Source organism: Leucoraja erinacea, chromosome 17, assembly GCF_028641065.1.
Source record: "Leucoraja erinacea ecotype New England chromosome 17, Leri_hhj_1, whole genome shotgun sequence".
NCBI classification, from domain to species: Eukaryota; Metazoa; Chordata; class Chondrichthyes; order Rajiformes; family Rajidae; genus Leucoraja; species Leucoraja erinaceus.
In genome coordinates, this window is record NC_073393.1 from 24,431,346 (window position 1) to 24,503,434 (window position 72,089).

Here is a 72,089-nt window from a genome sequence, read left to right on the forward strand (position 1 = left end):
ACCTGCAATAAACTGTTGGGGTCTGAAAATGGTCTGAACATGCTTCCATATGAATGAACCTTATTGGAAGTTCTTGCAAATTGCTTTCATTCCTCTCTTAATGGGGTACTGATTGAGGATGATCACATTGAATGGCATTGCTGGCTTGAAGGGCCGAATGGCCTGCTCATGCACCTATTGTCTATTGTCTATTGTCAATTACCTATAATGTGCCCAGTATATTTTTATTCACAAAAAGATTCTCATCTCGATATTGGCACAGTAGGAGCACATTTAAAGTTACTGTTGTCATTCTGAAACTAGTTTCTTCTTTATAGTCACAAAGGCAGTGAATCTCCATAACACTCTGTGACAGTGGGAGTGCAGTCTTGAGTTTACTGTTGCCTGAAGCTGAACAATATGTTCCACACCCTTGGCAACCTAGGTCACACTGGGATGAGCTGATATTTATTTTCACCTCCGAGTCCCGCTTTCTACAATCTTTAGATAGACACGTAATGCTGGAGTAACTCAGCATCTCTGGAGAGAAGGAATGGGTAACATTTTGGGTCGAGACCCTTCTTAAGACCTCCTCTCCCTTCTCCCCCTCCCCACTATAATCTTTTTATCATTGCTCCCCATTGCCCCCGGTCTACCAGTTCCCCGGTCTAAAAGCAAAACTAGTCTGAACCTTAATTAACTCTAGGCTCTACTGATCCATGTGTGTGGGAAGGAACTGCAAATGCTGATTTACACTGAAGATAGATGCAAAATCCTGGAGTTACTCAGTGGGTCAGGCAGCATCTCTGGAAAAGAGGAATAGGTGACTTTACAGATAGAATCTGAAGAAGGGTCTCGACACCAAACATCACCTATTACTTTTCTCCAGAGATGCTGCCAGACCAAACTGAATTACTCAAGCATTTTGTGTCTATCTACTTATCAATGGTTCCATGCAATAACTTCCTTCAAAGACGTGCAGATTGGTAGCTTGATTAGCTGCTGAAGGTTGCTCCTAATGTGTCGTTGAAAGTTAAAATTTGGAAATGTAGAGAGAAATGGAATTGATGTATGATTAGTGTAAAGGGATATTTGATGCTTGACAAGGGAAAATTCTAAGAAAGATTCAAAGAAAGAATGAATATGTTTATTGGCCAAGTATTCACATACAAGGAATTTGCCTTGGTGCTCTGCAAGTGACAACATGACATACAGTGACAGTTAGGAATGACACATAAAACATTAAACATTAATAATAAAACATTATCGATTAAACATGTGAATTAAATAAAATGCCAGAGCAAAAGGAGCTACAGATTTTTGGTTATTGAGTAGAGCTACTACTCGTGGGAAAAAAAGCTGTTTTTATGTCTGGCTGGGCAGCTTTGACAGTCTGGAGTCGCCTTCCAGAGGGAAGTGATTCAAAGAGGTTGTGGCCAGGGTTCGAGGGGTCAGAGATGATCTTTCCCGCTCGCTTCCTAGCCGTTGCAGTGTACAGTTCGTCAAGGGAGGGAAGGTTGCAGCCAATAACTTCTCAGCTGATCGGACGATTCGCTGCAGCCTCCGGATGTCGTGCTTGGTGGCTGAGCCAAACCAGACCATGATGGAGAAGGTGAGGACAGACTCTACAATGGCAGTATAGAATTGGACCATCATTGCCTGTGGCAGATTGTGCTTCCTCAGCTGCCGCAGGAAGTATATCCTCTGTTGTGCCTTTTTGACTGTGGAGTTGATGGTGGCCTCTCATTTAAGGTCCTTGGAGAACGTAATGAGAATTAATGGGAGGAAGAGGTGACTGTGGCTGACAAGGGAAGTCAAGTACAGTATGAAAATAAAAAATAAGTATAACATAGCAGAGATGAGCGAGTAGCCAAAGGATTGGGAAACATTTAAAGAGCAACAGAAGATAACAAAAAGGCAATGTGGGGCTATAAGCAAGCCTAGAATATAAAGGAGGGTAGTAAAAAGTTTCTATAGGTATGTGAAGAGAAAAAAAATAGTTAAGACAAATGTGGGTCCCTTGAAGACCGAAACATGTGAATTTATTATGGGGAACAAGGAAATGGCAGACGGGTTGAACAGGTACTTTGGATCGGTTTTCACTAAGGAAGACACAAGCAATCTCCCAGATGTACTAGTGGTCAGAGGATCTAGGGTGACGGAGGAACTGAATGAAATTCACATTAGGCAGATAATGGTGTTGGGTAGACTGATGGGACTGAAGGCTAACAAATCCCCAGGGCCTGATGGTCTGCATCCCAGGGTACTTAAGGTGGCTCTAGAAATCGTGGATGCATTGGTGATCATTTCCCAATGTTCTATAGATTCAGAATCAGTTCCTGTGGATTGCCCACTTTTTAAGAAAGGCAGGAGAGAGAAAACAGGGAATTATAGACCAGATAGCCTGAAATCGGCGGTGGAGAAGATGCTGGAGTCAATTATAAAAGATGAAATAGCGGCACATTTGGATAGCAGTAACAGAATCAGCCCAAGTTAGCATGGATTTACGAAGGGGAAATCATGCTTGACTAATCTTCTGGAATTTGTTGAGGATGTAACTAGGAAAATGGACTAGGGAGAGCCAGTGGATGTAGTGTACCTGGACTTTCAGAAAGCCTTTGATAAGGTCCCACATAGGAGATTAATGGGCAATTGGGGGTAGAGTACTGATATGGATAGAAAATTGGTTAGCAGACAAGAAACAAAGAGTAGGGATGAATGGGTACCTTTCAGACTGGTAGGCAGTGACTAGTGGGGTGCTGCAAAGCTCGGTGCTGAGGCTGAAGCTGTTTACAATATACATTCATGATTTAGATGAAGTGATTAAAAGTTACATTATCAAATTTGCAGATGCAACAAAGCTGGGTGGCAATGTGAACTGTGCGGAGGATACTATGAGGATGCAGGGTGACTTGGACAGGTTGGGTGAGTGGGTAGATGCATGGCAGATGCAGTTTAATGTGGATAAATGTGAGGTTATCCACTTTGGTCGCAAGAACAGGAAGGCAGATTATTATCTAATTGGTGTCAAGTTAGGAAAAGTGGAGTACAACATGATTTGGGTGTCCTTGTATATCAGTCACTGAAAGTAAGCATGCAGGCAGTGAAGAAAGCTAATGGCATGTTGGCCTTCAGAACGAGAGGAGTTGAGTAAAGGAGCAAAGAGGTCCTTCTGCGGTTGTACAGGTCCCTGGTGAGACCACACCTGGAGTATTGTGTGCAGTTTTGGTCTCCCAATTTGAGACCAAAATTAATTTCCAGGATGGCAGGTCTGTCATGTGTTGATAGAATGGAGCAACTGGGCTTGTATACACTGGAATTCAGAAGGATGAGAGGATATCTTATTGAAACATATAGGATTATTAAGGGATTGGACACGATAGAGGCAGGAAACATGTTCTCGATGTTGGGTGAGTGCAGAACCAGGGATCACAGTTTAAGAATAAGGCGTAGGCCATTTAGAACGGAGATGATGAAAACCATTTTCACCCAGAGAGTTGTAAATCTGTGGACTACTCTCCATCAGAAGGTAGTGGAGGCCGATTCGCTGGATGCTTTCAAGAGAGTTATATAGTGCTCTTAAAGATAGCAGAGTCAAGGGATATGGGGAGAAGGCAGGAATGGGGTACTCATTGTCGATGACCAACCATGATCATTGAGAATGGCGGTGCAGGTTCGAAGGTCCGAATGGCCTATTCCTGCACCTATTGTCTATTGTCTATAATATTGATTTCTCTCACTTCAGGTAGTCCCGGCTTTCCCTCTCGCTCTATCCCTCCCCCACCCATGTCGCATTAGCTTCTCATTTTCACCCTACAACAGCTTACAATGGCCTATTTCCTTCGTCATCATTACTTTTTTGCATATCTTTCATTCATTGTACTTTATCTCTCCACCGTCTATATTTCTCGTTTCTCTTAACCGTAACCAGTCTGAAGAAGGGTCTGAAGAACGTCACCCAATCCTTCTCTCCAGTCATGCTGCCTGTCAAGCTGAGTTACTCCAGCTTTTTGTGTCTATCTCCAGAGATATTGTCTGACCCATTGAGTTGCTCCAGCACTTTGTGTCTATCTTTATAACCATATAACCATATAACAGCACGGAAACAGGCCATCTCGGCCCTACAAGTCCGTGCCGAACAATTATTTTCCCTTAGTCTCACCTGCCTGCACTCATACCATAACCCTCCATTCCCTTCTCATCCATATGCCTATCCAATTTATTTTTAAATGATACCAACGAACCTGCCTCCACCACTTCCACTGGAAGCTCATTCCACACCGCTACCACTCTCCGAGTAAAGAAGTTCCCCCTCATGTTACTCCTAAACTTCTGTCCCTTAATTCTCAAGTCATGTCCTCTTGTTTGAATCTTCCCTATTCTCAAAGGGAAAAGCTTGTCCACATCAACTCCGTCTATCCCTCTCATCATTTTAAAGACCTCTATCAAGTCCCCCCTTAACCTTCTGCGCTACAGAGAATAAAGACCTAACTTATTCTACCTTTCTCTGAAACTTAGTTGTTGAAACCCAGGCAACATTCTAGTAAATTTCCTCTGTACTCTCTCTATTTTGTTGACATCCTTCCTATAATTGGGTGACCAAAATTGTACACCATACTCCAGATTTGGTCTCACCAATGTCTTGTACAATTTTAACATTACATCCCAGCTTCTATACTCAATGCTCTGATTTATAAAGGCTAGCATACCAAAAGCTTTCTTTACCACCCTGTCTATATGAGATTCCACCTTCAAGGAACTATGCACGGTTATTCCCAGATCCCTCTGTTCAACTGCATTATTCAATTCCCTACCATTTACCATGTATGTCCTATTTTGATTTGTCCTGCAAAGGTGTAGCACCTCACATTTATTAGCATTAAACTCCATCTGCCATATTTCAGCCCATTCTTCCAAATGGCCTAAATCCACTCTGTAGACTTTGGAAATCCTCTTCATTATCCACAACACCCCCTATCTTGGTATCATCTGCATACTAATCTACTGCTAATCCAATTTACCACACCCTCATCCAGATCATTGATGTACATGACAAACAACAAAGGACCCAACACAGATCCCTGAGGCACCCCACTAGTCACCTGCCTCCAACCTGACAAACAGCCATCCACCATTACCCTCTGGCATCTCCCATTCAGCCACTGTTGAATCCATCTTGCTACTCCTGCATTTATACCCAACAGTTGAACCTTCTTAACCAACCTTCCATGATGAACCTTGTCAAAGGCCTTACTAAAGTCCATATAGACAACATCCACTGCTTTACCCTCGTCAATTTCCCTAGTAACCTCTTCAAAAAATTCAAGAAGAATAGTCAAACATGACCTTCCAGGCACAAATCCATGTTGACTGTTCCTAATCAGACCCTGTTTATCCAGATGCTTATATATATTATCTCTAAGTATCTTTTCCATTAATTTGCCCACCACTGAAGTCAAACTAACAGGTCTATAATTGCTAGGTTTACTCTTAGAACCCTTTTTATACAATGGAACAACATGCGCAGTACGCCAATCCTTGGGGACTATTCACGTTTCTAATGACATTTGAAATATTTCTGTCATAGCCCCGGCTATTTCTACACTAACTTCCCTCAATGTCCTAGGGAATATCCTGTCAGGACCTGGAGACTTATCCACTTTTATATTTTTCAAAAGTGTCAGTACTTCTTTTACTTTGAAACTCATAGTATCCATAGCTACTCTATTAGTTTCCCTTACCTCACATAATTCAATATCCTTCTCCTTGGTGAATACCGAAGAAAATAAATTGTTCAATATCTCCACCATCTCTTTTGGCTCTGCAGATAACTGTCCACTCTGTCTCTCCAATGGACCAATTTTACCCCTCGTTATCCTTTTGCTATTAATATAGCTGTAGAAACCCTTTGGATTTACTTTCACCTTACTTGCCAAAGCAACCTCATATCTTATTTTAGCTTTTCTAATTTCTTTCTTAAGATTCTTTTTACATTCCTTATACTCCTCAAGCACCTCATTTACTTCATGTTGCCTATAATTATTGTAGATCTCCCTCTTTTTCCGAAAAAGATGTTCAATTTCCCTTGAAAACCAGGGCTCTTTCCAATTTTTACTATTTCTTTTCAACCGAACAGGAACATAAAGATTCTGTACTCTTAAAATTTCCCCTTTAAATGTCCTCCATTTCTCTTCTACATCCTTCCCATAAAACAAAATGTCCCAGTTCACTCCTTTTAAATCATTTTGCATCTCATCAAAGTTAGCTTTTCTCCAATCAAAAATCTCAACCCTTTAGTATAAATCAGGATCTGCTGTTCCTTGTTGCTACATCATGAATAATTTTTTTCTTGACTAGATCGCACGCAAACAAAAGCGTTTCACTGTACACGTGACAATCAAAAACTAAATAAAAAATTAAAAGACTATGAGTTATCTCCATATTCTGCTCATTAGTCATTTCTATGTCATCTTCACTCAAACCAACCCTCTTTTCTTTGGGAGTACTGTTCATGAGAGCTTGCTGTTAAACTTTAGACTTGAGAGACAAAGCGCAGAAACAGGTCCTTTGGCCCATCAAGTCTTGTCCACCAATGATCATCCTGTACATGAGCACCATCTTACACGCTAAGGACAATTTACAATTTCCAGAAGTAAATTAACCTACAAACACATTCGTCTATGGCGTGTGGGTGGAAACCGGAGCACCTGGAGAAAACTCACACAGTCACAGGGAGAACGTACAAACTCCGTACAGACAGCATTGAACCACGGTCTCCGGCTCTGTGAGGCAGCAACTCTACTGCTGTACCACCATGCTATGCTGTGCACAAATTGGCAGGAGCGTCTTTCTGCATTATTGCACGTTAAGGTTGCTTCATTTGTTATGAAGCTCCGTAAAACCCTGTGATTATGAAGGACGCTCTATTAATACACGTCTTCCGTCGTACAACCCTGGACAAAACTTGCCATTCTGTTAGATCAGGCACCTGGTGGGGAGACATAACTGCGCTTCCAGAGAACAATGAATGCCATTAAAAAAATATGGTTCAACAAGCATTTGAGAAATGCTCCCCATAAGATCAGTAGGTTGTGTTTTCGCCCTGTGTCACATTGCGTCTGCCTCCACTGATATCCCAGGACACACAGCAATTATATTGAAAGCTACACATACACACGGTGTCAAGTTTTGACGGTAATGGTTTCTGACTGCTGTCATTGGCGTGATTCCCTCCGCATGAGTGAGATCACAGGTCCCCAGGTCCTGCATGAAATCCATTGACAGCGTTCATCCACGTACCAGACCACTGAATGCTGAAAGACAATGCCGGCATTTCACTACCATTATTCTCTATTCAATTCTTAGAGTTTTGAATGAGATTGAATTCCAACTTTTTATTGGAAAAGGTGTGCAGGTTTTGGAGAGGGTGCAGAAGAGGTTTACCAGAATGCTGCCTGGATTAGAGGGTTTCAGGGCAGCATGATGGCACAGCTGTAGAGCTGCTGTCTTACAATGCCAGAGACCTGGGTTCGATCCTAACTTCGGGTGCTGTCTGTATGAAATTGGTGCGTTCTCCCTGTGACCGCGTGGGTTTTCTCTAGGTGCTCCAGCTTCCTCCTAGATTCCAAAGATGTACAGGTTTGTAGGTGAATTGATTTCTGTAAATTGTAAATTGTCTGTAATGTGTGGGATGGTGTTAGTGTGCAGATGATCGCTGGTTGTTGCGGTGGGCTGAAGTGGGTTTCCACGCTGTATCTCTAAAGTCTAAAGTAAATCTTCTCTGAACCCTTTCCAGCTTGACCACATCTTTCCTATAACATTTTTAAAATCATGAATAAAGTTTATTTTTTGAAATTAAAAAGTAAGAAACAAATAGAAACTGAATCTGAAGAAATGTGAGGAATATCTGTTTTCATTCGAAGCATATTTATGATTTTGGATACATTTGATGGTAATTGCAGATTAAGTGCTTGCTTTTAAAAAGGAAATGATAAATAACAGGAAGAAAAATATTGCAATGACCTCAGAAATGAGCAGAAAGTTGGAACTAACTCTTTAAAGGATCAACACAGGCTGGAGAATTTTTAGCATTTTTGCCTTCATTATTTTGGAAGCTATCTTTCATTTGCAACCCTTAGATCTGACCAATGATCACCCATATGCTAGTTCTATCCTACACACTAGGGACAAGTTACAGAAGCTAATTCCCCTACAAACCTGATTGTCTTTGGAATATGGGAGGAAACCAGAGCACCCAGAGAAAAATCACGCAGTCACAGTGAGAATGTGCAAACTCCATAGAGACAGCACATGTGCTGAGGTTTCAAACCTAGGTCTCTTGCTCTGTAAGACAGCAACTCCACTGCTGCGGCACTGTGCCATATTCTCTGATAGATATGGATTCTGCTATGACATAGAGTAGCAATTTCACTGGATATAATTAGCAGAGAAAATGCCTGGTTTTGCACTGAATTTGAACAGCCTGCTCGATTTATTTCATGGCATTGAGGCTTTGAAGTCAAAGTTCGACCTCAAAGGCTGGTACAAATCAAATACACCAGATATCAGGGAAGGAATGCAGCCACCAGCCTCCAGTGTACACATGGTTGAGTTGACGGTGGGTGAATACCCAGCCTCGGGCAGAGCCTGTAGTTTAGTTCCAAGAACCCCCTCGTGATAAACAAATGCTGCTCCGACTGCATTGATTTTCATGAAATAGTTTTCAGACAACACTTACATTTCAGGACGTGCAATAATGGATTTGATTTGTTGTGACTGCTACAACAAAAGCATCTTAAGCAGCAAGCTCTTTGCAACGAGGTTAGGTTGCTCAGAAAAAACGTTCAAGAATCTGAGAGGTTATTTGTTGCTTGAAGGGTTTACTGGAAGCAAATTAGTGGTATTTTAGAAGGAGTGGAGTGGATCACGAGGATGTGGAAGCAGACTGGAGATAGGGAGAAATCTACATATGGAGTGAGAGAAAGAATTAAGAACTGAATATAGATGCTGGGATGTCATGTTGCACTTGGATTAGATGTTGATGCGTCTGCATTTAGAGCATTGTGTTCAGTTTTGGTCCGCATGTTATTGGAAAGATGCTGTCAAGCAGGAAAGGGTGCAGAGAAGATTTACGAGGATGTTGCCAAGACTCGAGGGCCTGGGCTATAGGGAGAGGGTGAGCAGGCTAGATCTCTATTCCTTGGAGTGCAGGAGGGGTTATCACACCGAAGTGTACAAAATCATCAGAGGAACAGATCGGGTAGACGAACAGAGTCTCTTGCCCAGAGTAGAGGAATAAAGAACCAGAGGACATAGGTTTAAGGTGATGGGGGAAAGAATTAATAGTATCCTGAGGGGTAACTTTTTTTCGTATCCGTGAATAACCCCACTAGCTGGTCCATGCAGCTACTAAGGACACAGCCAGTTAAAGGCTTGGATAGAGTGGATGTGGAGAGGATGTTTCCACTAGTGGGAGAGTTTAAGACCAAAGATCATAGCCTCAGATGTTCCTTTAGAAAGGAAATGAGGAGGAATTTCTTTAGACAGAAGGTGGTGAATCTGAAGATTTTTTTGCCACAGAAGGACATGGAAGCCAAGTCAATTGGTATTTTTTAAGGCAGAGACATGAAGACCCCGTCCAGCACGCATGCGCGGCATATCGTCTCTCGCATTGCGCAAACGACAGGCTGTTGGAGCTCTGCTTCCAACAGCTCGAACTTGGTAAGTTTTAAACTTTTTCAGGTCTCTTTTTTACTGCAGGAAGCGTTCAGAGCTCCTGCTGGAGGTCCGAGGTCGGAACCCCAGCGCCACCCGGCTCCCATCTACAGGGACCGCCGCCGGGGGGGGGGGGGGGGGGGGGGAAATCCCGGCTGCGAATCGCGGGGATATCCGAAACCGACCACAGAACCGCGGGGAAGCCCTTTATCAGGGACCGCGAGGGAAACCCCGTTTACTAAGCCACGCCAGCTCGGGGGAAGCCCAAAACCGAGGGAGCATTCAAAGGGGAAATCCCAGCTCCCAACACCGCAAGGATCCATGCTACAAGGTTCCATAGATGCTGCTGCACCCGCTCAGTTTTGCCTGCATTTTAGGCCCCAACTACAAGGGCCGTGGGGAATGCCGGCCGCAGAAAGAAGCCTGGCTGCGGGGACCACGGAACCTCAGAAGACTGCAGATAACCTGCCTTCCGGGACAGGGGGAAGACCGCGGGTAACCCTTTCTCCAAAACCGCGGGAAGACGGCGGGTAACCCGTTCTCCAAAACTGCGGGTACCCGACTTCGGAGACTGCAGGTAATCCGACTTTGGAGGCCACGAGAAGACGACAGCTAACCCGACTTCAGAGACCTCGGGAAACCACGGATAATCTGACTTCTGAGACCACTGGAAAACCATGGATAACACAGCTTCAAGGACCGTGGGAAGGCCACGAATAACCCAGCCTTGGGGGCCATGGGAAGACCACGGGTAACCCAGCTTCAGGGACCGTGGGAAGATCGTGGATAACCAAGCCACAGGGACCTTGAGAAGAACACGGGTATAACCATGCTATGGGGGCACCCCAGCTATGGGGACCGTGTGGAAGACATGGCTAGGACTGCAGAAGAGCGGGTAGCCGGCGGCAACTTCAGACTCTGGCTGCCCGAGGAGGGTAAGAGCTAAAACAGGAGACTGAAAGGCCTAGACTGAAGTCAGGCCAGGAGGATCCCCTCCGACATGGGTTCGTCCTCGGACGTTTTACCCATCCTAATTGGTCAGGGAGGGCCATATCAGCGCAGGACTCCTCGAGAGCCTGTGGCAGCACCCTTTTCACGGCTACCTACAAAACTGCGAAGGTGAGTGCGAGGAATCTGTTGGCAACGGACTCTGAACTTGGAAGCATGTCCGAGGAACAGGTGCCGGCTGGGAGTTACCATGCACCTGGAAAGACATAGGTCCACATACACCAGCAACCCTACGACCCAATCAAGGATGGAAATCGAACCCGCATCGGGGGCCTTTTGGACTTACCATAAAACCATCGGTAGCCATAACGGTAGGTGGGTCTGGTTCTTTCCTAAACGTGGGGTTGTGGACCATTTACAAGAAGGTTGGATGAGTTTAGTTTATAGTGCACAGTGCAAACGAGACAGTCTCGGAATATGGTTGGAGTCGCCTCTTTAGGCAGGCTCGCTATTATGACAAATGAGGCCTGTTTATTATCAACAAGCCCAACTAGCAATTGCAGTATAGACATTGAAACTTCGTGACTATTAATTCCCATGGGTCAGCTTCATTCACAGGACAACGGAAATATCTGCAATTTAACTGGATGGGGCAATGATACAGTTAAAACATTGCAAAACAGGTTAACTTCAGCTCCCAGGTTGTTTACTAAATGAGTGCTTCGGCTGCTCAGAGTTAAAAAATATTATTAAGAACTATCTGGATGAGATTAAATGCTGTATTTTTGCTAAATTAGCTGAATCAGCCACAAAACCCATTTGAGCAATTGGGTTCTCATCTGTCCAGATAAATTTAAATTGATACCAACTGAAATTGTCTGGGACTTCTCCCTGAGGTAAGGGATTGGAATTAATTGAAGCCCGTAACAAAACTGATCAAGCAACCTTCTGTTCATCAACTACAATTGGCTTACAGCTGTGCTATTTAGGCCTTTGCACAATCAAGAACTATACAGCATGCAAAAGAAGTAAGCACTCAAGTACCATGTGGTCATTGTTACCAGCTATTCCACTAAATCAGCAAATCTTCAGATAAATTACAAACTGATGCTATTGTTCAGGATGAGAAATTGCTGATGCCATCTAGTTACAGATGTGGATGGGAGAGTTAACAATTCCTCAGTTACATGATATCAACTATCTATAGACACTGGGTGCATTCTGTGGATTAAAGGTTATTAGAATATGCCTAATCTGCATGCTCTAGTCCAAGTTGATGCACTTTGGTGGTGGAAAATGTCTGTTTACATGGGTGCAAACAAGTCAAAATATACGGTGATAGTTTACCCAAACCTCATTATGGTGCACAATATGGGTGTTGGATCACAAAGTATTAAAATACATTGTGAACATTAAAGACCAAGATGCTTGCATCCAGGCTCAATCACCAGTAGAAAATATGTGGCATATTGGTAGCGTTGGTTACATTCTAGCTATACTAAGGAGGAATGTTCTTTTATGTCTTCCTCCATTTCTGCCTCATCAGACGGGTTTGCAAAATTCAGCAAGTTCCCGCCTCAGGCATCTTTAAAGTGCCTGCCGGGCTTAGCCAGCCATGGTTCCCACTGAAGTGGGGAATGATAGAACCATATATGGTTATTCTAAACACAAGTATTGGTCTAGCCGTGACGCGGGAAACCGTCCTCAGCATGATATAATCAATTCTTTGACTTACAGAGACTGAGAAGACCGTTCCTGCGGCTGGGATGTGAAACCAACCATGAACGTGCTCGCTGAAAATCGCAGGGATAGCACCAAAAAATATATCAATATTTCCTCATAAGGAGATGGGAGGTATTTGTTTTATAATTATATTACATATTTGGCATGGATGACTGACATCTTGTAGTTCAGGCTCATATGAGGGCTTGGCAAATCATGATGTCTAAAGTGCCATCTACCATACCTAAGTGCTTCATCATACTGGCTGAGAGGAGTAGAATTCACTCTGGGGGGGTCACCCTCTGAGCTCTAGATTATGAAGGAAATCTGCAACTCGAAACCTCCCAGGCCTAGGGACGCAGAGATATGGGGTATTAACGTTGTGCTACGTCGCTTCGCTGAATGGCTCCAGCTACATCCCTGTCCTTGGGCTAACTTACTTATAAGTGATTATGCTCATAGCCCTGCATGCAGCACTACCGGTCCAGTCATTACATAAACGTTGACTGGATAGGATGATTATATCTGCAGGCTAAATAACACTTATGTTATGACTTAGTCAAGCAGTATAGACCAGGGGCACCAGATCTCAACCTAGATGTTCACATATCCCATGAACCTTCGATTGTGTATGGTCACACATCTACACCAGAATGTTAGATCACCAGAGACTCTGAACTAGCAATATTGTTAGTTACATCTAGCGTCAAAAGAAGGTATCTCTTCAGACCATCTTCAGGTTGTTATGGGTCTGGCTTATACAGGTGTGAATACTGACATTTCAAATCACTCCACCAAGGCTGTAACAACCTCAGCAGCAGGGTTATGGAAGTTAGCGGGACCACATCCTAGCGGTTGCAGGATGGTCAATCTAGCAATTTTCCACACATTTAGTACTAACCCATTACCAGATCGGGGGTATTTACCAACTCTATGTTAAGTTCTGTTCATAGTTCCTCCCGGGTGAGGGAGGTTACTATTGTCATTATTCATGTCTGAATACGATAACATACTTCCTCCCCTGATTAACTAAGGCAGTGAGTGAAGCATGGACTCGTTCCACGGCATGAAATCACAGATCTTTAAAATCTTCACGTAGTCACTCACGTGACTCCAAAGTAAAATAGTAAGATTAAGCGAGAACTTATCAGTTTGAAGTTTGATATTTAATTTATGAGGAGTTACGATGATGGATTACGTGCCCTCCGCTCCCGCCCTCTATCATAAAGGTCAACTGATATTCTAGTTCTTCTTATCTTACTATGTTTATTTCACCTACTGTTGTCTGTGATTTCACACCGCTGCTTTGAAGAATGTCGCGCATGCGTGCTGGATGAGGTCTTCACGTAATCCCTCATCGTAACTCCTCATAAAATAAAGATCAAACTTCAAACTGGTAAGTTCTCGTTTAATCTTACTATTATATGGCAGAGTAGACTTGATGGGCGGAATTGCCTAATTATGCTCCTATCACTTATGACCATATGAACCCCGTCTGGGCCAGTTGCTTTCTGTGGGTTCACCCTCAGGAAGGCTGATCTAGCCTCTGCTAGTCACCCTGGGAAGAGGCACACGAGTCTGAAGGGACAGGTATCATTGCTCTGTTGGCCTACTGCTCAAGGCGAGCATAGAAAGCATTCAGTTCATCAGGTAAGGTTGCACTATCACCAAAGGCGTTGCCTGATCTTGCTTTGCACTTACGGATTGATTTACTCTGTACAGAGTTTGTACATTCTCCCTGTGACCGCGTCGGTTGTAATTTTGTAGGTTAATTGGCTTTGGTAAAATTGTAAATTGTCCCTAGTGTGTAGGATAGTGTTAGTTCATGGGGATCAGTGGTCGGTGTGGGGTTCGCTGGTCAGTGGGCTGAAGGGCCTGTTTCCACGTTGTATCTCAAAACTAATCTGAACTAACCCCAAACAAAAATTGTGGTGTGTAATTTGTGTGAAGAAATCGACTGAATTCCTCAAAACATCTCGGAATACTATAAGTGAGGGTTTATCGATTGTTGAGGAATGGATCTAGACAACGGACTCTAGTTTACATCGGTAAATTGGAAATAGATTTGACATTATAAGTCTTGCAGCTCAAAAGGAGATATGTGAATTCCCAATGCAATTTAAAACTAGATAATAAATAATGAACTCCTTTAAATATGTAATGTAAATAGATATAAAAATAGAACGTCCCTTTTGAATAAATTGTTATTTTCTTTATATATTCATGTATATGTAGGTTCTAATTTGTAGTAATTTAGATATACAAATTAGGTCACAATTTGAAGAAAATGTTCTGATTTTATTGGAAATTAGATATAAATTATACTACATGATTGTATCATCTATTTCCATCAGATTTAGTATTAAGGAAAATCTCAAAAATTTGCAGAGAACAAGTTGTAATACTTCACTCTTAAATTAGGCATCATGTGCAGATAAATAATGCTGATTAATAACACATTTACATGGACAAATTGGATCAGTTAACAGACAGAATCTTGATGTGTTGCAGATGACTTCATTCCTATAAGGAGCTATTCCTATATCTCAAAGTGCTGGAGGACACTTTATCTTGCACTAATATTCCCCTTATCCTGTATCTATACACTGTGGACGGCTTGATTGGAACAACATATCTTTCCACTGACTGGTAAAGGGCCTGTCCCACTTTCCCGAGTTACTCACGAATTCTCCCGAATTTCCCCCTTGATTCTAACTCGGAGAATGTCCATAGCAAGTCCATAGGCGTCCGTAGCGAGTCTGTAGGAGGCCGTAGATATATTGTAGCAGCTGCTTATGCCGGCCGTACGTACTCGGGGCATCAGGTAAGTCGGGACTTTTTTTCAGCATGACAAAATAAGTCCACGAATAAAAAGATAGTCGGGACGAGGAGTTCGTAGATCACAAAAATCTTGATTTTTTTTAAGGTCCTTTCAACTTGGCAGCGGACTCGGGAAAGTGGGACAGGCTCTTTAGCACGCAACAGAAAAGCTTTTCGCTGTACCTTGGTACACTAAATTAAACTAAATTAAATTAAACTAAACTAAACTAAACTACACTAAACTAACACTAAACTAAACAACACAACACAACACAGGGTTAAAAAATTATAGGACTGCATAGATCCAGACCGATCAACTTTTAATCATGGGGGATTTTGGGGCAAGGATTTGAGATTAGGAATTGGGAGCAGGACGAAGGAATAAAACTTGCCAGAATAATGAAGCCCAATGCCAGTCATTATTTTGGAAGCAGTTTAGCACAAAATGGTAGTCACTGAACTAATGAAGGGACACTGTATTCACAATAGTCCACTCAGTCTTCAAGCCACTTAGACTATCGTTAGATCCAGAGTGACCCAAGGCTTAATTCCAAATAAAACCATGATTCTATGATTCTTAAATTCCTTGCTTGATGAAAATTTATCAATAGTAAAGATAAATGATGGACACTGGAAATTTGAGACAAAATCAGTAAATGGTGGAGAAAGTAGGTCAAGCAGAGTTAATTTTTCGAGTCAGTGACATTTCATCACATTCTGAGGTAGACTGACCTTTTGGAACTGATAAAAGGTCATCGACCTGAAGCTTTAACTCTGCTTTCACTCGTTGAAAGTGCAGCCTAAACTCTATCAATCTCACTTTTGACCCGAACATCAGCACAGGAGAGGCCACTAAGCTCTCTCTGCCCCTTATTTCCTGGTTATCTGTGCTCTATCCATGTGCACCCACCTTTGATATTTAAAGTCCTAGTGACAGCACAGAGGCACTGTGATGGGTTACTGCCTTACAGCGCCAGGGACCCGGGTTCGTTCCTGACAACTGGTGCTGTGTATACGCAGTTTGTACATTCTCCCTGTGACCGCGTGGGTTTTCTCCGGGTGCTGTGGTTTCCTCACACACTCCAAAGACACACAGGTTTGAAGGTAATTAGCTCCAGTAAAAATTGTCAATTGTCCCTAGTCTGTAGGATAGTGCTAGTGTTGGTTGGCGCTGACTTGGTGGTCCAAAGGGCTCGTTCCGGCATTGCATCGCTAAAGTCTAAAGTTCATTCAATGGAGCAATATATGTTGTCTTGTAGCCAAGGATGTTTACAACATGGTTTGCATGTTCATAGAGTCATAGAGTGATACAGCGTGGAGGCAGGCCCTTCGGACCCACTTGCCCACGCTGGCCAACATGTCCACGCTACACTTGTCCCACCTGCCAAGCTTGGCCCATATCCCTCCATACCTGTCCTATCATATGTTGTAACAGCAGTTGGCTTAAGACCAAATATTTACATACAGAACACTCTGGTGTGGGAGCAATGAATTGCTGGCAGTTTTATGGACATGCCAAGTTTCAATCAAGATCTAGAGGAACAGACCATTCAATGTGCTATCTGTCAACAGATTTATGAAGCAACCAATTCAAAGGCAATAAATCTCTTCAGAATCTGCTTGTGTTAAGCATTATCACAGCTGCCAAAAATAACAAAAAAGCATCAATAGGCTTGCATTTATTTATAGTACCTTTCACAGCCACTTACCATCACATGGTGTTTTGCAATCAAGGAAGTACTTTTGCAATAATGTATGATCAAGGCAAACAAACAATGCACAGCAGCTCCAGAACAGAGGTGAGAAAATAACCAGATCAACTGTTTTGTGACATAATTAAGGAATATATTGACACCTTGCCTAAGAAAAGAGGCCAACATTATCAAAGACTTGTCATGCCCCAGTCAATCCTTCTTCTCCCACCACCCATCTGGCAGAAGATACAGAAGCTTGAAAGCACACACCTCGAGTCTCAGGAACAGTACAGCTGTCACAGGATACAGTTTTTACACCACCCATGTGATTGATATATGCTACCGCAGTAGTGTTATCAATCTGAATTTGAACATGCACATGTTGCATGTTTTACAGAGAGACTTGAGTCCATATTGTGCCCCCAACAATTCTAGGTAATTGATTCCATATTGTTGGAGTATAGTTGACTCTTGCTCATTCCATCTGCCTCCACAGCTCCTGGCTGTGTTAGTGGCTCCCCATCCTAACCTGCTTGGGTCGGTTTGGAGAAACACTGATGGGCTCTCAATTAAGATTTCCCTTGAGCTGAGTCTTATGTTTGCCATCCACCATTGTAATTCAATAATGGCTTCAGCTGGTAACAGCATTGATTTGCCAAACTGACCTGCATGCAATTTCAATGCTCGTTCCTTTGCCCGCTGTAAATCCTGGTAATGCAAAGGTCCATAGCGTACTGCAGGAAAGGCAGCTACCAAATTGCCAATAGCACGCTGTTTGTCTGATAGTTGGTTTGTGTTTTTCTATCAGATCATTGCAGGCTTTCCTCAAGTCTTTTTGTTTGCCTTTTGGCAAAGTCACCAACATGGTTACTGTGTTGATAGTAAATCCTAGATAATCATTTTTCTTGGTAGGAGTTAATTTTGATTTTACTGGATGGATTAGGAACCCAAGTTTTTCAAACAGGGTTTTGGTTGCCTTGACTGTTGCTTCCGCCAATTCTTTGGTAACTCCAAAGATGAAAATGTCATCCAAATATGCCATGACTATGTGATTTTGAGATCTTAGCAGCCCCAGAATTGGTTTAAGTAATTTGGTAAACAGTCTAGGGGCCGATGTCAACCCATTTGGCAAAGCCTTGTATTGCCATCATTTAGGTCGATGCATGCCATATAGCCATTTTTGGAAACCAACTGAGTTGCTGTTCCAAAATTGTCCATTTTAAAGTGTTTGTATTGCACATATGTATTTAGTTCCGTAAGATCCAAAATAATACGGATCCCTCCATCTTTTTTTCTCTTTTGGAAAAATATTGGATATAAATTGGTGAGGTTCTGTGTATGACCTCTCAATGACATTATTATCAGATAGCGTTTCAATTTATTTATGTATATCCATTGTCTCTTTTTGGGAAAAGACATATGTGCGAGTATTAGAATGTGTTGGCGGTGGTGATTAATTTAAATTGAACTCAATTTTGAATCCTTCTATACTGTGCAGTATGAATGGATCCTTAGTAACCCAACACCATTCTTTTAAGTATTTCAACCTTCCCCCACCTGTTAGTGAGGTTCGTTTGGTATGTTCCCTGAGGAACTGGTTTGACTTACCTCTGTTGTTACTGGCGTCGTGGTGGTGGCTTTCGTCCGTGAGGTTTGGGGAGCAGAGCTGGTGGTTGCTCTCTCCTCATCCTCGCTGTCGGCCTGCTGGGGCCTGCCCCTAAAAAAGACTTTGTCTCAGGGGTGAATCTTCCTCCGGTGCCTGGCTCTCTAGGTGTAAAACGTCGAGAGCTGTAGGGGTGGAATCTCGTGGATGGGCCCCTGGGTGTGGGCTGGCCTCTTGTTATGAGGCGCACGGTTTTTGCTTCATCATCCAGGTCCTGTACTTGTCTAGACAGGTCTTCTCCAAACAGGTAGTTTGCGGGCTGGGTGTTGCTAGCTTTGCAAAGTGCTGCGAACTTCGAATTTATAGCCGGTTTTATAGCCTCTTTCCGTATGCAGTTTATTTCGAAACGGGCATTACATAGCAGTGCCATGGTATCCTGCTCCCGCTCAGTGAGGATGCCTCCTTCCACACCTCCTGCAAACAAAGTGATTCCTGACCCCAGCAGGTTTAACACTTTTTGGAACTTCAGTTCCTGGTTCCTGATTATGGGACCTATTTGTCCCCAAATTATGCGGTTCACCGCTTGTACCTTGAGGGAAGCACAGTTTGATGGTGGGGGTACCTGTTTAGGGTTTCTTCCATGACAAGATCCTTGAGTTGATGAGACGCCAAGTAGTTGATGTTACTTGCTAGGTCTTCATCCAAGGGTGCTCCCAGTGCTGTGGAGATCGCAAATTTAGATGATTGTAGGGGTACTTCCTCCAGTCCCCCCTGGGAGTGTTCCCCCCCTGTACTTCCAAACTCTGAGTCCGGGTAATCCCCGTATGTACTTCCCCCTTCCATGGGGAAGACATATTGCTGCCCAGAGTATGAGGCTGCTGGCACGGTCTGTAAATGGGACTCGTGCTGATAATGCTCCTTTCTCTGGAGTTTATCATTGTGGAGCAGCTTCTTCACAAGCTGCTCCATGTGGGAGAGTCGTCCTCGGACGCTTCCTGATGAGGGAGGGTATCCCTCTTCCCCAGACTCATCTGAGCCTATGGGTCTGGCAGACTTATGGGTGGCTTTACGTCCCGCCGGGACCACCACGGTGCTGATCTCCTGCACCAAGTCTTCTCCTGCTGGTTCTAACGCCGGCGGCAATGTCGGCGAGAATGAGCGTCGTCCGCTACCGGGAATGCTGCGGTCTTCGGCAGCTGGTTTCCCCGCGGACCTTCTCTTTGACATTTTTGGGGCTCTGAAAGAAAAATCACTTCTTTAGCCCGAACAGAAAGCGCAGGGTAAGTGGTTCAACTTTTCTTACCTGCCGCCTTTTTTAAATCCCAAAGGCTGGGAGGTCGCAGTGCCGCTCCCATCCATTGTGTGCGTTGCTTTCAGACGTAATGACGCGCACACAGACGGATGGCATTTCTTCACTTAGTCACTCACGTGACTCCGAAGTAAAATCTATCCCTCAGAATACTCTCTAGTAATTTTCCAACTACAGATGTTAAGCTCACCGGCCAATAGTTCCCTGCATGTTCTCTGGATGCTTTCAAGAGAGAGTTAGATAGGGCTCTTAAAAATAGTGGAGTCAGGGGATATGGGGAGAAGGCAGGAACGGGGTACTGATTGGGAATGATCAGCCATGATGGCGGTGCTGGCTCGAAGGACCGAATGGCCTACTCCTGCACCTATTGTCTATTGTCTATTTTCCCAGCAGTCCTTCTTGAATAGGGGCACAATATTTGTCACCCTCCAGTCTTCCAGCACCTCTCCAGTATTTAAGGAAGACTCGCACATTTCAACTTGAGCTCCCGCAATCTCCTCTCCAGTTTCCCACAATGTCCTTGTATATATCTGATCAGGCTCTGGAGATTTGTTTAAGAAAGAACTGCAGATGCTGGAAAAATCAAAGGTAGACAAACATGATGGAGAAACTCAGCGGGTGAGGCAGCATCTATGGAGCGAAGGAATAGGTGACGTTTCGGGTCAAGACCCTTCTTCAGACTGTTGTGGGGGGGCGGGGGGGTTGGGCAGGAAGAAGAAAGGAAGAGGCGGAGACAGTAGACTATGGGAGAGCTGGGAAGAGGGAGGGGAAGGAGGGAGAAAGCAAGGACTACCTGAAACTGGATTGGCGGTCCCAGTGGGGCGGCGATAGACGGAGGTACCGATGAGGCAGCAAGGTTCAGCATTGTCGGTGAGGCGGCTATAGTCAGAGGTACCAGTGAGGTTCGGGGTCATCGGTGGGCTGGTGAAGATCAGCGGCAGCGACCACGTGGAGGTCAGCGACGCGGCGTCTTCGGTTGTCCGGGCCTGAGAGATCACGGAAGCAATGAGTGTAGGTGCTGCTCCTCGTGGCAAAGATGGCGTCACAGGTCTGGGCCTCGTGGTGTTCGGGCAGGTGGCGCAGACCAGCATTGGGGCCCAGGGCCTGCACTGGAGGTTTGTCTACCTTCATACATGATAATACCTTCAATACTTCTTCGACGGTGCATGTGTGTGTGTACGTGTGCTTACATGGAACATAAAACCTAGAACAGTAATGGCTCATTCAGCCCACAATATTCGTGCTGAACATAATGCCAAGAAAAAACTGATCTCATCAGCCTGTACACGATTCTTATAACTTGTATTTCCATGTGTCTATCTAAAAGCCTTTTAAATATCACTATCGTATCTGCGATCATCACCAATCATGGCAGTTCGTGCTAGGTCCCCACACGTGTGTGTGCGCGCACGTGTTTGTATGTGTGTGTGCGCGTACCTGTGTGTGTATGTATATATATATATATGTGTGTGTATATATATATATGTGTGTATATATATATATATATATGTGTATATATGTGTGTGTGTGTGTAAATATATATATATATATATATATATATATATATGTGTGTATGTATATGTATATATATATATATATATATGTGTATGTGTATACATGGGTATATATGTAAAAAATGTATATATGTGTATGTATACGTTTATGTGTATACTAGACCAAGTGCAGACCCGTTGGGTCTGCTCCCCCAATGGTGTGATCCCCCAACCCAATATTCCACCATGCACCCGTCTCCTCCAATGGAACTGAAGCCGTTCTGAAAAGTAAGATTCCAGCACTGCCCTGCCTCTTTAAAAAAAAAATCCAATGGCACCTCCCCTGCCTGAAAAGTTCAGTGTTCCTGTCTTGCAATTTTGTTTCGAAGTGTGTTGGAAGCTGACATGTAAATGGAGAAGCCTGTTATATTTTTGAAATACTTGGGGTGGGTGGGGGGGGTGGGGGGGGGGGGGGGGGGGGAGAAGGATTTGATTAAAAACGTGTACTTCAACACGACGAAATGAAATGAGGAGCGGATACTTAGAAAGAAAAGCGAAATGTCTACCGAAATGGAAAATATCTCTGAGATTGAGCGTCTGGATTGGGCGTGGCAATGAATCAAAAGAAAAAATGCAGCCGGCAGCCGTACATGCAAATTAATCCATTCCGATTGGAAATCTGCGAGCATCAGCCATTCCGATTGGACCTCTGCGAGTATCGGGCATGATTCGAAAGGCAGGAAGGTCGCCGGTCGGCAGTCGGTCAGATGGGGCCAGAGTTTTAAATATAGACTAGACCAAGTGCAGACCCGTTGGGTCTGTTTCCCCAACAGCGTTTGCGGGGGGGGGGGGGGGGGGAGTAGGGGCTGCGGCATCACACTCAAATTAACCACCCCCCAAACTCACAGGTGGGGGGAGGGGGGGGGGGGGTTGAGAAGAGGGGAGGGAGGGGAGAGGAGGAGGAGGAAACATGACAGATTTGGGAGGGAAAGGAGAGCGGGGTAGGGGGTGAGAGAGGGGGATGGGGAGAGAGATGAGATGTGGGGGAGGGGGGGGAGGATGGGGAGGGAGGGGAGGAGGGGGAGAGGGGGTGGAGAGAGACGGTAAAGAGTGGGGAGTGAGAGGGAGGAGGAGAGGGGTAGAGGGAAGGGGGCGGGTGGAGAGAGGGAAGGGGGTGGGGTAGAGAGGGAAGGGGGGGTGAGGGAGAGAGGGAGAGGGGTGAGGGAGAGGGAGAGGGGTGAGGAGAGGGAAACATAGAAATGAAGTGCAGTAGTAGGCCATTCGGCCCTTCGAGCCTGCACCACCATTCAATATGATCAAGGATGATCATCCAACTCAGTATCCTGTACCTGCCTTCTCTCCATACCCCCTGATCCCTTTAGCCACAAGGGCCACATCTAACTCCCTGTTAAATATAGCCAATGAACTGGCCTCAACTACCTTCTGTGGCAGAGAATTCCAGAGATTCACCACTCTCTGTGTGAAAAATGTTTTTCTCATCTCGGTCATAAAGGATTTCCCCCTTATCCTTAAACTGTGACCCCCTGTTCTGGACTTCCCCAACATCTGGAACAATCTACCTGCATCTAGCCTGTCCAACCCCTTAAGAATTTTGTAAGTTTCTATAAGATCCCCCCTCAATCTTCTAAAATCTAGCGAGTACAAGCCAAGTCTATCCAGTCTTTCTTCATTTGAAAGTCCTGACATCCCAGGAATCAGTCTGTTGAATCTTCTCTGTACTCCCTCTATGGTCTGTTTCCCAAACGGCGTTTGCGGGGGGGGAGTGAGAAGAGGGGAGGGAGGAGGAGGAAACGGGATAGATTTGGGAGGGAAAGGAGAGCGGGGTAGGGGGTGAGGGATGGGGAGGGAGCTTTGGGGGAGGGGGGGATGGGGAGGGAGGGGAGCAGGGTGGGATGGGGAGAGGTGTGGGGGGGAAAGAGGGGAAAGAGTGGGGAGGGAGGAGGAGAGGGGTAGCGAGAGTGATGGAAGAGGGACAGAGGGATAGGGGAAGGGGGGGGGGGGGAGAGAGAGAGAAGGGGGTGGGGGAGAGAGGGAAGGGGGTGGGGGAGAGAGGGAGGGAGAGGGAAAGAGAGAGAGAGGGAGGGCGAGAGACAGAGGGAGAGAGAGTGGTAGAAGAGGGACAGAGGGGTAGGGGGAAGGGGGTGGTGGTAGAGAGGGAAGGGGGTGGTGGTAGAGAGGGAAGGGGGATGGGGGAGAGAGAGATGGGTGGCAGAGGGAGAGGGGTGAGGAGAGGGACACATAGAAACATAGAAATTAAGTGCAGTAGTAGGCCATTCGGCCCTTCGAGCCTGCACCATTCTCCATTCAATATGATCACGGCTGATAGAAAATATCAGGTGCAGGGCCCTTCGAGCCTGCACCGCCATTCAATAGAAATGGCTGATCAGAAACTCAGGTCCAGTACCTGCCTAGGACATACGATCCCTTAGAGCACAAGGGCACATCGCTCCCTCAAATATGATCAATGAACTGGCCTGAATCACCCTCTGTGGCTGAGATCCCAGGAATCGCCACTTTCTGTGTGAAAAAAGTTCTTCTGCATCTCCCCCTTATCCTGGCACCCCTTGTCCTGGACTCCTCATCAGATTTGGAGCCTGTCCAAAAAAGAATTTTGTAAGTTTCTATACTCCCCTCTCAGGTCCTGAGAGTCTAACCAAGTCTACCCTGTACATAAGTCAGCAGTAACCGAACCTCCCTGCTCCTCACCAAGATACAACTAAATCCTTTTGCAATGATTGGGAGACCAAAACTGCACGCAATACTCCAGGTGAAAGCTAACATACCATGTCCTATTGCTTTCTTTACTGCCTGCTGCACCTGCATGCCTACCTTCAATGACTGGTGTACCATGACACCCATGTCTCGCTGCATCTCCCCCTTTCCCAATCGGCCACCATTTAGATAATAGTCTGCTTTCCCGTTTTTGCCACCAAAATGGATAACCTCACATTTATCCACATTATACTGCATCTGCCAAACATTTGCCCACTCACCCAGCCTATCCAAGTCACCTTGCAGTCTCCTAGCATCCTCCTCACAGCTAACACTGCCCCCCAGCTTAGTGTCATCCGCAAACTTGGAGATATTGCCTTCAATTCCCTCATCCAGATCATTAATATATATTGTAAATAGCTGGGGTCCCAGCACTGAGCCTTGCGGTACCCCACTAGTCACTGCCTGACATTGCTGATTCTATGGGTGAGATGCCAGTTTTTTTTTTTGAAATATTGGGAGGGGGGGGGGGGGGGGACAAGGATTTGATTAAAAATGTCTACATAAATACGACAAAATGTAATCAGGAGTTTCTATAAGATCCTCCCTCAATCTTCTAAAATCTAGCGAGTACAAGCCGAGTCTATCCAGTCTTTCTTCATATGAAAGTCCTGACATCCCAGGAATCAGTCTGGTTAACCTTAACCATATAACCATATAACCATATAACAATTACAGCACGGAAACAGGCCATCTCGACACTTCTAGTCCGTGCCGAACACGTATTCTCCCCTAGTCCCATATACCTGCACTCAGACCATAACCTTCCATTCCTTTCCCGTCCATATAACTATCCAATTTATTTTTAAATTATAAAAACGAACCTGCCTCCACCACCTTCACTGGAAGCTCATTCCACACAGCCACCACACTCTGAGTAAAGAAGTTCCCCCTCATGTTACACCTAAACTTCTGTCCCTTAATTCTCATGTCATGTCCCCTTGTTTGAATCTTCCCTACTCACAGTGGGAAAAGCTTATCCACGTCAACTCTGTCTATCCCTCTCATCATTTTAAAGACCTCTATCAAGTCCCCCCTTAACCTTCTGCGCTCCAAAGAATAAAGCCCTAACTTGTTCAACCTCTCTCTGTAACTTAGTTGCTGAAACCCAGGCAACATTCTAGTAAATCTCCTCTGTACTCTCTCTATTTTGTTGACATCCTTCCTATAATTGGGCGACCAAAATTGTACACCATACTCCAGAATTGGTCTCACCAATGCCTTGTACAATTTTAACATTACATCCCAACTTCTATACTCAATGCTCTGATTTATAAAGGCCAGCATACCAAAAGCTTTCTTTACCACCCTATCTATATGAGATTCCACTTTCAGGGAACTGTGCACAGTTATACCCAGATCCCTCTGTTCACCTACATTCTTCAATTCCCTACCATTTACCATGTAATTCCCTACCATTTACCATGTAATTCCCTACCATTTACCATGTAAGAGGAGAGAAGTGGGAGAGTGGGGAGGAAGGGGTAGAGAGACTGGTGGAAGAGGGACAGAGTGGTAGGGGAAGGGGGTGGGGGAGAGAGAGAGATGGGTGGCAGAGGGATAGAGAGAGAGGGACACATAGAAACATAAACAATAGGTGCAGGAGTAGAGGCCATTCGGCTCTTCGAGCCTGCACCATTCGCCATTCAATATGATCATGGCTGATCATCCAACTCAGTATCCTGTACCTGCCTTCTCTCCATACCCCCTGATCCCTTTAGCCACAAGGGCCACATCTAACTCCCTCTTAAATATAGCCAATGAAATGGCCTCAACTACCTTCTGTGGCAGAGAGTTCCAGAGATTCACCACTCTCTGTGTGAAAAAAGTTCTTCTCATCTCGGTTTTAAAGGATTTCCCCCTTATCATCAAAGACCCACACCATCCTGGCCACACATTCATCTCCCTGCTACCTTCAGGTAGAAGGTACAGGAGCCTGAAGACTGCAACAACCAGGTTCAGGAATACCTACTTCCCCACAGCCATCAGGCTATTAAGCCTGGCTCGGACAAAACTCTGACAGAATGACAGTTAGTGAAGAATTTGAATAATCGCTGAGCGTTCTCTATGGCAACAATGTATTTGAACATTGGGCATTGTGACATCACACGATGGAACGTTCACCGGGGCTGTGGCTCCTGCAAAGGCATATGTAAATGAATCCATTCTGATTGGCCATCTGTGAGCATCGGGCATTGTGACATCACACGATGGAACATTCACAGGGGGCTGCTTGTGTGGGTGAGAAACCAGTTTCTTTTTGAAATATTGAGGTGGTGGGGGGGTGTAGGATTTGATTAAAAAAGTGTACTCACACACGACGAAATGTAATGAGGAGCGGATACTTAGAAAGAAAAGCAAAATCTCTACCGAAATGGAAAAGACGTCGGCGATTCTGCGTCCGGTTTCGGAGTTGCGGAGAATCAAAGGAAGAAACGCGGCCGGGAGCCGTACATGCAAATGGATCCATTCCGATTGGACGTCCGCGAGCATCGGGCATTGTGACATCGCACGGCGGGAACGAATCGAAAGGCAGGAAGGGCTCCGTACTGCAGGCGGACTGATTTGACTTTTATATATTATATGATATATATATATATACATACATACACATTTATGTGTGTATATATGTGTGTGTGTGTATATATGTGAGTATATATTGTGTGAGTGCATATGTGTGTGAGTGCTTATGTGTGTGTGTGTGTATTTCTGTGTGTATATACGTGTGAGTGTATATGTGTGTGTATATATGTGTTTATGTGTGCTTGTCTAAGCAAATTTTCAGAGCATCAACATGAGATGCAGAGAGGGTTACAATAACTGGCAGAACAAAGGATAAGAGAAATTGTTGTTTCCTTTGAAAGGTGACAGAGGAATGACCAGGGTAAGTGATGCACCAGTGCCTTGCTGATCCCCAGGGACCAGACAGTCAGTTTGTACAGACATTGCCGATCAAACCTCTGCATTTTGCTTCAGTGCCCTTGCCTGGGAAATGGAAAACACAATCAGCCAGCATTGCCTCTGCTGATGGAGCGTGTGTTTGTGCCAGGTGAGAGGCAGAGGCTCAGACGTGGGGGATGTGGTTGACTACACTTTTGACGTCTCGACATTTCATGCTTGAGGAATGGCCACTTGGGTGAATCACGGCAGGACTGACGGAGCCTGTGGAACCAAAGGCAGTGGAAGGTAAGGAGGGAAAGAAATAAATAAAACTCTGCCCTGACATTGCGCAAATCATGTATTTTCGATTTCAGACAACCCTCTTCATAAATGCCAGGGGTGCTGCTTTGAAACATTCACAGTGATGTTGAAGGCTGGCTGTTTTCCACAAAGTCTCAGCCAATTACTGTTATTGTTGTTAAGTTGTTTCATGGAGAGCTGTGAAAGCTGCCACTATTAACTGCCACACAATGCAGATGTTTTTACATTAATCGACAGGCACAGTGGCGCAGCGGGTAGAGCTAATGCCTCCCAGCGCCAGAGACCCGGGTTCCATCCTGACCGCAGGTGCTGTCTGTCCCTCCCATAAGCCAAAGACATGTGAGTTTGTAAGCTGTTTGTACTCTCCAAATTGCCCCCAGTGCAGGAGTAGATGAGAAAATAAGATAACATAGAACTAGTGTGAATGGGTGAACGATGGTCGGCGTGGAATTGGTGTGCCGAAAGGCCTGTTTCCATGCTGTATTTCCAAATTAAACTCAACTTTACAAGAGAGAGGTGGATTTAGCTCTTTGGGCGAAGGGAATCATGGGATATGGGGAAAAAGTCAGAACGGGGTACTGATTTTGGATGATCAGCCATGATCATATTGAATGGCGGTGCTGGTTCAAAGGGCTGAATGGCCTACTCCTGCACCTCTTTTCTATGTTTCCATGTAAATTAAACTAAACTAAAGTAAACTATATTATAGACTAAACAAAATTAAACTAAACTGGTCTAAACTAATCTGAGCTAAACTAAACTCAACTAAAGAAATTAAATTAAATTAAACTGAAGTTAAACTAACCTAAACTAAACTGAATTAGACTGAGCTGATCTAAACTAAACTAAACTAAACTGATAGCTTGGATAAGTTGCATCTTGTGTAAGTCTTTGCAAACGTACCTCTTGCACTTGCAATAGAAGTGGTCCACCTTCCTATGAAGAAACCTTACAAGGAAACACTCATGAAACCTTCCCACAGGTTGTTGAAAAAAAAATTCCAATAACAGGTGGAGAAAAAAACTTTACCATCTTAGGTAAAAAAACACTTTTACCTGGAAAAGAATATTTAAGCTGAGGAAGACAACAAATGCTAAGGAGGTCAGGGGAGGAAAGGATTGACGATTCTAGTTAATTGGTTGACCTCCATTCTCGGACTGAGCAATGGGAGCGATCACAAACCACAATTTGAAGGTGGTAAACAGGTAAACATTGTATTAAATTTTGCCTTCATCTTTAACATTGACTGCTACATTTTCCTTTGTTTTCTTCCAGTCATAGAGAAAAGACCAAAGAACAGTATAGCACGGGAACAGGTCCTTCAGCCCAAACTGTCTCTGCTAACCCTTATCTGCCTGTACATAAAACATACCCCTCCATTTCTTGCATATCAATGTGCCTATCCAAAACACTCTTAAATGCCTCTATCATGTCTGCCTCAACCACCTCCCCAGTGTATTCCAGGCACACACCAACTCTGTGTAAAAGAAAAAAACTAACCCCGCATATCTCCTATAAACATTGCCCCTCTTTTTAGAGCTATGTCCTTTTTAGGCGGTCCACCCTAACTTGATGTTTTGGGTCAAGACTTCCTGCAGACTGATGGAGACAAAGTTATATTTTATTTAGTTTATAGATGCAGCGTGGAAACGGGTCCCTTGGCCTAACAAGTCCACGCCGACCAGCGATCCCCATACATTAGCACTATCCTACACACTGGGAACAATTTACAACTTTTACCGATGCCAAATTAACCTAGAAACCTGTACATTTTTAGAAGGTGGGAGGAAACCGGAGCACCTGCAGAAAACCCACGCAGTCACAGGGAGAATGTATGAACTCCGTGGGCATAGCACCTGTAGTCAGGATCGAACCTGGATCTCTGACGCTGTAAGACAGCAACTCCCACTGCACTACTGTGCTGCCCAAATTTTTATTTTTATTTGCTGCCCCAGTTCCTAACTCCAAGTGCTTGCTTCATGCTGCCTATGTGGCACCATCTCTGTGCTCTCCAGGGGGCATATAGAACCACTCGGCAGTCTTCCGTGTCATATCTGTAAGCAGCTGCAATGTGCTTTAAGGAGGAAAAGCTTATGCAGATACTGAGCAAGTCCTGAAGCCTTGCCACATATGGTGACGTAAGCATCTCGTAAAGTGCTCCAAATTTGTCTGGGTTTAATTATTGGGGCATAGGAAGGAACTGCAGGTGCTAGTTTACACCAAAGATAGACACCAAATGCTGAAGTAATGCAGCGGGTCAGGCAGCATCTCTGGAGAAAAGTAATGTGACATTTTGGGTAAGAAGGGTTTCGACCCGAAACAACACCTATTCCTTTTCTCCAGAGATGCTGTCTGACCCGTTGAGTTACTCCAGCATTTTGTGCCTATCTTTTACATATGTGGGTTACTCCCAAATAGGCTCTTGTCATAGAATCATAGTCATACAGTGTGGAAACAGGCCCTTCGGCCCAACTTGCCCACAACGACCAACTTGTGCCCGTGTACACTTGCCTGCGATTGGCCCATATCCCTCTAAACATGTCCTGTCCATGTACCTGTCTAATTGCTTCTTAAACGTACTTAAACGTCGGTGATGTTTTGTTTTATTTTTATTCTGCAATACTCCATGTTCACAGATCTATTGAAAAACAATGCCTCAAATAATTGTGTTTAATTTCTCTCCGTTCACCCTGCTATGGGTGATCAGTCTCTGAGATATTTTTCTGTCTTCTTGGTCAATGGAAGATGCAGTGCAGCAAATCTGCTATGTCCTCCCTTAGAGGGTGATTTACAGTGACCTTGATCAATTGCTAAAATGGGCCTCAGTACGGAGGCTGCTTACGAAAAGATAACTATTGTCTAGTGGGTTTCCCAAGCAAGCGTCTGATCAATAACAGACAGCCTAGTGTCTCGAGCAAATCCCTCCAGCAGAACGCTTTCCAACATTTTCCCTCTTCGCATTTCAGGTTTTCTAAATCTGAAGCTGTTTATATATTCATCGCTAAATGTAAATCAGATCAACTTCACAAAAGTCATGCAAATTTTGCCAGCAAAGCTCATGTTTATGGAACGCAATCCAGTGGAATGCCTGGAATACAAATAAGTACAAGTAGAATAAAGTCCCTTCTGCACAAAACAAAGCAGCATCAATAAAATCCCAGGTAATCTCTCCAGAAGTCTCCATGAAATATGCGCATCGCTCGGAGACTCTTAGTAACATAAGGGAATACTCTGAGAGCAGTCTACCGATTCACAGAGCGCACTGCTTTCTGCAAGCTGTGTATAATTCACGTTATGATGAGCAACCTCTAATTATGATTAAGATACAAGAGCAGGGAGAGAGAAAAAAAAATATATTTGTCCAGGAGCAGAACACTCGAATCGCTCTCAGATGTCACAAGTAATTTTCAAATGAGTCTGGAAATTCAATCCATTTTGACACACAATCTAAATCTTTCCGTTCTGACCACTCGCTTTGTGTATGGTCCTGGTTAAACATTTAGACCCATTCTCAACTGTTTTCTTCTTGTTGAATAATAGCACTATTTATTGAATCAATTTTCGCCTGGACATGCAGAGAATAATGTACGCTTCAAAACATTTTTTTGAAGTATTTTTTAAGTGGGATGTGAGTAACACTGGTAACTGGTAAATTATTGTCCTTCCCTGATTGCCCTTGAGGAGGGGGTGATGGTTGGTAAGTTTGACATATTTGGTGAATTGCAGCTGATGAAATATACTGTATATAGAGTCATAGAGTGTGGATACAGGCCCTTCAGCCCAAGTTGCCCACACCGACCAACATGTCCCATCTACAATAGTCCCACCTGCCTGAGTTTGGCCCATATCCCTCCAAACCTATCCTATTCATCTACCTATCTAATTGTTTCTTAAATGTTGCGATAGTCCCTGCCTCGACTACCTCCTCTGGCAGCTAGTTCCATACAGCCACCACCCTTTGTGAAAAAGGTACCCTTCAGATTCCTATTAAATCTTTCCCCTTTCACCTTAAACATATGTCTTCTGGTTCTCGATTCCCCCACTCTGAGCAAGTAATGGATACAACATGCCGGAGTAACTCAGCAGGTCAGGCAGCATTTCTGGAGAACATGGATAGGTGACCTTTCAAGTCGGGATCCTTCTGGCACATAAAGTTGGACTTTCACTCAATGTAGAGATACCTTGCGTTTTACACAAGGGTTATGCACTGAAAAGCAGCGTGTAAATCAATCATATTTTACGAGGATGTTGCCAGGTTTTGAGAGCCTGAGCTATAGGGAGAGGATGGGCAGGCTTGGACTTCAATCCTTAGAGTGCAGGAGACTGAGGGATGATCTTAGAGAGATGTAGAAGATCATGAGGGGAATAGAGTTGGGGTGAATGCACAGAGTCTGTAACCCAGGGTAGGGAAATAAAGAACCAGGGGACATACGTTTAATTTTTAACAGGACTCTGAGTGGCAGGCAAGGGTGGTGGGTATATGGAGCAAGCTGCCAGCGGGGGTAGTTGAGACAGGTACTAGTAAAACATTAAAGAGACATTTGGACCAGTACATGGACCTGCCATGCATATTATTAAAAACTATACTGGCAATGCAATAAAGGGGGTTATGGGCTCAAGTTTCAGACTTGCAATAACAAGGTTTTTTTCCCCCACGTTTTTTTAAAACATTTTATAATAGCTGTAGTATTATTTTCATTGTTTCCAGCTAAAAATACTAAAGGCCCGATTATTTTTTGATGGAGTATTGTTGCACAAATGTCAATAGAAGAGATTACTTCTCAATTTTAATCCCCACATGCAGCCTCTTAAGAAGCGATGGTGTTTAATTACTGGGGAGAGGTTACATGGATTTATTTTCCTCGACTTTTTTGTAGCCAAAACAACTTTTTGTTTTTGCATATCAATTTCCAAAGAACTTTTAAAGCAGTTCTCTGGATGTCAATGGAACTTGCGTTATAACCAATTCGACCCACATTATACAAATATTAATGCACAAAAGGATATAGTGCTGGAGTAACTCAGTAGGTCAGGTGGGATCTCTGGAGAACATGGAGAGGTGGCATATCAGGTCAAGGCTCTTCTTTAGACACCATGGATATGTGATGTTTTTGGTCAAGATCCTTCCTCAGACTGCATTGATCAATGGCATTTTGAGTCAAGACCCTTCTTCAGACTCCATGGATAGGTGACATTTTGGGTCGAGACCCTTCTTCAGACTAATACAAATAGTATTCCCTAATTTATCAGTTGCATTACATCTAAATAGCATTGTGGAAACACACCTTATAGCAGAACTATATGCACCTGAAATTACCTGTTTTGATGTCTTCATTTCTGAAAATTTGAAGCATTTGAATGCTGCTTGACATCATGAGTTCTAATTAATCCAATGCAGTCAGGAGTTGTCAATGAGAGGGAGCAATTACTTTCAATCATTCAGTCCTCGAATGCAGTCTGCCGAAACCAATTCAGTTTTGACCCGATGTCATAATTGAGGAGCCATTGACCTTTCTTAATCTCCAGGCATACACAATGAGCCATAAAGCTTAATGTGCAAGATGAGCTCAGTGTCAGCAACAAGCTATCAATGATTTGTTTTAGAATGTGATGAAGCCATTTTCCAAAATTGAATACAGTTTCAACTCTCTCTTTCTTGTCACATTGGCATCATCAATTTGTGACAATTGTGGTCATAGTGAACTTTTCATTTCTTTCCTTTTCCGTTTTACAGAGTACAGCATGGACATGGGCTCTTGGGCCCACCGAGTCCATGCTGGCCATCAATCGTCCACTCACACTAGTTTTATGTTAACCCACTTTCACATCTACTTCCCACATTTTAAGGGTAATTTGCAGCAGCCAATTTACATAGAATACAGAACATAGAACAGCACAGGAACAGGCCCTTCGGCTCACAAATCATGATGCCAACACCAATTCTTATGCCTAAGCATAATCCATCTCCCCCCAATCCCTGCATTTCCATTCGCCTATCCAAAAATCATTAAATGCCACTATCGTATCAGCTTCAACCACCACGCCCGGCAACGCATTCCAGGCAATCACCACTGCATGAAAAAATTGTCCCGCCTATTCCTTTTAAACTCACCCCCTCTCACTTTAAGTTATGTATTCTAGTATCTGATTTCCAGAGCCGCAGAGAAAACAATCCAAATCTGTCCAACCTCTACCTATAATTAATATATGTCCACCACTAATTTTCCACCATCCTTGGTTCCAGGGCCCTACTAGATTATTCATTTTACTGGATCAACAGAGGTCATGGCCTCCGAGAGAAGTCTCATGGTTCTGAAACAGCCCTCCCAGCTGCGAGAGGCAGAGATACCGGCCCACAAAGTCGGCCTCGGATGTCGGCTATGGGAACAGATCTGCCGGCTCTGGCTGGGCCAGAGTCCCAGAACCCCGGCCGCAGGAGGAAAATTTGACCCATCGATTGGCTGCGGAAGTCCCGATGTGGTCAAGAGCGGTGGCCTCACCCGGCCTATGCGCCACCTTTATGGGGGGGCTTCTGTGGCGGTATTTCAGATGTGCTCTTGTAATTTAGTCTGGATTAAAGGAGGCGCTGGGCTTCCAGTTGCCAGAAAATCAGTGTTTTGCTTGTACCCTCAAATCCAGGCAACATGCTGGTAAACCTGCTCTACACTTTCCCAAAGCCTACACATTCTTGTTGTGATGAGGTGACCAGAATTGCAAACAGTCCTGCAACTGCGGCCTCACCAAAATCCTATAAAGCTGCATAATGACTTCCTGACTCGTGAACCCAATGACCTATGACAGAACCAAGCAGACCATATTAATTCTTTACTAGAAATGAACACACAAAGCTGCACGTCTTTGGGATGTGGGAGCCACCAGGAGCACCCGGAAAAAAACCCTTGTGGTCACAGGCAGAATGTGGAGCATAGAGGGCATCACAAGCGTGTAGAGGACATCACTCAGAGGACCTGTATAGATAGTCCTTTCCAGAGAGTAAGGAGGCATCAGGGTGGCCCAAGACGTAGCGGTAGAGCTACCGTCTTACAGCGCCAGAGTCCCGGGTTCAAACATGACTACGGGTGCTTTTCTGTACGGAGTTTGTACGTTCTCCCCGTGACTTGCGTGGGTTTTCACCAAGATCTTCAGTTTCCTTCCACACTCCAAAGACATACAGGTTTGTATGTTAATTGGCTTGGTGTAAATGTAAAATTGTCCCTCGTGTTTAGGGAAATGTTAATGTGTGGGGATCATTGGTCACTGCAGACACGGTGGGGTGAAGGGCCTGTTTCCACGCTGTATTACCTTATATTGTACCCCAGACTGAACTTAACTATCACACACTAACATTGCCCTTTCTTTGAGGTATTGTTGACCTTCAACTATTTTTTCAGCACCATTTCTTGGGATGTTCCTCAGAACCACTCTCAAACTTCCTTGCCAAATCTCTAAGTGAGTAAGAGTTAGAGTTTCCTTTATTGTCATTCAAACTTTTACTTTGAACGAAATTGCGTATCTTGCAGTCATGACAGAAAATAAAGTAACAGAACACACAATGAACACAATTTAACACAAACATCCATCATAGTGAATCTCCAGGCACCTCCTCACTGTGATAGAAGGCAAAAAGTCTTAAAGACTTATCTCTTCCTTGCTTGCTCTCCCTCTGCGTTGAAGCGATCCAGGTTATCGATGTTGGGTCCCCCACCGGGTGATGGCAAGCCCCACGGCCGAATCCAAGCTCTGCGAACGGGCCGATTCAAACTCCACGACCCGGGGCGGATGAAGCTACCACGGCGGGGGCTCCAACACCAAGACCCGGAGCGCGGCCTTGCATCACCCGGCGCGGCTTCATAATTGCCGCGGGACTTATTTACCATCGCCCGCCAGGGCCTTTGACTCTGACATGGGGAGGAGAACGAGGCGTGCAGAGGAGAGATAAGACTTTGCCTTCCATCACAGTGAGGAGGAGATTCACTGTGATGAATGTTCGTGTAAATTGTGTTGTGTCTTGGTTCTTCTTGTTTGTATGACTGCAGAAACCAAATTTTGTTTGAACCTCTGGGTTCAAATGACAACAAATAAATTGTATTGTATTGTATTGTATTGTAAATGGAAAAAGCCCCTATGGCCCACCGAGTCCGTGCCGACCAGCAATCATCCATTCACGCTAGTTCTATCCTACACAGTAGGGGCAATTTACAAAAGCCAATGAACTTACAAACCCACACATCTTTTGAATGTGGGAGAAAATCGGAGCACTCAGAGAAAACCGACGCAATCACAGGGAGAATGTGCAGACTCCATACAGACAGCACTTGTTGTCAGAATCAAACCTGGGTCTCTGGCACTGGAAGGCAGCAACTCTATTGCTGTGCCACTGTGCCACTCCTGTGCCACCACTGTGTGTTGTAGAGGCAGATACGATAATGGCATTTAAGGAACTTTTGGATAGGCACATTATATTCAGGGAATGAAGAGATATGGTTTATAGGCAGATTAGAGTTGGTCTTGGCAGCACATTCGGCACAGTCGATATCGACCGAAGGGCCTGTTGCTCTTCTATGTTCTATGTTCTGTAAAATGTCAACAGGTTGTATCATTGCAAACCACAGTGTCACTGACTTGGCAGGACTGAGGATGCTGCAGATCAATGGCAAAATAAAGACAGATATGTTTCATTTTTATTACAGAGTGCTACATTATCGAAAGTGAACGATGGAGCTCTGAAAGTAATTGTAAAGCATTTATCTATTCAGCTATTTTGGCTGCTGTAATAAAGAGGAAGGGCATAATATGTGTGATTTAGAATTGTCACTTGAACCATGCAATTGCAAAATAGTCCTGAGATCATTTGCTATTTGACAATATCCTTAAGTGTGTTGAAGTTAGCTACTGCACTATGGGGTATTGTGTTTTGGCATATCACAGATTAACTCATTCACAGAATTGCAAAGCTCTAAAGGCCATTCAATCCATAATGTTCGTACTAGCTCCCTAAAAGAATGATACGATTGGTCCCCCTCCCTCATCTTTCCTTAATTATTTTATGTTGTTTGCTTTAGCGTGCTTCAATTTGCAAGATATTAGAGTCAAAATGATAGAGTCACCAGCATAATCAAGGATGAGTCGCACCCTGGCCACTTCCTCTTATCCCCTCTCCCATGAGGCGAGAGGTACAGAAGTGTGAAAATGCACACCTCCATATTCAGGGACAGTTTCTTCGCATCTGTTATCAGGCAACTGGACCTTTATATCACCAACTAGAGAGCAGTCCTGACCTACCATCTATCTCATTAGAGACCTTTAGACTATCTTAAAACAGATTTTACTGCTCTTTATCTTGCATTAAACGTGATTCCCTTTATCCTAGACGGTTTGATTGTAATCATGTATAGTCTTTTCGCTGACTGAATATGCACGCAACAATAAAGCTTTTGACTGTACCTCAGTATATGTGATAAAAATAATAATTAAAAAAAAAAAATAATAATAATAATAATAACAACGACAACAACAACAATAACAATAATAATGTTTCACTGAGCACTGAAACAAGCCCTTTGTCCCAACTTGTCCATGCTACCCAGGATGCCTATCTATCCAAAGCCCTTTTCTTGCATTTGCCCATATCCCTCTAAACCTTTTCTATCTACACACCTGTCCAAATGTCCTTTAAATGTTATGATTGTACCTGCCTCAACCACTTCCTCTAGCATCTCGTTTCTGTATACCTACGTCTCGCTGAAAAAGTTGCCCTTCACGTTTCCATCAAATCTTTCCATTCCCATTTTATTATTAAATTAATTTTGTACCGTTCTTTCAGGCAGCACTTTCTAGACCGAATAAGTGCATGCAACGTTATTTTTATTGCATTTTTATTGCATTTCTGAGTGAACCCAAAGTGTTTCAATGATCCATGGTACAATGGTTAAATGTGGATTTTACATTTTTGAAATAATTTAACTGTGATCAATGTTTATGTAGCCTTTCATCCTTGCTCCCCCCCCAGAGTTATTAATAACCTTCTGTTTACTATTATCTGTACACCGTGGATGACTCGATTTTAATCATGTATAATCTTTCTGCTGACTGGATATCATGCAACAATAAAGCTTTTCACTATACTGTGGTACATATGACAATAAACTAAACTTAGTAACTAACCATTCTCCCATTTGTCTAACAAATGGGTGCAATAAAGGACACCTCCATTTCCTGATCAGTTTTACTGCACATGGCCTGGTTTACAACCTCTTATGTTTTTCTTTACTCCAGCTAGCTATGTCTTGTAATCTAAGCATTTCTTAAGTCTATTTATTGGGTCACCTAACATGATTCTTATGGGCCTGTCCCACTTAGGTGACTTTTTAGGCGACAGCAGGAGACTATGGTCACCTTCATGGTCGCAAGGAATTCCCGCATTCTGGGAACTAGTCGCGACCTCATTAGTGGCGTCTAGAATGAGGCCACCATGGAGAGTAGCGAGAAACCTTGTGCCGTAAGTGGATCGCCAGGAGGTCGGATGTTCGCGTAGGTTGTAACTGGTGCTGACCGGTGAATTTCATTGGCTCATTGGGAACAAAAAGGTAAGCAGTACTTTTCAGAACCAAGGATAACCGACCGGTAATGTTAATGTTAAATGTCCGCCGAGCTTCACAGCCGTGTATCTCTGGCTTATTAAAAGTTGTCTCCACTCCTTCTCCCCCCCATTCTCCCCCCTCTTCCCCCCACCCCTCCCCTCCCCCCCCACTCACCCCTCTTTTAAAGGACTTGCCGTACACTGTGCAAGCCGTCTTAATTAGAGCACCAACCTTCCTGTTCATCGCGGTGTGTGTCTGGATCACCTTGGCTTTGCACCATGGGAATTTCTTAGACAGCGCTCCCCCACTTGCCCTCTCCCCCGCCTGCATAACGGGCCAGTGAAGGAAGCGATGTGTTTGTCTGTGTTCCACTCTGACAGTCGCCGTTCCAGTTGCCAGTTTTTCAGGCGACTGCCGACAACTTGGCAGTCGCCGGCAGTCCGCTGAAAAATTGCCTAAGTGGGACAGGCCCATTAAGTTTCCTTCACTATGCTGCCCCCTTATTCCCATCATACTTCCCCAGTATGTAAGCTCTTGGGTTAAACAAACTGCTCATCTTTCTTATAATTTACTGAATTTCCTACATCAGCCATCATCCTTTTGTTGCTGACCGTGACACGACTTAGCAGAATTCACCTAATCTTTTTTTATGTTCTTTTCCCTATGGTCTTGGAAAAAGTCCTCTGGTTTCAGAATTCCTTGCTGGAAACTCCCCATCCAGCCCTTCAAGAGTTTTCAGGAGAAGCAGGAGGGGCATTGGCCACTATCTACCCTTCAAACAACACCAGAAAATCATATTACCAAGTCACCCTTTGCATCCTAAAATGACAACAAAGATTACACTTCAGCAGTATTTCATTGACGATGGAGCAGTTTGAACCTATATGAAAAGCACTATATAAAAGCGGTCTTAATCCTTCTCAAAGTAAGATGTTGTGACTTATTTTGAGAGTCTCTCAGAACCTTTCCCAGTCCCAAGAACCTCAAGTGGCTACTAAAGATATTGTCAACAAACGCACTGTCATCTGCAAAAAAAACGTTATTGGTAAATTTACCATTCAGCTGCTTTTGCAAACAAGCTATTGATTAATTTTTTCAAGGTCTCATTCTAACACCTTCTTCAGGGCAGCAGTGATTTTATACACTTCTTTATCACCCATCGGCCTCCTGCATTCCAAGGAAGAAAGTCTTAGCCTGCCAAACCTCTCCCTATAGCTCAGGTCCTCAAGTCCTGGAAACATCCTCACACATCTTCTCTGCACTACTTCCAGCTGAACGACATCCTTCCTGTAGCAGCCTGACCAAAAGTGAACACAATACTCCAAAATCTACTTGTTTGTAAAATTAAACAATAGACAATAGGTGCAGGAGTAGGCCATTCGGCCCTTCGAGCCAGTACCGCCATTCACTGTGATCATGGCTGATCATCCACAACAGGTACCACTTTCCTGCCTTCTCCCCTTATTCTTTGACTCCACTATCTTTAAGAGCTCTATCTATCTCTCTCTTGAAAGCATCCAGAGAATCGGCCTCCACTGCCTTCTGATGCAGAGAATTCCACAGATTCCCAACTCTCTGGGTGAAAAAGTTTTTCCTCATCTCCATTCTAAATGGTCTAGCCGCTTATTATTAAACTGTGGCCCCTGGTTCTGGACTCCCCCAACATCGGGAACATGGTTCCTGCCTCTAGCATGTCCAATCACTTAATAATCTTACATGTTTCAATAAGATATCCTCTCATCCTTCTGAATTCCACTGTATACAATCCCAGTTGCTCCATTCTATCAACATATGACAGACCTGCCATCCCGGAAATTAATTTTGGTCTCAAATTTGGAGACCAAAACTGCACACAATACTCCAGGTGTGATCTCACTGGGGCCCTGTACAACTGCAGAAGGACCTCTTTGCTCCTTTTCTCAACTCCTCTTGTTATGAAGGCCAACATGCCATTAGCTTTCTTCACTGCCTGCTGTACCTGCATGCCTACTTTCAGTGACTGATGAACAAGGACCCCCAGATCTCATTGTACTTCCCCTTTTCCTAACTTGACACCATTCAGATAATAATCTACCTTCCTGTTCTTGCCACCAAAATGGACAACCTCACATTTATCCACATTAAACTGCATCTGCCATGCATCTGTCCACCCACCCATCCCGTCCAAGTCACCATGCATCCTCATAGCATCCTCCTCACAGTTTACACTGCCACCCAGCTTTGTGCCATCTGCAAATTTGTTAATGTTACTCTTCATCCCTTCATCTAAATCATTAATGTTTATTGTAAATAGCTGCAGTTCCAGCACCGAGCCTTCTGGTACCCCACGTACAATTTTCATCTTTGTTTTCATAGCATTGTCTCTTCCTATCTCTTCCAGTCGATGATCATCCAAGATGTGCATTTCCGAAGGGAATCCACCCACGTCTCTTTATTTTTTCTTGATACCCAAAGCAAGTCCCTTAATCTCTTCTGCGTCCTTTCCGCTGTTCCTTGTCCATGAAAGACTTGCTCGAATCTGATCTGACCACTGACCTGTTGAGCAGCAAAATCACATTTATCGCTGACCATTGGCTGACTAAAGCATGTAACTTGCAATTATCGTACAGAGATGTATAATTTAAATGCTATGAATAATGAATGTGCATCTGTTAATTAGCCTTGTGGTAAAGTCACAATGTCTTTTCATGATTCTGTGTCAAGCTGCCTTGCACAGAGCAGGGGGGAAAAAATCATGAAGACTGTACTAACAGAATACAAAAGTCATGGCCAACCTGGGATCACTGTGACTTCTGGTAATTAGTATGTGCAAAGCTGTGTTATTGCATTTCCATACAGAATTAGAATGAACTATGCATTGAAATAGATTACAGTAAATTCAACAGCATTATAGAGGAAATGCTGCTACTGAGTTTATGCTTCCAATATGTCTGGGAGAATAGAATATCAAGCTTAGTTTGAAGAAAGACTGCAATTGTTATAGATAGATGTGAAACTGCTTCATATCTAAAGTAAAAACAGAATCCTTTGGGAACACTAAAGGGCAGCTCTGTGGCGCAGTGTTAGAGTTGCTGCCTTTACAGCACCAGAGACCCAAATTCGATCTTGACTACGGGCGCTATCTGTATGGAGTTTTATGTCCTTCCTGTGACTGCGTTTACACTGGGTGCTCCGTTTCCTCCCACACTCCAAAGACATGCAGGTTTGAAGGTTAATTGGCTTCTGTAAATTGTTTCTAGGGTGTAGGATAATACTTGTACATGGGTGATCACTGGTCGGCGCAGATTTGGTGGCCATTTAGATGATATAATTTTTCACTAGCCAGAAATAAAAGGCTATTTGACCCATCTACACTTGGCAAGGCCACCAGCATAATCAAGGACGAGTTTCACCCCAGTCACTCCTTCTTTTCCCCACTCCAAGACAGTTTTTTCCACGCTGTTATCAGACAACTGAATCATCCTATCCACAACTAGAGACGGTCCTGAGATATTATCTACATCACAGAAGACCTTCAGACTATCTTTAATCGGACTTTACTGGACTTTATCTTACACTAAACGTCAAAAACCATTACCATGTATCTGTATACTGTGGGCAGTTCAATTGTACTCATACGTAGTCTTTCTGCTGACTGGTTAGCAAGCAACAAAGAGCTTTTCACTGTAACTCAGGACACATGATAATAAACTAAACTAAACTAAACTCCTGCAGAACTGTTCCTAGCATGCAAGTGAGTGATTGAATATGGGGGAAGTTGATGGAGAATATGTAACAGAGAAAATTGGCAGTGGGATGGAGTTGCTTTGTGAATTGCCACAGACTCGATGGACTGAAATAGTCTCCAACTGAGTCTTAATACACAAATGTGGGAAGCTATGGATCACAGGGAACAATTATCATAAGGAGAAGCAAAGGTAAGTTTACTGAAAGAGAGACAGCTTTGGAAAAAAACAATGAGAATGTGAAAGGGGCAAGATAAGGTTTAAAAATCCATTGTTTGTTCTTTGTTCAGTTTAGTTCCGTTTAAAGATACAGCATGGAAACAGGCCTTTCAACCCTGAGTCCCTGCCGAACAGCGATCACCCATACAGTGGTTCTATCCTACACACTAGGGGCAATTTACAGAAGCTAATTAACCTACAAACCTGCACGTATTTTGAATTTGAGAGGAAACTGGAGCACCCAGAGAAAACCTATGCGGCCACAGGGAGAACATACAGACTCCATGAAGATAGCATCTGCAATCAGGATCGAACCTGGGTCTGGTGCTGTGAGGCAGCAACTCTACCAATGCACCACTCTGGCACCGCTGCACCTCTCCAAAAGGTGTGGTTGTCTTAATCTTCTTGGTACACACTGAACCACGGAGGAGATGCATAATGGCGTGTGATCAATGCCAGTCTGACATTGGACAATCAGGAGTAGCATAGTGGCACAGCAGTAGAAATGCTGCCTTACATTGCCAGATATCCAGATTCAATCCTGACTACAGGTGCAGCCTGTGTGGAGTTTGTACATTCTCCCTGTATTCACGCAAGTTTTCTCCGGGTGCTCCGGTTTCCTCACAAACTCCAAAGACATGCTGACTTGTAGCTTAATTGGCTTGGGTAAAATTGCAAATTGTCCCTAGTCATGATATAGGCTGCTGTTTTGCGGCATTGCCCTATGTTGATCAAATTGATGGTTGGGGAATCACTACCTATGGCAGTGATCACAACTCTCTGTAATCTCCTTCATTTCTGGGCGTTCAAGTTGCCAAACCAAACAATGATGCAACCAGTCTGAAGAAGGGCACCGGCACATAACATAACCCATCTTTTCCTCCAGAGGTGCTGTCTTTGGTATAAGGCAACATCTGCAGTTCCTTGTTTCTACACTGATGCAAGTCAGTATGCTCTCCAGTAAGCAAACTGTTTGGTTCCATCACGGTCTGGTACGGCAACTCAAACACCCAAGAACGAAGGAGTCTACAGAGAGGGGTACACCTGTAGAAGTTCATGAGTCTGAGTATAGAAAGGATGACAACAACCATGGTGCTACAGAGGAACACAGTCTAAACGGTAAATGATTAACAGTGACATAAATGTTGTATAAATTCCACAAGTTCACAGATGAGCAGGTGAATAACTATTTCCCCAAAGTCGGCACTCTGTCATTCAGAAATACTTAACTAACCAAACCAGCCTGACTCAGCTCAGAGGCACAAACGTTTGCTCCATACATGTCTATGCTGCCTCATCTATTTTTATTACCACCTTCTTACTGGGTTACAACTGTTGGGCAGACTGCACTGTTTAGACCTCCTTTGCACTCCATTTACAATTTGCATTCTTCACAGTCGATTTCTCCTCAGGGTCTCAGATATTATTTACTCCACAGTCAACAGCAGTAAAATAAATGACCTGCTTAGCAGGTTGCTGCTTGAGGGAAGTTGCTCAGTGCAATTTGGCCGTCTTGTTTCCAATTTTGCAAAAGCGATTATTCATAGTAATGGTGATGATGAAACAACAGGATTGTCGTGTAAGCCCCTCTGAATCATTAATGTTCCTTCAGGAAAGAAAATCTCCCATCGTCAATCAACCTGACTCTGGACTCAATCTCAATGCTTGACTCTTGACTACTTCTGAAAGGTCCTTGAAAGGTAATGATGGATGACAAATAAACAAATAAACTACAAACAAATGATTTTGCTGAATTTCATGTTTGTTCCTTCCTCGTTGTCTTCACTCCTTTCTTTCTCTCTCTGTCTCTCCATCCTTTTTCCTATTTTTCAGCCTTTCACTTGGCCTTTCAAACCAGGATCTTGACAAAATGACAAAATGCTGCAGAAACTCAAAGGGTCAGACAGCATCTCTGGAGAACATGGATACGTGACCTTTTGCTTTGGGACCCTTCTTCTGCCCCCAACTCTCTTCCAGCATTCTCTCCACCTCCCCCCCTCTCCACACCATAATCAGTCTGAAGAAGCGTCCTGACCCATTGAGTTACTCCAGCACATTGTGTCTTTTTTTTAGTAAACCAGCATCTGCAGTTGTTTGTATCTTCTTGACCTAACAATTATACTTAAATAATTGATCTTGCAAAATTATAGAATAGTCCATATTGAGTGACACAAGCAGCTTAAATGTCCCACATTTTGCTTGTGCAGCTTACAACACACCAGTATAATCCTCCATCGCCACTCCCAGCAGTCGTTCCACGCACTCACCACCCTCTGTGTGAAAAGACATTTGCCTTGCACATCTCCTTTAAACTTTGCCTTTCTCATCTTAAAGCTATACCCTCTAATATCCTGGAACAAAGGTTCAGACTGTCTGCCCTAACTATGCCAACTATGCCAAGCTTGCCCAAGATTCCAGCATCTGCTTTTTCGCATCACGGAGTTATACAGCACCGAGAATGGCCCTTCAACCCAACTTGGCCACACCAAACAAAATGCTCTATCTATGCTAGTCCCACCTGCCTGCATGTGGCCCATGTCCCTCAAAACTCTGTGGATAGAATTGAGGAATTGTATGTGGTAGAATTTCACCTCCACGTGAATAGAATTGAGGAATTGTAAAGCTAATAAAACACTAATGGGAGTTATCTACAGGCTCCCAAAGTAGCCTGGATATAATGTGCAAGTTGCAGCAGGAGTCAAAATTGGCATGTAACAAAGGTAATGACACTGTGGTTATGGGAGATTTCAATATGCAGGTAGACTGGGAAAATCAGGTTGGTTCTGGACCCAAGAAAGGGAGTTTGTAGAATACCTCCGAGATAGATTCTTAGAGCAGCTTGTACTCCAGCCTACTAGAGAGAAGGCAATTCTGGATTTAATGTTGTTTAATGAGCCAGATTTAATTAAGGAAGTCAAGATAAATGAACCGCTAGGAGGTAGTGACCATTGTGGTGATAAGTTTTAATCTGCAATCTGAGGTTAAATCAGAAGTATCAGTGTTGCAGTTGAACAAAGGAGAATATGAAGGCATGAGAAAGGAGTTGGCCAATGTCCACTGGAAATGGAGCTTAGCCGGAATGATGGCAATAACAGCAATGCAGGAATTTCTGGGCATAATCCAGAAGATGCAGGATCATTTCATTCCAAACAGGAAGAAAGATTCTAAGGGGAGTAAGAGGCAACCATGGCTGACAAGGGAAGTTAGAGATGGAATTAAACAAAAATAAATGGTGTATAACATAGCGAGAAGCCAGAGGATTGGGAAACTTCCAAAGGACAACATAAGGTAACAAAAAGGGCAATACGGGGTGAAAAGATGAAATATGAGGGTAAGTTGGCCACAAATATCAATAAGGATAGTCAAAGCTTCTTTAGGTATGTTAAGAAAAAAGATTACCAAAGACAAATGTGGGTGCTTGAAGGCAGAAGCAGGTGAAATTATTATGGGGAACAAGGAAATGACAGAAGAGTTGAACGGGTACTTTGGTTCTGTCTTCACTAGGGAAGACACAAACAATCTCCAAGATGTACCAGAGGACAGAGGATCTAGGGAGACAGAGGAACGGAAAGAAATTTGCGTTAGGCGAGAAATAGCATTGGGTAGTCTGATGGAACTAAAAGCAGATATATCGCCAGGGCCTGATGGTCTGCATCCCAGGGTACTCAAGGAGGTAGATCGAGAAATCATGGAGGCATTGGTGATCATTTTCCAATGTTCTATAGATTCAGGATCAGTTCCTGTGGATTGGACGGTAGCTAATGTTATCCCACTTATTAAGAAAGGAGCGAGAGAGGAAACGGGGAATTATAGACCAGTTAGCTTGACAACGGTTGGGGAAGATGCTGGGGTCAATTTGGTTAGCAGTAAAGGGATTGGCTCAAGTCAGCATGGATTTATGAAGGGGAAATCCTGCTTGACTAATCTTCTGGAATTTTTTGAGGATGCAACAAGTAAAATGGTTGAAGGAGAGCCAGTGGATGTAGTGTATCTGGACTTTCAGAAATCCTTTTATAAGGTCCCACACAGGAGATTAGTGGGCAAAATTCGAGCACATTGTATTGGGGGTAGGGTATTGACATGGATAGAGAATTGGTTGGGAGACAGGAAACGAAGAGTAGGAATAAACAGGTCCCTGTCAGAATGACAGGCAGTGGCGAGTGGAGTACCACTAGGCTCGGTGCTGGGGCCGCAATTATTTACAATGTATATTAATGATTTAGATGATGGGATTAAAAGTAACACTGGCAAATTTGCAGATCCCACAAAGCTGGGTGGCAGTGTGAACTGCGAAGAGGATGCTAGGACGTTGCAGGGTGACTTGGACAGCTTGAGTGAGTGGGCAGATGCATGGCAGGTGCAGTATAATGTAGATAAATGTAAGGTTATCCACTTTTGCAGCAAGAACAAGGAGGGAGATTATTATCTCAATGGTGTCAGATTAGAAAAAAGGGATGTGCAACGAGACCTAAGTGTCCTTGTTCACCAGTCACTTAAAATAAACATGCAGGTACAGCAGGCAGTGAAGAAAGCTGGCCTTCATTACAAGAAGATCGTAATGAGTGTATTTGAGTATAGGAGTAAAAAGGTCCTTCTGCAATTGTACAGGGCCCTTGTGAGACCACATCTGGAGTATTGTGGCAGTTTTGGTCTCTTAATTTGAGGAAGGACATCCTTGCTATTGAGGCAGTGCAGCGTAGGTTCACGAGGTTAATCCCCGGAATGGCTGGACTGTCATATGAGGAAAGATTGGAAAGAATGGGCTTGTATTCACTGGCATTTGGAAGGATGAGAGGGTATCTATGGAAACATATAAAATTATAAAAGGACTGGACAAGCTAGATGCAGGAAAAATGTTCCCAATGTTGGGGGAAGTCCAGAACCAGGGGCTACAGTCTAAGAATAAAAGGGAGGCCATTTAAAACTTCAAGGAGAAACATTTTTTCACCCAGAGATTTGTGAATTTGTGGAATTCTCTGCCACAGAAGGTAGTAGAGGCTAATTCACTGGATTAATTTAAAAGAGAGTTAGATAGAACAGGCTCGAAGGGTCAAATGGCCTGCTCCTGCACCAATTTTCTATGTTTCTATGTTTCAAAAACCTTTTGTGTCTTTGTACCTGTCCAAATGTAGGCTTTAGATTCTAGTGATCAGGATAAGATCATGTGCATTATTCTGTATTATCTGTCCATCATTAACACATCTGATACGTTCAGAAAACATAAATTTGAGTTGAACATTTGTTTTCAACATCTTAAATGGAACATTTGTTTTCGAAACTGCCCATGTGATGCAAACTTCAGCGGTTACTTTCTGAAGTAAAATCTCCAGATAATCATCGTAAACTCTGAACAAAAGGCAATAGCATTGCATTAAATGCTAACCTTCTGCCCACATGTCATGTTTCTCTCACATCATGAAGGAGACTTCCTTGCTACTGTCACATTGACAACGACAGATGAATCTTTCAGAACCAATGGATCTATTAGATGACCTCTCCGCAGTTCACCAGCTCTCTGAATTCCATTTGCGATTTGTCTTTTTTTTCTGGACAGATCTGTGTCCGAGCCAAGGGTTATCCCTCAATCACCAGAACTAAAACCAGATATTCAGCCATTAACAGCACACAGCTGGTGAGATTTATCTGCGGACAGCTTGTACAGAAGCGCACAACCAAGCTCTACCTCCATAGCCTGAGTGGCACAATGGCCCCTCGGTAGAGTTGCTGCCTAGCAGCGGCATAGATCCGGGTTCGATCCTGACTACAAATGCTGCCTGTACAGATGTTTCAAATTCTCCCTGTGACCACAGAGTACTTTTACCAAGGCATCTGCCTCCTGCTTTAGTATTAGTTTCAAGCAGACCCTTCGGCACACCGAGGCCAAACCTTCCAACAATCACCCATTCTCACTCTGTAAACGTTATCCCAGTTTCATATCCTACACCCTCAGGGCAATTCACAGAAGCAAATGAACCTAAAATCCTGTACGCTTTTTGAATGTTGGCGGAAATCTGGAGCACACAGAGGAAGCCCACGTGGTCACAGTTAGAAGGTGAAAACTTCACACAGACAGCACCCGTAGTCAGGATCAAACCTGGGTCTCTGGTACTGTGTGGCAGCAACTCTACCGCTGCGCCACTGTTTAATGAGGCCCAGTTTAAGTCATAAACTGGTTAAATGTCAGTGATTCTAGTCCCTTGGCATCACGCCACATAATTTCACGTGCATAGTATTTGAAATAATTATGGCATTGTCTGTTTAGAATGAAGTGGACTAACCAGGGACCATGACTACGGCTCTCGACATCTGTAGTCTTTGAGTGCTTCAGCTTTTATATCCGTCAAGACACACGACAGCTTGCATCTTGTAGACCAGTCTTTCACACTCAAGAAACATGCCAGGAAAGTGCTGCACCAAACATCAAATATTAAGCAATTTGAATAAATAACTCAGGAAATGCAGTTGCAGGAGAAATTATAGTTTGCTGTTGCTTCCTCCAGGTCCAATTGCAAGCTATAGAGCTCTGTAAAAAGGAGTGCTTGATTATCAGAACCACTGGTAAAAAGAAATCAGATTCATTAGCTTGTGCTAATCCCACTGAACAATGGAGGTGCGCTGAGGCATTATACTCAGCATTAGATCAATTTGAATACTCATGCACTGCATGCAAACCAACCTCCCTTCTATTGACTCCATCGACACTTCACGCTGCCTCAGCAAGGCAGCCAGCATAATCAAGGACCAAGGACCAGTCTCACCCCTGTCACTCCCTCATCTCCCCGCTCCCATCAGGCAAGGGGTACACCAGTGTGAAAACGCACACCTCCAGAATCAAGGACAGTTTTTTCTCAGCTGCTCTCAGGCAACTGAGTCATCCTATCACCAACTAGAGACTGGTCTTGATGTACCATCTACCTCATTGGAGACCCTCGGACTATCGCTAATCGGACTTTACTGGACGTTATCGTGCACTCAACATTATTCCCTTTATTCCGCATCTGTACACTGTAGATGGCTTTATTGTAACAATGTATAGTCTTTCCACTGACTGGCTAGCATGCAACAAAATCACTTTTCACTTTACCTCAGTGCACATGAACTAAACTAACTAACAATAAACAAAATCAACTATTGGGCTCCCTTCTCTTTCTCCATGCACTTAATATTTCCCATCAGGCACAGTGGCGTAGCTTGTAGAGTTGACGCCTCACAGCCCCAGAGTACCTGGGTTCGATCCTGACCTGTGCAGAGTTTGTACGTTCTCACGATGACTGCGTGGATTTTCTCTGGGTGCTCCAGTTTTCACACACACTCCAAAGGTCTACATGTTTGTTGGATAATTGGCTTCTGTAAATTGTAAATGATCCCTGGTGTGTAGGGTAGTGCTCGTATATGGTGATCGATGGCCGGCACAGACTCAGTGGGCTGAAGGGCCTGTTTCCGTGCTATATCTCAAAAGTCCAAAGTCTAAAAGAATGCAGGGCTATGTTTTACTGAAAATGCCCCCAATCTATTCAGATAATGCTCCCAATCTGTAGACTGTCCTCGTACAATATCTTGGACTGTAAGAGTGAGAATATTGTTTGATTAGGGACCGACCCCGGTTCCCTTCGCACCGGCGTTGCTCCTCGCCTGTTGCATCCGTCGTCACCACCATCATCGGTTCATGGTCTTCGGGAGACGAGCAGGGGCCGGCAGGGCGGGCTCCACCACCCTGGCCGCAGACTGATGACCGACTCTGGATCATCTCTGGGCTATGGAGATGAGAACGTATCTCTGTGTAGATTGTCCAGGTGTTTGGGTGAACACTTCCAGCTGGTTATTGTATCCAGGCTGACTTCACATTTATCCCAAGTAGTGTAACTCAAAGGGCAATTAATTAAAACTTTAATCTCGAATGAGTTCACCCCACAGGTGAGGTACCTGTTCAGTTCACTGCCTTAATTTTAATTTTCATAGCGGTTCTTTCCTTCACATCTCATGTACCTCCAACTAGGATCGTAAATGCGACAGCAGGGTCCAGAGGAGGTTTATGAGAATGATTCCAGGGATGATTGGATTAATATATAATGAGCGTTTGACAACACTGGGCCTATACTTGCAGGAGTTTAGAAGGATGATGGGGTAATTCATTGAAATTGAATAATGAAAGGCCTGGATAGAGTGGATGCAAAGAGGATGTTTCCAATAGTGGGAGTAGCACCAGAAGGCACAGCCTCAGAATGAAGGAGATGAGGAGGAATTTGTTTTAGCCTGAGGATGGTGAATCTATGGAATTCATTGCCATAGCTGATATTCGGTATTTTTAAGGCAGAGATTGACAGATTCATGATTAGTAAATGTGTCAAGGGTTATGGGGAGAAGGCAGGAGAATAGGGTTGAGAGGGGAAGATAGATCAGCCATGAGTGAATGGCGGAGTCGACTCAATGGGCCGAATGGCCTATTCCTGCTCCTACGACATGAACTTGAGTAAGAAACAAGCTGCTGCAGGTAATCAGCAGCATTTGTGGAGGGGAATGGTTGTCAAGATCCATCTTCAGACTGATAAAGTAGTGGGAAAATAGCTGATGTGGTGGGGGAGAGGTGGTGGTGAGAGGAAGGGTGAGAGGAAGGTGTGAGGCAACATCTGGCAAATGATAGGTGCAGATACAAGGAACTGCAGATGCTGCAATCCTGAAATATTAACTTTGCTTCTCTTTCCACAGATGCAACCTGACCTGCTGAGTGCTACCAGTATTTCCTCTTAATGCTTAAGATGCAAAAGGGGACTGACTATCATGGGTCTGGTGGTATTGGTTTCATGAGGAATATTTTCAAAACAACTTGAACGGCACAGTGACGCAGCGGTAGAGTTGCTGCCTTACAGCGTTCGATCCTGACAGCGGGTGCTGTCTGTACGGAGTCTGTATTTTCTCCCTATGACCACATGGATTTTCCTGGGTGCTCCAGTTTCCTCTCACACTCCAAAGACGTACAAGTTTGTAGGTTAATTGACTTTAGTAAAAATTGTAAATCGTCCCGAGGATTCGGTGGGTCGAAGGGCATGTTTCCACGCTGTATCGCTAAACTAACTAATCTAAACATCTTGAGAATGCACTGTGATTCTTTGCAATGTGCCATCTGTTTTTAGTTAAAATCCATAAAATATATCTTTGGCAATGCAGCTCTTCACCCAATATCGATCAAGAGCCAAGAGACTCTAGAGAGTGAAGGGTGCTTAATTGTCACATATACTGACAATAGAACAATGAAATTCTTAGCAGCAGAGTAGCCCTGAAAGCAGAATACACTTTGGTAATAAACACTAAACAAAAAAAATCAATAAATCAATGATTTATCCCTGACTACAGGCGCTGTCTGTATGGAGTTTGTGCGTTTCCCCTGTGACCGCATGGGTTTTCTCCGGTTGCTCTGGTTTCCACACATATGCCATAGATCTACAGGTTTGTCGGTTAATTGGTTTTGGTAGTGTGCAGTGTGTGACAATGTAACGGGCTGATCGCTGGTCGACGCGGATTCGGTGGACCGAAAAAAGACTGTTTCTACGCTATATCTGTATACAAAACTAAACTAAATTACCACAACAATGGTAAGAAACACAAAGAATTCCCCACCTCACCCTCCCCTGTGCCCACATAGACTTGCACCTATTTCTCCCCTCCCTCTCTCCTCCACTCACATTCCTTCCACTAGCTTCACAATTCACAACTATTCAATCTTTTTCTCACAACACTTTTTTCCATCTTTGGGCTTTGTCCAACCATAGTCCTATCAAACCCTCTAACCACCACCCCTCCCCCACCCCCTCTCCCCTTGTCTATGTTCACCTAATACCTGCCATGCTTTGTTCTGCCCTTCCTCTCTTCCAGCTTTCTTCCCCCCCCCCCCCTACAATCAGTCTGAAGAAGGGTCCTGACCCAATATGTCCCCTATCCTAATTCTTCAGAGATGCTGCCTGAACAGTTGAGTTACTCCAGCACTGAGTCTTTTTTTTCACCTACATCTTGCCAGGCTTTGTTCCGCTCACACCTCTTTTCCAACCTTCTCCCATTACTGCAAGCAGTCTGAAGAAAGGTCCCGACCCTAAACATCCATTCCCTTCTCAGATGCTGCCTGACCCCGATGAGATCCTCCAACACTTTCTGTTTTATTCGATGTAATGCAAAATCACAATGCATTACAAGGTTTATTTCTGTCCACCTTTTTTACATGGGCATGGAACAAAAGAATGGAGGTCTTGCTATTATGAATGGATGAGAGTGTCATTAGCTCATTGACACCCCACCACACAGCTGTTCCCTTCAATGGAACTGTATTCTCTGAGATCTCAGGGTGAAGCCAAAGAATAAAATATTATTTTGCCAGCTCGTGGTGGGGTCTTAACCTGCAAATGATTAACTACCCCTGACAATTGCTCTTAGAAATGTCAGGAGATGAATAGGAAATAGCAAGAGGCCTCTGTAAATCGCTTCATATTTGCAAACCTGAATTAACAGCCAAGATATATTATACCTCACAGTTTCCCCTCTTTCTCTCTTGTTTTTTTCTTTCATTGCAAACAACATCGGTTGACATTTGTTAAAGTTCTCCGTCATTATACCTCTGCCCTGTGGTGTCACGGGCAGAGTGAGACGCCCACTTTTTTATATCTTTACCACTCATGTTGTGTCATAGAATCGGAGCGCAGTACACAATGTAAACAGGCCCTTCGACGCAACTTGTTCATGCTGACCCAGTCATAAGACAATCCAACACAGTGGCGCAGCGGTAGAGTTGCTGCCTTACAGCTCCAGAGACCCAGGTTCGATCCTGACTACGGGTGATTGTCTGTACAGAGTTTGTACATTCCCCCGTGACCTGCTAGGTTTTCTCCGGGTGCCCCAGTTTCCTCCCACACTCCAAAGACGTAGAGGTTTGTAGGTTAATTGTTTTGGTATAATTGTAAATTGTCCCTAGTGTGTGTATGATGGTGTTACTGTGCGAGACAGCAGGTAGAGCTGCTGACTCACAGCACCAGAGATACAGGTTATGTTTAGATTTTTTTTTAATGTCATATGTACTGAGGTAGAGTGAAAAGCTTTTATGTTGTATGCTATCCAGTTAATGAAAAGACGATAGGTTATACAATCAAGCTGTCTAAAGTGTACAGATACAGGATAAAGGGAATAGTGTTTAGTGCAAGATCAGTACAAGTCTGATTAAAGAAATTCTGAGGGTCTCAAATTAAGTAAATGAGAGGTCAGGACCGCTCACCAGTTGGTGAGAAGATGGTTCAGTTCCTGACCGATCCTGACCTCGGTGCTGTCTGTGCAGAATTTGTACATTCTCCCTGTGATCACGTGGGTTTCCTCTGGGTGCTCCGGTTACCTCCCACATCCCAAAGACGAGTGGGTTTGTAGATTAATTGGCCCTCTGTAAATTGTCCCTAGTGTGAAGGGAGGAAGTGGGATAACATAGAACTAGTGTGAACAGTTAACCGATGATTAGAGTTGGCTCAGTGATCTGAAGAGCCTGTTTCCATGACGTATCTCTAGACTAAACTCACACCTTGCTGAGATTCAGGCAACACAGCCACTTTCGTGACCATATATCGGAAAGAGAAACAGACCCTTAACTGTGAACAAAAGTAAATAAACTTATGCTGGTACATTTTTTTTTGATATGAGGCATATATACTGGTTATATATACACACACAAAGTTTGGGGAATAAATGAAAAATTAATTTTAATTATTGAACTATCTGCATTTACTTGCTCTTTGCAACAAGTTCCAGCAAGCTGTTATATTTTTAGTGCACCAAAGTATAATGAAAAGCTTTTTGTCATGTGCTAACCAGTCAGCGAAAAGACTACACATGATTACAATCGAGCCGTCCGCAGTGTACAGACACAGGGTAAAGGGAATAATGTTTAGTGCACGATAAAATTCAGCAAAGTCCAATTAAAGATACTCCAAGGGTCTCCAATGAGGTAGATGAGAGGCCAGGACCTCTCTTCAGTTGGTCATCAAGGATGAACTAGCTGGAGCAACTTGGTTGGCATGGACGAGTTGGGCCGAAGGGCCTGGTTCTGTGCTTGTGACTACCTGTTCCTGTGCAATCCTCTTCATGAGCAGATTTATGGTTAAGAATGTTTCAAATTGATATGAAATATCAATTCACTGGGGCAGGTGGTACTAGTGTAGATGGGGCATCTTGGCTGGCATGGAAAAGTTGGGTCAAGGGTCTTTGTCCATGCTGTATGAATCAATGAATCTAAATAGATAGACTTCCAGCAATGCTCACTGGAGCTCACTTGCCACTCAGGTTCCTAATACATCTTTCCCCTCTCACTTTAAACCTATATCCTCTGGTTCTTGATTCCCCTACCCTCACGATACACGACTATTGCACTGTATACTTGTAAAACGGGCTCTGTTGGAAGCTCAAATATCTTCACCAAATTGAAATTCACAGCAGGCACTTTGTTTCCACGTGACTTTATATATTCAGATCCTTTCGGCTTCTCCATAAGGGTTTGTGAAACCTTTGGTAATTGGTTGTGCTGTTGGAAGCTTGTGATTTGAAGCTTGTTGCCTCTCTATTTCATCTCCGCACTCTCATGCAGCAGGGAAGCCAATTGGCTAAGCACCCATTTACTCCAATCCTATGCCAATTCCATTTTATTTTCGCCCATATTCCCTTCCATTCCCTCAAATTATAGCTAGATTTCAAAGTTCCTTCCACAGGTGATAGGCGTGTAGAAATGCTGCCACATCAGTGGTTCTTGGCAGAAGAGATTCTCTTTTCCTCTTGCGCAGCTGGTAGAGTTGCTTCCTTATGATCACCTCAGCGCTAGAGACCCGCCTGTTATGATCCTGACCCCCAGGTGCTGCCTATGTGTAAACAAATGCGCCATTCTCCCTGTGAGCGGATTTAGTTCAGTTTAGACAGCGTCAGTCCTGGCCCAAGGAGCTGACCATTTGCCATACACTAGCTACCCTATACACTAGGGACAGTATCCAATTTATTTGGAATGTTGGAGGAAACAGGATTACCTGGAGAAAACCAATGCAGTCACAGGGAGAACTTACAAACTCAACACAGGCAGCACCCATTGGCTGGATCGAACCTGGGTCTCCAGCACAGTGAGGGAGCAACTCTACTGCTGTGCCACTGTGCCACCCAATCGATTGTCAGCATGGACTCAGTTGGCCGAAGGAGCTGTTTCCTGGCTGTATCTTTAAATTGTTTGCGCCTCTTGTCCTCGCTTTCTCAGATGGGCTATCACTGTTTTTTGTCCAATGTCAAACATCGATTCGATTCAATGTTTATTCTTCCCTTTGTCTATCCAGGATTTGCCAGGATGGAATTCTGGGGGGGCTTGCTACCTTGCATGTTTCCTAACTAAATAGATTTACAGTTTGAAATGCAGACCAAAAAGACTCTGATATAAAGCTCATCATTCATCAGAGCACGAATAAGGTTCTGAGAGCAAATTGTGCAAGGTTAATCTAATTACACCTCCTTGTATTCGAAAAAGCAATTGAAAACGTTGATAAACACTTACACTTAAAAACAATTCTTCCTCGCCACTATTTTCTTCAGTAAACACTTGAGGTAAATTTTGATTATCTACAGATTTACATTATAAATTGGGATGCCTGAGATTTATTTTTAGGTTTATGCAAGATTACAATGCAGAAATAAATCATGAAGGCACACAGGTCTCTGTCCCGTACACAAACTTCCACTCCTCGGGTGAAAGGAAGAAGGGACCCGACCCAAAACGTCCCCCATTCATGTTCTCCTGAGGTGCTGTCTGACTTGCTGAATTATTCCAGCACTCTGTCTTCTCCACCACTTTAAATCAAAAAATTATAAAATGCTGAAAATCTGAAATCAAATTATAAAATGCTGGAACTTTTCAGGAGGACGGGTAGCATGTGCAGAGGAAGAAATGGGATAAGGGATCAGCCCTTTGACTTGCAAGCTTAGTCTTCACCATTTAGGTTTAGGTTAAGGTTTATTATTGTCACATGTACCAAGGTACAGTGAAATCATTAATAGATTATCGTACCTTCATTAATTTCCTTGCACCCTACCTTCCAGATTTAACCCAGAACTCTATTACTTAATGGAGCTTACATATGTCTTTACATATGTCTCTGCAGGTCCTTACATATGTCTAAACTTGAGAAACATTGCATGCGTTAACTACCTTTCACAGTAGCACAGATCACAGCTGCTTTGCTCCCTTAAGTAGTAGAGTTCTGGGTTAAATCTAGAAGGTAGGGTGCAAGGAAATTAATGAAGGTACGATAATCCATTGATGATTAAACTATCTAACAATAACTCAGAGCCAAAACAAAAAAATGAAAATGATTCAGAAGTTACTTTCCCAGAGGGAATTTGATGTGTTCAGTCCTAAACTCGGGACAATACTGAAAATCCATGAGGCAGCACAGTGACACAGCAGTAGAGTTGCTGCCTTACATTGCCAGAGACCCGGGTTCGATCTGGACCACATGTGCTGTCTATTCGAAGTTTGTACGTTCTCGACATGGATTTTCTCCGGGTGCTTTGGTTTCCTTCCACATTCCAAAGACGTACAGATTCGTAGGCTAATTTTTCTTGGTTAAATTGTAAATTGTCCCATGTGTGTGTAGGAGAGTGTTCGTGTGCTGGAATCGCTGGCCGGCCTGGTCTTGGTGGGCCTAAAGGCCTGTTACCGCGCTGTATCTTTAAACTAAACTAAATTAAACATCAGGCCAAATAATTCAGTACTGGTACAGCACACCAGTCAAAATCATGGCAAAGGGGGTGAAATTTATCTTTGTTCCTTCAGTTAAATGCATAAAACTGCAATACCTCCAAAATTTTATTCTGTAGAGGTGTGCATCGTGGAAACAGGCCCTTCGTCACAACTTGCCCCTTTTCCGGGTAATTAAATATATACAATAAATTCTGGCCTTGCCAGCGACGCCCAGATTTCTTGAATAAATAATAAAAGAGTTAGTTTTATATTCAATTAAAAGTCATGGTAACGCTATTGTGATCATTAATCCAGTCTTGCGTCTAACTCATCGCCTCTGTCAGTTTTTCAATGTACCTCCATGGTCCAATTAGCAAGACATTTAAATGCAAATGAGACGATACGCTTCTGCATGTGTGGCATGTTGTGAAGTTCAGCGTTATTCCATCCTCAGCCGAATACCGGCACTGAAAGACTGCTGAGGAATTCAGAACAAACCAATGCTCGCAGCTGTGAAACCAAACAAGTTTCGTATCTTGTGTAGGAAAGAACTGCAGATGCTGCTTTAAATCAAAGAAAGACACAAAAATTTGGAGTAACACAGCGGGACAGGCTGCATCTCCAGAAAGAAAGAATGGGTGACGTTTCGGGTCGAGACCCTTCTTCAGCCTGAAGAGCGGTCTCGACCCGAAACGTCACCCATTCCTTCTCTCCAGAGATGCTGTATGTCTCGCTGAGTTACTCTAGCATTTTGTGTCAAGCTTCATATCTTCAACCTAATCTAGATGCATGGCTAATGTAATCAAGATTCTCAGCCACAGTTTAGTTTAGAGATACACCGCGGAAAAAGGCCCTTCGGCCCGCCGTGTTCATGTTATCATCCCACACTCTATCCTACACACACTAAGGATAATTTCAATTTTTACCGAAGCTAGTTAATCTCCAACCCTGCACATCTTTGGAGTGTGGGAGGAAACCGGAGTACGCAGGCCGAACACGTATGATCAGGGGGAGCGCGTACAAACTCTGTACAGACAGGATCCGTGGTCAGGATCAAACCTGGGTCACTGGCGCTGTAAGGCAGCGCTACTGTGATGTTTCTTACTGGTCACTTGATGCTTCTGTGAATGTGGGATATTCACAAACCCATCTGGTGGTGGAATCCTCAGCGTCCTTCCACATCCAAAGTCCCTTTAAGACTAATGCAAGATGCTTGTTAATTGCTGGGTGTGTAGTCATTTCGTGTACAAACTGCAAACTTAACTCCTTGCAAGTGCTGCATTAAATTAACATCACAAATAATTCAAGTACTCCGTCAAATTTCGTCCTACACAATGCTAACCCATGCAGCCTCTCAGAGATCACGCTGTGGATCCAACAATGGACTTGGGTGGTACAACTGGACAAACACCCATCGTCCATCTCTTTGGCATTTGAAGAAGGTAGACAAGTAAACTTCTGGCCTTCACATCACGCCCGAATGTGTCTGAATAAAAAAAGAGTTAGTTTTATATTCATTAAAAGTCCTCGCTGAAGCTCCAGTCAAACTCATCGCCTCTGGTCAGTTCATGTACCTCCATGGGTCCAATCGCAAGACCATTTAAATGTACAATCGAGACGATACGCTCCTGAGGAAGGCTGTTCAAATTGAAGGAAGTTCAACGTTATTCCATCCTCAGCCGAATACCATGCAGCATGCTGGTGAATGTTCCAGAACAAACCAATGCTCGCAGCTGAAACTTCAGAACAAACCAAGTTTTCGTATCTTGTGTAGGAAAGAACTGCAGATGCTGCCTTTAAATCAAAGGTAGGACACAAAAATGGGGAGTAACACAGCGGGACAGGCAGAATCTCCGGATATAAGGAATGGGTAACGTTTCGGGTCGAGACCCTTCTTTCAGGCCGAAGAGGTCCCTCGACCCGAAACGTCACCCATTCCTTCTCTCCAGTTCATGCGGTATGTCTCGCTGAGTTACTCTAGCATTTTGTGTCAAGCTTCATATCTTCAGCCTAATCTAGATGCATGGCTAATGTAATCAAGATTCTCAGCCACAGTTTAGTTTAGAGATACACCACGGAAAAAGGCCCTTCGGCCCGCTGTGTTCATGTTATCATCCCACACGCTATCCTACACACACTAAGGATAATTTCAATTTTTACCGAAGCTAGTTAATCTCCAACCCTGCACATCTTTGGAGTGTGGGAGGAAACCGGAGTACGCAGGCCAAACACATATGATCAGGGGGAGAGCGTACAAACTCTGTACAGACAGGATCCGTGGTCAGGATCAAACCTGGGTCACTGGCGCTGTAAGGCAGCGCTACTGTGATGTTTCTTGGAGGAAATGCCCGCAGCATTACCCATCTGTGGAAACTGGAAATCCCTCCGTACTCACACAGTCAACTCTTGCTCCATTTAAGTCCTTCACAGTTACTGCAGCACCTGTCATGCCTGTCCCGTAAACCGTCTCCATCCATCGCAGTGACCCCTCCCCCTTACACCCACCTCTGTTTGTCAGAGAGACCCCAACCCCATTCACCTACCTCTGTGTCTCAGAGAGAATCTTGTTTTAGTATAGTTTAGTTTTGTTTAGAGATACAGGGTGGAAATAGGCCCTTCGGCTCACCAGGTCTACGCTCAGTGTTATCCTACACACACAAGAGAGAAATTACAGAAGCTGTTGAACCTACAAACCGGCACCCCTTTAGAATGTCGGAGGAAACTTGAGCACCCGGAGAAAACCCACGCGGTTTCAGGGAGACCGTACAAACTCCCTACAAACAGCCCCTGTAGTCAGGATCAAACACAGGTCTTTGGTGCTGTAAGGCAGCAACTCTACCGCTGCACAATTGTGCCGCCCCATTTGATTGGTGCTTATCATTTCTTATTTGTGTAAACTGTGAGCCTTGAATGCAGATACCATATAAAATAAGTAAATTTAGGGAATAATGATTGATACTCAAAGAATCTTTAATACATCTTGGATAAAAATGAGATAGAAATTTCAGAAAATAGCTCCTTACTGCCCCCAACTGGTGATTGTATCACATAAATGATTTCAGACATTTTTTTCCTTTCTAGCCAGCATTGGTTGGTTGGGGCACTGGTAGGGATGAATTCTCTTTCACCACAGGTTGTGGGTGAGGTGATGGACTTCTTCTTGCGTTTGAGGCAGCAGAGGTTATGTAATGCCCTCCAAGCGCTGTAGTCAGTTCCATGTGCGGTTGCCGAGGGCCGTGAGGTCCACCCCTCCACCAGGGGGCGGCGGAGGACAGTGCAGTCGAAAATTACGTGCTGCGCTGTCTGCTGGTCTGCTCCACACATGCAGGCTGCTGATAAACGCAGCCCCTAGCGATGCATGTTGGCGTTGAACCGACCGACCCCTGTATAGAGTCGGTTCAGGGCGACCCACTCTTTGCGGGAGAAGGGGCGACGAGAGAAGGGGCGACGAGATGACAGGTGTTGAGGTCCCAGTTGCTGTGAGTCCTGGGCAAGGTGGTGCAAAGGATGTTTGGCGTCCAATGGGGCCTCGCACACCAGCCTGTATGTGAAGTACTCTCTGCAAAGCTTGGCGGGTGCGATACCTGCGAGCACCGGCAGAAGTTCCGTTGGAGTAGGGCATAGGCAGCCGGTGATGATCCGCATGGTGTCATTGAGGATGGCGTCTAGCTTGCTAGTATGAGTGCTGCAACACCGTGCTGGGGCGACGTACTCAGCATCGCTGTACACGAGTGCAAGAGCACTGGTTTGAAGAGTAGATGTCGTGGTGTCCCAAGACGATCCAACCAAACAACGCTGAAGGTTGTTCCGCGCCGAGGCTTTAGCATGGAGAGCTTCAAGGTGTTGCTTGTAGGTCAGCTGCCGATCTAGATTCACCCCGAGGTATGTAGGAAATGGGTTATAGGGTAGGGGTGACACATTGTGAGTGACAGTTAGCCAGCATTGATCTTCCTTGGTGTTCAGATGAAAGAATGTTGTGGTGGTTTTTGCCATACTCAGTTTTAGTCTCCAGGTCTTAAGGTAACCCGCGACTAGTTCCATATCCGCCGAGAGCACATCCTCCACATTTGACCAACTCCTATCCAAATATAGTAGGGCCAGGTCATCTGCGTATCCATACTGGCGTGAGGTTGTGAGTGGCAGATCGCTGATATAGAGATTGAAGAGCATGGGGACCAGTACCGAGCCTTGGGGGACTCCATTTCTCAGGCATCGCAGTCGGCTAGATCTTGGTCTTGAGTACAAAACTGCGGTTGGCAAGGAACCGCACTGAATGGCTGTCAGGAATGATGCGGAGGAGCACCAAGATCAGGCCCTGGTGCCACAATGTATTGTAGGCGGCGGTGAGGTCCACCAGTGTCACGCCCGCCTTGTGACCCTTTTCGACCCTTTTCGAAACTGTCTTCAATGTCATTGGTCAGCTTAACTATTTGGTGCATACAGGTCTGTAGGATAATTGGCTTCTGTAATATGTGGATTGTTCCCAGTATGTAGGATAGTGCTAGTGTACAATAGTGCTAGTAAGGTGATCGCTGGCCAGGACGGGCTCGGCGGGCTGAACGGTCTATTTCCAAGTCTCTAAAGTCTCGTCTAAAGGGAATAAGGAAGATACAGCACTGGGATTACATCAACTTTGGAGACACCAGGACCTGCAGATGCTTGTTCACAAACAGACACAAAGTGCTGGATTAACGCAGCGGGTCAGACAGCATCTCTGGAGAAAATGGACGTATTTGGACCTGATCTTTCTTCAGACTAATTGAATTAGGGGGGAGAAATTTGGAAGGGAGGAAAAAGCCTGTCAAGTGATAGATGGATACAGGTGAGGGTGTGAAGGGTTGTTTGGCAGATGGTTGAACAAAGGCCAGAGATGAAGAGCAAAGAGTGTGATTCTCCTTCCTCTGACTAATACATAGCTGTGTGTCTTCTATCTACACCCCCTCTGGACTGCTCTTCTGTTATTCAACCTTCCCACCTGTCTGTCCCACCCACCCCATCACCAATTAGTGTGTCAATTTTTCTTGCATCTCGCCCACCCAATTATAGTGTTTTCTCCACCCTTCTCCCTCTTAAAACTTGTTTTATCCATAGTAAGCAAAAAATGAAAAATAATAAATGGACATTGATCTGCATCTCCTCTCCACAGTAACTCCGCAGAATAGTTGATCTGATGAGTATTCCCACCACTTTCCGATCTATCTCTGAGACACCAGGCTGTGGAAAGGTGAAACATATCTTGACATTGGTTTTAAAGAAATTGCCCAGAGGATAAGGAGCAGCGAATTTGCTTTAAGATTTAGCGCCCACGGTTATTGTAACGGAAAGTCTGATTTGTTCTTCTCTCCAACAACCTACATCACACTGGCATCTTGTTGTTACATCCAGCTCTGATGTATATATGAAGGTGTGATGTCGTGCTCTTTCTCTGTTGCATACTCACTAAACCAAACAAAAAAGGTTAGGGCTGGTGAAAGGAGGTGTAAGTGAAATTATATGGTGCAGTAAGTCTTAATTACTGTCAAAAAAGCACACTGGCTTGAAACATTTAATAGTAAGGGGACAGAACTTACTCCAGAACTGAATTATTTTGTTGGATTTTTGAAAACATTAAGAAGTTCTATTTTTCATTTCATTTTTTGCTTCTTTTATATAGCACATTGTATGGTCCCCTTTGCTCTGTCTATTGTACGTGATTTGACTTGATTGTTTAGTTAGTTTTGTTTAAATTAGAGATAGAGTGTGGAAACAGGCCCTTCGGCCAGTGGGCTCTGCTCAGAGTCCGCTCCGAACAGCAATCCCCACTAACGCTATCCTACACCCACTCAGGCAAATTTACAATCTTTACACACCTGTATGGCTTTGGAATGTGGGAGGAAAATTGAGCTATCAGGGAAAACCCACGCAGGTCACGGGGAGAACGTACAAACTCCATACAGACAGCACCTGTAATCAGGGTCAAACTCGGGTCCCTGGCGCTGTGAGGCAGCCACAATACTGCGGCGCCACCATATCACCCACAGGTCCTTTTTAAAATGAAAGAACTTCCTCCCTGAACCGTTAACCAGCTCCATGTGTAGGAAGGAACTGCAGATGCTGGTTTAAACTGAAGATAGACGCAAGATGCTGGACCCGAAACGTCACCCATTCCTTCTCTCCAGAGATGCTGCCTATCCCACTGCGTTACTCCAGCATTTTGTGCCAATTAACCAGGTCCATATTTGGCTTGGATAGACTACACTTCAACAGTATGAACATAGAATTGTCCAAGTTTAAATAATAACCTCCCAACTACCTCAAACCTTTTCTCGATACCATTGCACACCCATTTCCCGCAGCATCCTGACTCAGTCACCCTGCTCTTTGCACTTTGTTGTGTCCCCACCTCTTTAGACTTTAAACTTTCAATATACAGCACACAAACAGTCCTGTCAGCCAACCGAGACCGCACCAACCATGGATCACCCCTTACAGTAGCACTATCCTACATACCAGGGACAATTTACAATTTTACCAAAGCCAATTAACCTACAAACCTGCACGTCTTTAAAGCGTGGGAGGTAACAGGGGCACCCAGAGGAAACCCACACGGTCACAGGAAGAACGTGCAAACTCCATACAGACAGCACCCGTAGTCAGGATTGAACCCAAGTCTCTGGTGCAGTAAGTCAGCAACTCTACTGCTGCGCCACAGAAATGTCCTGTTTCTCTCCCCCACCTTCAGTCTGTAAAAGGGTCCCAACCTGAAACGTCATCTGTCCATTCCCTTCACGGATGCTGCCTGACCTGCTGAGTTCCTCCAGCACCTTATGTTTTGATCTGGATTCCAATATCTGCAGTTACCTGTATCTCCATCTGCTTCACCATTATGGAGGGTGAAAGGAAAAGCCAGTCATGGAGTAAAATGGAACGGAAAAGGTTAAGAAAGGAAGAAAATGGATTACTACACAGGAATATATATCGTGAATAGACCCTATCAACAAACAAAGTGTTGTGTGGTGTAACATTGAAGGTTCTGGCCTCTTGCCTAGACTGGCATTTAAATAATTGACTACTCTTTATGTAAGAACAACCTGCAAGGTCTTATGTTTAAATGTATTTATTTAGTTACATTAATCATTTAAAGTTCCAATGAAGTTTATTTTATTGCTGAGAAGAAAATTAAATGAACGCTGAGTTTGGGGAATGAGGAATAGTCTCCTGCAACGCACATTATCTGACTAATCAATTTTGCAAACAACACATTTCTTTGTGAGTGGACCGTTATTCATAACTCTTAACTGGATTGGAAAACTACATTTACAGCTGTGTAAGCATGAATAATTTAAGAGCCCCGTGCATTTTTTGAAACTACTAATGCTGAAGATTTGACATTTGCTTGTTTTTTAACACATTGCACATTAGTATGAAATAGCGACTGTGAATTGTATGTTACTTGGAGAGGTACAATTGCCTGATCACAAATAGTCAAATTTATATTTCCTCAAATCATCGGAGTGCTGGATAAATCACCAAACAAAACAAAATACTTTGTTAATTCTGTAAATCAAAGGCCATATTTGTGAAGAAAATATTTAAAAAATTGAAATCTAAAAGATCCTCGAATACCAGCATTTATAACTCCCTAAAGACACAATGACTCTGATTTTTAATTGCACTTTTATACAAATTGAAAGACAATGTTTTGTTCACATCCTAAGAATAAGTCGGAGAAGTCTAATCATACAAAATGGAGACAGGGCCTTTGTCCCATGTAATCCTTGCTGACCATCAAGGAATCATTTATCAAACACTCGTCAAAGGCAGACGACATCGAAACAGGCCCTTCGGCCTGTCGAGTCTATGCTGATCATCAAGCACCCACTTACATCAATCCTCGCTAATCCCACTTTAATCTCTCCATATTGCCATCAACTCCTACCCTGCGAATCGTACCACCCACCAATATTACTATATCGCCAAACACATCTTGGCGATATTGTAGGAAATCGGAGACAATGCATGCTAAGGGAGAGCTTGCTAACTGTACACTGATAGAGCTGAGGATCAGGATTGAACCCAATGGTTCAATGGTTCTTTATTGTCACGTGTGTACTGCACAGTGGGATTCTTTTTGCACAGCTCACACATGCACATCGCCATATTTTGCCGCCATTGATACAAAAATATAGCCCAAAGTCTATAGTCCGGTCCATATGCTGAAAGTACTGGAGCACCCCCAATCCAGGTAAGCCCCAGCTGCTGCAGGGCCTCCTCCGTCACCCTCGACCGGCTCAGCCCACGAACCAACGTCCCTCGCCTCACTCGACCGCCTTTGTGTTCTGGGGGCACCTCCTGCAGCTGACCATGAAGGTGCTGGAGGCTATAACCTGGACTCTCTCCTACTGGTCCACTCCTCATGTCTGTCATCACCAGTGGCTTCCTCCTCCTTGATTCTCCAGTCTGCATATTTGGTGGCTTCTGAGCTTCCACTGCAGCCATCGGCCCACCAGGTCCTTCTCCGTGGCTGAGAGAATGCCTCTAGAGCTTTGAGGTTAATTAGGTTGGTTTAATTGTAAATTGTCCCTAATTATGTGGTATAGTGTGAGGGTGCAGAAATCGCTGGTTGGCGCAGACTCAGTGGCCTGAAAGGCCTGTTTCCGCACCGTATCTCTAAACTGAAGTAAACTAAACTGCTATGATTTGTGGGATGATAGGTACAAAGGGGAAGACTTCATGCAGGTTGTGAAAGTCATATTTAGGATTTAGTAGACTTTTCTTGTCCATACAAACTTTTTGTACCCAATGTCTATCAGCAGTGTGAATATTTTAATAGGATAGCTGAAAAGGATGCTTCATGCAAAACCAACTGTGCATCAAATCAAAAAACCATAGAAGCAAAGAACACTGGAGGGAACTATTCAATTCATTGGCCATGCATTGGCCTTTTAGAACTGCAGTCTCCCGTGGTCCCACAAGTCCATTACACATCCATCCCGCGTGTAAATTCTTCATCCTCACATACAGTCTTCAATTATTTTCAGAAACACCATACATCTCCAGATGGAGAGATCAAGACTCTTTGGTTCCTTCATGACAGGAATAGATAGGGTGCCTGCATAGAGTCTTTTACACAGAGTTGGAGAATGTGGAGGACATAGGTTTAAGGTGAAGGGGCAAAGATGTAATAGGAACCTAAGGGACAACCTTTTTTACACAAAGGCTGGTAGGTGTATGGAACGAGTTGCTGAGGGAGGTATTTAAGTTCAGTACTATCGTAACGTTTAAGAAACATTTAGACAAGTACATGGATAGGATACGATTACAGGAATAAGGGCCAAACATGGGCAGGTGTGATTCATGTAGACGTGGCATGTAGTTTGGCGTGGGCAAGTTGGGCCAAAGGGCCTGTTTTCATGCTGTATGACTCTATGATTCCATACCACCTCTGATTCATTAGATCCCAGTTTTCTTAACTCCATCTACTTCAATCTTATTTGCAATTGGTTACTCATTTTGATTGGGTTGAATTGAATGATAACAGGCCCATCGCCCCATTGAGCCCATGTCCACCATCGGTCACCCATTCACAATGATTCTATCATTCCACTTGCGCTTCCACTCCCTACACACTGGGGGCAATTTACAGGGCTGCACTGTGGTAGAGCTGCAGCCTCCCAGCACTAGAGACACGAGACTTTTGCATTGGCACATGGATATGAACATGGACTCTAGAACCAGAGGGCATAGCTTCAGAATAAAATGAAATACCTTTGGAAAGATGAGGAGGAATTTATTTCATCAGAGGGTGGTGAATCTGTAGAATCCACTGCCACAGACATTTCTGAAGGCCAAGTCATTGAGTATTTTTGAGGTTGACAGGTTGGTAAAGGGACTGTCCCACTGCGGCGACCTAATCTGCAAGTTTAGAAGAGTTTGCCCTCGACTCAAACTCACAGCATGGTCGACAAGTGGTCCGAGGAGGTCCTATGAGGTCACTGGAACTCTCCTTCATGCTAGAGGGAATTTTCCGCATACTCGCTGCCCCAGCTAGGTTGCGGAAAAATTTTCAGCATGTTGAAAAATTTTCCGCGAGTAAACATTGGTCGGCATAGTTCTTTTTAAGTTGTAGTGCAGTGGAGTGGGGTTGCTATTTAGTTACAGGCAGTCGAGGGCAGCCATAGGCAATCTCCTTCGCTGACTGGGCATTTTAATTGGCTCATTGGAGTTTTCAGGACCAAGGAAAACCGTTAAATGCCCGCTAAACTTTATTAAGTGTATTAAAAGTGTCTCCGTTCCTTCTCCCCCCCATCCTGCCCCCCTTCTCTCTCCCTTCTCTCCCTCTCCCCTTCTCTCTCCTTCTCTCCCCTTCTCTGCCCCCCTCCCCCCTCTCCGCGTTCTCTAAAGGACTTACCATACACTGTGCAGCCGTCATTTACCTTCCTCTTCATCCCGGGTGCGAATTTCAGACAGCGCGCCCCCCCGCTTTCCCTGTCCCCCACCTTTGCGATGTGTGTGTGTGTGTGTGTGTGGTGTGTGTGTGTGTGTGGTGTGTGTGGTGTGTGTGTGTGTGTGTGTGTGTGTGTGTGTGTGTGTGTGTGTGTGTGTGTGTGTGTGTGTGTGTGTGTGTGTGTGTGTGTGTGTGTGTGTGTGTGTGTGTGTGTGTGTGTGTGTGTGTGTGTGTGTGTGTGTGTGTGTGTGTGTGTGTGTGTGTGTGTGTGTGTGTGTGTGTGTGTGTGTGTGCGTGCGTGTGCGTTCGGTCGGTCCAACACGCGGGTTCAACGCTGACGGTCGATCTAGCTCGAGGTTTTCCGGGCGAGTGCCTTCGAGCTGGAAGGTCGAAGACACTCTTCTGAACTCACGGTTTAGGTCGCTGCACTGGGACAGCCCTTTAAGGGTGTCAAGGGTTATGGGGAAAAGGCAGGAGAATGGGGTTGAGAGGGAAAGATAGATCAGCCATGATTGAATGGTGGAGTAGACAATGCTGAATGCCCTACTTCTGCTTCTATGACATGAACATGAATTTATGCTTGGAATGGAGGGATATGGATTATGTGCAGGAAGATAAGAGTTGGTCTTGGCATCGTATTCGGCACAGACATTGTGGGCTAAAATGTGCTGTACTGTTCTATGTTCTATGAGGCGGGCAGGCGGGGGGGGTTGATGGGAATGTGGGACAATGTAAAACATTGGATTAATTTAGGATTAGTGTAAATGATGATCAATAGTGGACTCGATGGGCCAAAGGCTCCGTTTCCATGCTGGATACTTCTGTGACTCTATGACGACATTTTGAAGAACTCCACTGAAGTCCATTGCTCCTTTTCAAAATAGTATAATGGCATTTTCCATGTCCCCTTGAGAAAGCAGATAGGGACTTGGTTTACTATCTCATCTGAAACATACTGCAGAAATCCCTTGGTGTGGTGTGTCAGCCTTGTGAGATTGGAACCCAGAGAAAGCTTCTGAGATGTCTATGTAACTGATACTAACATAAAGCCTTTGGAAGCATTTTGCTGCATGACTTTCTTTTAAAGATAGACCTAATCCTCACTCTCATCCTTGATTAGATATTGATGTGTGTGTGTGTGTTCCACTTCCATACAGTGGTCAGTCACCTATGGTGCTTCACACACTGAGCTCTGACTAAATGCAATCTTGTGAAGCAGGGACAGAGACAGGGAATAACTGGAGAAAAATGTCCAGCTATAATTTAGTCTCTTCCCAGTTTCTGAGACCGTTTATTCGCAGCTGTTATCAGGCGACTGAACCATCCTTCCAACAAATAGAGAGCAGTCCTGAGCAACTATCTACCTCATTGGATACCCTCAGGCTTTGCCAGAATTTATCTTGCACTGAACATTATCCACACTATTTCCTTTATCATGTATTTGTGCACTGTGGATGGCTTGATTGTAATCATGTATTGTCTTTCCGCTGGCTGGTTGGCACGCAACAAAGCTTTTAATTGCCCCTCGGTACATGTGACAATAAACTAAACTTAATTCAAACTCAACTCAAGTATGCATTTTACACACCTGTGCCTTCTCTTGATCTTGTTATGTTCATTAAAAGTGATTATATTTTCATTGCATTTACTCCCTGTCAATAACACAAAGAATTAATTAGCTGCCTCCAGATATTATCTGTGGAATTACTTTAATTGAAAATTGAGGATCCAATGGACAAAATTATTGCTTTGCCCCTCAAAGCCATTCCCTGTCACAGATTATTTCAAACATTTACTAATCCATATCACTCTCTTGAATTTTATTCTCCCTGACACCAATTTATTTTCTAATAGTAAAATGCAAAGTGCTGGAGTAACTCAATGGGTCAGGCAGTATCTGTGGAGGGGAATGGACGAGTGATATTTCGGGGCAGGACCCTTCTTCAGAGTCTGAAATGTCGTCAGTCCATTCATTGCAAGTATATTGTGATAGTACCTGGCTGACCCACTACTGTCCGAGTAAAAACGTTGCCCCTTAAGTTCCTATTAAGTATTTCCCCTTCTCACCTTAAATCTATGTCCCCTGGTTCTTTATTTCCCTACTCTGGATAAAAGACTGTGCATTTACGCTATCAATTCATCTCATGATTTTACTTCGAAGTCACATGAGTGACTACGTGAAGAACCTCGCCAGGACGCATGCGTGTCACATCGCTTTCACGCTTGCGAAACGACAGGCGGGGTGGAGCGTTCCCACGCAGTGGTAAGTTTGAAACCGCGACCTGCAGGTAAGTGATTTACTCTGCGGTGGTATTTTTGTCCCCGCGCTGTTTTTACACGGGGGGGAAGCTGGACAAAATAGTGTCCACAAGTGCTGCGAGTGAAGCTGGCTGGGGTGGACCGCGAAGTTGCGGGAGCCAGCAGCAGCTGAAGGCACAAGCCCCGTAAGTGGGATCAGCTGTGCCGACTTTTGGTCCCGCGCCGGCCAGAACACAACGGCCGGGCGGGAGACTATTCAAAATGGGGCCGTCGACTTTTGACAAGTCGAAAACGGCAGGAGGCGGGGTGGAACGACGTTCCCCCGTAGCGACAATTTAAACCAGGACCTGCAGGTAAGAACTGCGGTCTTTTTGTGTTTTCCCATGCTGATTACAGGTGGAGAAACCAACGGGCTGCGACAAAGCTGATGGGCTAGCAGCGGCCAGCGGCACTTGAATCACCTATAATGGGATCAGCTGTGCCCGATGTCGCCTCCGCACCGGCCAGATCCACTCCGCGGCTGGGCGGTAAGGCAAGACAAAAATCCATCAAAGTCGTGGGTTCAGATGAGTCCGACTTTGAGCAGCCGCGGCCGGCCAGCGACCGTGAGCACTGGAGCCGGATGGAACGGTGTGTGGAGTATTTGCTCCAACGTGACAGGCTCCGGGAGATGGAGTCGAGTCACTGTGGGCTCTATGTAAAACCCACAGCAGCACCTCTTGTAGGGCTGCACAGTGCTTCTCCCTTGTCAGAGGGGAGTTCTGGGGGTCAGTTCTGGGCTGATCCTGAAGAGGGGTTTACAGAACAGAAATCAAGTGTGCAGGGGATGCAGGAACGTGAAAATCTACTGGACATGGTGTCCAACTTCATACAGCCAGACCAGACTGGCCAAAACCTGGAGGACACCTGACACCGGGTAACTATATCCCGGAATGTTTCCTGTAGTAAATGATTGTATATGGAAACTCCTAAACAGCGGGGATAACAGCTTTCACCCGCACAGTGGATGAGAAGGACATGTCGCAGGACCAACAGGATGCATTGGCACTGCTTTGCAACATATGGCCATAGACAGCACCCTTACGCACCCACCAGTAGAACAAGACCGACTGGTGAAAGCTCGAAGGTCCAGTACACCAAACATGAGTCTTTCTTAGGCCATGGCCCAGACCGGCCTTCTTGGAAGATACGCAAACATCCAACATCAACCAAACCACAAACCCAGACACCGACGCCTCAACATCAATGAAGGATTTACACAAAATAAGTAAACCTGCCACTAGTAACTATGGAGGTAGGTGGGCCTGGTTCCCTACAAATTGCAGGGAGCATGGAGGTCGGGGGAGATTACTCTCCTTTTCTGGATACATGGAGTATGTTAACTACCGATACTTATATTTAAGCAGTATCCAGGGATATAACATAGAATTATACACGTACAGCCCTCCAGTTCAACATATACCGAACCGAATGTTCGTACTTTCCGGTAAAGAAAAATCAGAAGCGCAGGCTGAACTGGAGCGGCCTTACGCAAAAGGGGTAATTGAAAAATCCCAACACGAACCGCTAGAATTCGTGCCCAATATCTTTACCAAAATCAAAAAAAGATGGTGGTTGTCGCATCATCATAGATCTGACCAAATTGAATACATTTGTACAATATATTCATTTTAAAATGGAAACCTTTGTAACTGCAAAACAATTGATTTCCAAAGGTTACTTCATGGCTAGCATCGATTAAAAAATGCTTACTATTCAGTGCCTATACGAGGTGACCACAGATGTTACTTAAAATGCAACTGGATGGGACAACATTGGCAATATAGAGCGCTGCCATATGGGTTAACATCAGCCCCAGGCTGTTCACTAAAATTTTGAAACCAGCCCTAGCGTTTCTACGGAAACGAAAACACATGGTCATGGCATATCTAGATGACATACTTATTGTGGGCAAAACTTTGGAATTGGCCAAACAAACTGTAACAGCCACAAAATAGTTATTTGAAAAACTGGGGTTTATTATCCATCCAGTTAAATCTAAATTAATGCCTTCCACTACTATGGACTGTTTGGGGTTCACCATTGACTCAGTTCACATGTCGGTGACTTTGCCAAAGGGAAAGGCTATAGACTTAATAGAGGCTTGCAATAACCTCATTGACATCAGTAACTGTCCATCAGATTGGTAGCAAAAGTAATTGGCTAAATGGTGGCTGCTTTTCCAGCCACCCAAATTGGACCTTTACATTACCAAAATTTACAGAGAGCTCTGATACAAGCGCTCAAAATCAATGCTGGTCATTTTGACAGACCAATGAAGCTACCAATCAAAGCTATAATGGAACTAAAATGGTGGATAGATAACATTTGGCTTTGTTTCAATCCAATCATTATCAGCAACCCTTCTATGGTGCTACAAACTGATGCCAGTGCACTTGGTTGGGGTGCCACCAATTCCATCTCCAGCTGTGGAGGTAGATGGACTGCTCAGGAGGCATTAATATTACTAACACTGGGCATAAACTACCTGGAAATGTTGGGTGCATTCTATGGCCTAAAGTCATATTGTGCTGGGTCATATCACCAGCATGTTAGACTACAGATTGACAATACCACCGTGGTAGTATATATCAACCACATGGGTGGAAACAAATCGACATCATGTGACAATCTGGCTAATACAATTTGGCAGTGGTGTATCCAGAGAGATATTTGGATATCAGCTACTTACCTACCAAGTAAACTAAATTTAGTGGCAGACACCAGGTCACGCAAATTTAATGAAAACACCGAATGGATGTTGAATAAAAAGTATTTGCTGATATTACAGCACGATATGGAACACCAGATATCGATCTATTCGCATCCAG

At 44.2% G+C, this 72,089-nt stretch overlaps 1 long non-coding RNA gene across 1 annotated transcript; it reads left to right on the forward strand.

Annotated features, from left to right (window-relative positions):
• The first annotated feature begins 9,627 nt into the window (after positions 1–9,627).
• Positions 9,628–51,386, forward strand: LOC129705317 (uncharacterized). Its single transcript, XR_008724879.1, has 4 exons — positions 9,628–9,699; positions 12,379–12,495; positions 43,413–43,500; positions 50,507–51,386. It is a non-coding gene; the product is annotated as an uncharacterized LOC129705317 (long non-coding RNA).
• Positions 51,387–72,089: the final 20,703 nt, after the last annotated feature.